The 54,492-nt window shown below is 45.1% G+C and overlaps 1 protein-coding gene and 1 non-coding gene across 3 annotated transcripts; both read right to left on the bottom strand.

The window, feature by feature from the left end:
- Window positions 1–2,721: 2,721 nt before the first annotated feature.
- Window positions 2,722–54,210, bottom strand: SLC7A8 (solute carrier family 7 member 8). 2 transcript variants are annotated; one of them, XM_047075464.1, is made up of 11 exons: window positions 54,031–54,210; window positions 38,562–38,766; window positions 37,502–37,653; window positions 17,241–17,366; window positions 15,017–15,170; window positions 14,266–14,389; window positions 12,697–12,800; window positions 8,844–8,940; window positions 6,975–7,124; window positions 5,193–5,370; window positions 2,722–4,689 (listed from the first exon to the last, which is right to left on the bottom strand). In XM_047075464.1, the coding sequence occupies exons 1-11, from the start codon at window positions 54,188–54,190 to the stop codon at window positions 4,526–4,528; spliced, it is 1,614 nt and encodes a 537-aa protein (XP_046931420.1). In that variant the 5' UTR covers window positions 54,191–54,210; the 3' UTR covers window positions 2,722–4,525. The 2 variants fall into 2 exon arrangements, with proteins under 2 accessions (XP_046931420.1, XP_046931421.1); XM_047075465.1 differs by lacking the exons at window positions 15,017–15,170; window positions 37,502–37,653; window positions 38,562–38,766; window positions 54,031–54,210 and having other exon boundaries at window positions 17,241–17,356.
- LOC124509041 (U1 spliceosomal RNA) lies at window positions 16,378–16,539 on the bottom strand. Its single transcript, XR_006961398.1, has one exon. It is a non-coding gene; the product is annotated as a U1 spliceosomal RNA (small nuclear RNA).
- Window positions 54,211–54,492: the final 282 nt, after the last annotated feature.

The following is a 54,492-nucleotide window of genomic DNA, read 5'->3' on the forward strand; positions in this document are numbered from 1 at the left end:
CAGTGTTTCCCAGTAACCGAGGGGCTTGGTGGGGGTGGGGCAGGTTGCATTCTGGATGTCCCTGCAGGGGAGGAGTGGGTACTGGACAGGAACAGAGGAGGGGAGGGCAGTGCCAGCTAAGAGCAGGGGCTTCTTGGATTCCATGGAGTTACTCAGGAGTGGAAAGAAGCCTCCTTGGTCAGCAGGATCATTTCCTCCTGTGCTGCTTCAGTTGCTACCTGTTTGCATTAACTGAAACAATGCATGATATATTATCTTAGTGACTTTGTAACAGGCCTCAGTTCAAAAGTCACCTCCTTCACCAGGTCCTTCCAACAGGGAGGCAGCCAAACATGGCAGTCAAGTGTCAGAGAGAACTGGGCTTACATCCAGCCTCTGTCACTTCCCAGCTGGGGGGCCTCAGGCAAGTTACTTAATCTTACTTGTAAAATGGCAGTAGTAAAGTCTACTTTGCTGGATTGTTTAATTACTTTGAATAAGATAATGTATAGAGATCAACTTATCAGTAAATGTTCAGTCTTCTTCTGCCCTTCCTCTGACCACCTCTTGTGGTTTATCTGTGTCTCCTAAGTAGACAAACTATCTGTAGCCTCATCCGATGCCTTAACTTGACAGGTATTTTGGGGCATGTAGGCACCATACAGGTTCTGGGGATCTGGCGGACTCAGCTCGAAGTCCACCTGGTGTGGGCAGTCAGCCATGCCTGAAAGTGCACATGTACATGTCATGTGCCTTCTTTCCGTCATAGACTATTTGCTCCTTGAGGGTAAGGTCAGATCCACTTTTTGGACTTCTTCAGCTGACCATATTGCCTGAATTATAATTAGTAGAGGTGGATTGTCAAGTATGAATATTTTCATGGAGTCAACGGGACTAAGTATTTGAAATCTGTGCTGATTTGGAAAATTCAGGAGTAAGTTTGCTATTCTCATAGCATATAACAAACCCCTTGGATACGATGGTTCTAAGATATGTTGTGTGACTAACGAATGCTCAAGCAGCTATGATTTCAGTGACCCCCAAAGTCCCTAAGGTCAGAGCATCTGAATTCCTACCAATAAAGTGACTGACAGGGTTAAGACAGGGTAAAAGCCCAGGTTAAAAGGGTAAAGCCCAGGGTAAAAGTCCAGGTTGCCCAGGAGGAGACTACATTTTCCCATTTGACCAGGTTAAAAAGGTCAGCAAATGTCACCTTAGGGGGATGGTCGTAGTGGATAGGAACAAGTGTCTCCACAGGGTGAGAGGGGACTGGGAAGGGCCAGACTTGCTGGAATGAGGCAACATGGAGAATATACTGGCAGCCATGGGAAGGAAAAGTATGTGTATTGGGGCAGAGGGGGTTCAAAAGGGTGTATTTGAGTCCTGGAGAGAAGCGTCTTGCACAAGACTGGCCTCTGCCCAGTTTTGCCCTTGCTCTCTGGGGACAACCTTGGGCTGGGAGATTGAAGGACTCTTTGAGAATAGGTTTAATCCTTTTTTTTTTTTTTCTTCTTTTCCTTTTCTCTAAAAGTGCTATATAGGTTAAGTGACTTGCCCAAGGACACAAGCTGTTTAGTGGCTGCTGACCTGGGACTCAGAGCCAAGCATTTGTACCCCTGTGACTGGCACACCTCCAGTCTGAATCTAGAAGAAATGCCAGCCATAAATGAGGAGTGTTGGGGCCAGGCCAGGATTGGGAATAGAAGCATCTTGCTTGCCTGTGTCCTCACGTGTCCTAGATGGTAGAGGGTGATGTCTTAATAACCCCCTCCCCGGCCCGTGTCTGCCAGAAGTACTGGCTCTGGAGTAATGCAGCCCCAGGACAGGCAGCTGGGAGGCTGCCCACAAAGGAGGCACTCCAAGCAAGGACTGGGCCTAATCCCATCAACTTCCTCCAGCAATTAACCCAAAGCACGAGGCGAACTTGTTCCTACTGTACCTGCTCCCTCCTTTGTCCTCACTCAGCAGCTTTCCTAGTCTTCTAACTAGACACGGTCCTCTCAGTCTGCTCTGTGCAGCTGAGGGGGACTGTGTCTCACCTCCTAGTCCCTCCTGTCAAACCCCTTGTATCTGGCTGGGTGTTTTCCTAAGTCTCCCTGGCATCTCTCCACAAGCTCAGCCTGTCCCTTCCTTTCCCACCTGGTGCCAGCTGTCCTGGTGCCAGAAGTCTTTGCTGATCCGGCCTTGGGGAACCACCCTGCCTTTGCCTCCCTCCACTCAACTTAGTGCTGTCTGTCATCCATGTCCCCAACTGGGCAGTGAGGAGGTTCTTCTTCCCAGCTAGTTTGTGGGCTCTCGGTAAAGTAGGAACTTTAACACTTTCTGATTTTACTGAAGCAATGAGAAAGTTTTTGGTTCAAAATGAGAGGGAGTTAAAACAACAACAACAACAACAACAAACCCAAAGAGGTGGTATTTGTACTGGCACTGAGTCCCTGGAACAGAGCAAGGGCCATTCTGGGGTGAAGCTGGCAACCAAAGCATCCTCATGAGATAGGAAACACCTGGGGACTTTGTTTCAGAAGATCACTGAGTTATTACCACCAACAACTTCATTTCCATTTAAAATTTTATTACATCAGAAGAAAAAACAAAAACAAAAAACAAAAAACCCTCCACAAAACGAACTCTAACCCTCAACCAACTCAAAGACAGAAGATTATTATCCAGGTATAACTAAGGCCCTCCCCCCACCCCAAACAACCTTACATTAAAAAATCCAAAAGAAATAGAAATACCAGCTTCAAAAATATTTATCCAAAAAAGTAAGGCATTCACTTTATGAAACAAACAAACAAATCAACCCCAACAATTGAAGGAGGGATGGAGGTTGGAGGAATGAGAACAGAGAACAGGAGGACGGTTCCCTGACCCTTGAGGGGCCAGCCCTATCCTGCCCTCCATTTGGAAGGGACCAGAACTCAAACCAAACCTGGCAGCTCACCAATGGGGGGTCAGGCAGGCCAGGTGGGGAGTTGGTGGAGCCAAGCAAGCCAGGAGCACTCCCCACATGTTCTAGTCTAAGCAGATGGTACAGGGAGGTAGGAAAGAGGGGATCCTGCTTTGCGATGAAAAGATCCTAGTCCTTAGCACAGCAAGTGTGGCAGGAAGGGCAAACATGGTGGCCTTCCTCTGGAGTGCAGGGAAAGGCAGCCTCTGCCCACAGGATGGCCAGAAGTCCACATACCATAGAGAATGTGTCTCCAAAATGCGTACCTTCTGCCACTGCCCTTTCATCCTGTCTTGGAGGCTGTCTAAAGACAGGCAGTGGTGGGACCAAAAAAGGGGGGTATCTGAGTAGGGGGAGGAGGGATGAACTAGCCTTCAGAAGACACTCTCTCCCCAAATAGTCTTCCAGCTTATGGGATGGGCACTTCTGAGGGGTGGGTGGGAAAGCACCCTCCATTCCAGAAAGGCTTTTCATACCAGATCTGTCCTGAGGGTTAGAAATCAGGGAGTATTTTTAGGTCCAGTTCTTGGATGGGAGGTGACTTAAGGCTGATTTGGCTTGGGTTTCAGGCCTGAAGGGCTTGGGGAGCCTTCACATTGGTTGGTCCCAGAGCCAAGCCAGAGAGGAGGAAAAGGACATGATGGGGGTGCAAGCAGGGGGCATGTTGGGGGCATGGCTGCAGGGATAATGGAGTGACTGCTTCTTCTCATGGGAGTAGGGAGGGAAGAGGAGCTGAGCAGCTTTGCCATCAGGAGAAAAATGTCCACTACACTGAAAACAAGAAGACTTTCTGGCTTCAGGAAGCTTTGGCACCGAATGGGGGTCAGGATGCAGGAGACAGGGGCAGGGCTGGGTTTCTGCAATTTGAGCCTTTCCCAATCTCTTCCACAGGCCTGGCTTGGGGTTAGGAGGAGGGGGCAGTTCTCCTGCTCATTGGTCCTTAGCTCAGTAGGAAGGTGGTGTCCCGACAGGCACCTTGCTCTAGCCAGGGAGCCCAAGCTGGGGTGGGAGGAGGTACATGGGGAGGGGGAGAGGAGAGAACAGAGGGAAGCATCTCTCTGATTTCTTGGGTCCCTAGTGAAGGGAGAGGGATATGGGTCTCTCCAGTTGACCTTTAAAGATGACAGATTTGCTTGAGTCTGTCCCTCCCCAAAAGACTCACTGTCGCTTCCACTTCTCTGAGCAGAGGCCTCCCTTGGGCTCAGGAATGAGGAGGGAAGGCAGTACTGAACTGGGCTCCTGAGGAGGCAAGTGAGGGTTTGAGCCCCCAGGGCGGTGCAGGAAGGCCCTGTAGGATACCCCCAGCAGCTCCACTCTCCTCCCACTGCTTGGAGCAAACCCTCACAAGGGTTTTGGACATAGGCCCTGGTGGTAAGAAGCTGGTTCTTTGGGTACAGATGTCAGTGTCTTTGTTTATAGTTTTTTACACCCACACCCAGGTCCTGTCCCTGCTTGACAGAAGCAGAGGTGTGTGTGTGTGTGCGTGCGTGTGTGTGTGTGTGTGTGTGTGTGTGTGTTGGGGTGGGACCTAGCCCGGGAAGGAGGGCAAAAAGGGGGTGTAGAAAGAAGAAGCCAGTTGAGAGGGGATGGTGGTCCTCAGGGCTGGGGCTGCTCCGAGTCCTTGTCCTTGCAGGCAGTGGGTTGGTAGATGGGCTGCCGCTGTTCTTCTGTGTCCTCATTTAGCTCCTCTGTCCCTGAGCCCCCCTCCACCTCGGGGTACACAACCACACACATCTTCTGGCTCACCAGGGTTAGCAGCTCTATGGGAGGTTACACAGAACAGGTCAGTGCTGAGCATCCCACCAACACAGCCAACCAGGCTATGGCCCTGCCCAGATCTCCTGCCCCAGATGTAGACTCAGCAGAGCTGCCAACACCTTCAGGAGACTTCCATTTCAGGAGACAGCCACCTTACCACCTCCTCTGTCTCTGGGAAGCCTGTTTGTTGGCTGCCCATTCCCATAAAAGCCTTAGTCCTGCACCTTCCCTACACTTGCTGACCACCAGTTCCAGGGTCTTCCGTGGCCTCTACCTCAGGCAGCTCCTGCAGGATGGCTGTCAAGTTGCCTATTTTCTTATAGGTCTAAGGTCTGTGTGCAAACCTCAGCTGTTCTCCCCTCCTCAGAGGTTTCTGGGAAGGCACCCACCCTCTCTCATCCTGTCTTCTTCTACGGAGCTCTGTGGACCAGCCTAGGACTCCTGACCGGGAGACCCAGTCCAGACCAGAAGGCCCTCTATCCATCCAGTGCCCTCAACAACTCACCAATGAAGTTATTGAAACACTTGGGCTTGTGTTGCCAGTAAACACCCAGGAAATAGACGGGCACTCCTGTCAGCATGATGGCCAGGCCAATGCCACACACCACAGGCTCCGACAACAGGCTAAAGATCAGCAGGAAGGCCCAGAACAACAAGTAGATGATGGGGAACAGCAGGTTGATCTGTGGAGCAGAGGTGCTGTTAGCTGTGTGGACCCCAGGGGCCCCAGGATCAGGGCATCCTCCTTCTTCTCAACCTACAGGGAGGCATCTTTGAGGGCAAAGGGTAGACTTCACTCAGCTCTGTGGCTTCCACACCCTTAGGCCTGACAGATCAAGTGCTATGTCAACAAATGTTGGTGAACTTGGGTAGTGGGACAGGAATAGGAGAGGGGAACTAGGGAAGGAATGATTTTCACTGGATCTTCTCTTCTGGGAAGGATGAAACAACACCTTGTCATCCATGCCATGTGTTTGTGGCAATAATAGAAGCCCATGGGGGATCGATAAGCTTGCTGGTATATTGGTATATATTTGCTGAGGTCCTAGGGTGGAGGAGAAGTGGAGGAATGAGGGAGAGGAAAGAAGGAACTGGCCTGGATCTGTCAGGTTCCTTACCCTTGCCCGGTTCTAGGCAGGGCCCTCATCTGGGCACCATGTGGGCAAACGTCCATCCCTCTCAGTGTAAAAGATCTAATCCCAGGATCAATCTCAATGTGTCTCTCTCAAGCAATTTGAGAAGATAAATCTGCCAAGGTCCAAGAAATCAGGAAACCTACCATAGTATAAGACAGTCAGGGGCCTCAGTTTTTTCAAAAAGAAGCATCAGCTCTATGGGCTTCATCCCATCTGGTTGGCCACAGGTGGGAGTTCCCAGTAGAGTCTTCTTCAAGACTCTAGATTCAGCTGCCTTTCTCTTCCCTGTCATCTCTTCTCAGAGGCTATGCAACGGTTGGGGGAGGGATGGGTTATTCTACGTTGTCATCCTAGCAGGCTTTCTAAGAGTGGTAGGGAAGTGGTGGTGGAAAACAGATGTGGAGAGCTGGAATTCCTCAGCTGGAAGAATCTTCTGGAAGGATCTAGTCTTCTCTGTTTCTAGAATAGGATTGTTCAAATAGCTCAGGGATATACTCTATTCTTCCAATTTGCAGGAGAACCCAGAGTGCTCTCACATATTTTTTTCTGAGAAACCCCATTCATTCCCACCACACAATTATCTCTTGTAGCCATCAATAGGTTCACCAAGCACCCTACTACCTATAGGGCTCTAGTAGTTTAACAAGAGAGGCACATGGAGGGTTGGGGTGGACTGGGAAGCTTCAGGGAAGAGGAGGAACTTGAGGCCTATGTGGAAAATGGTTAGGATTTGGATAGGCAGATGGGAGAAGGAAACTCATTCTGGGATGGAGACATAGCTCAAGTAAACTCAGCTATCTGGAGGGATAAGGAGGAGACTGGACAGACCAGCAGATTCAGGGAAATGTTGGAGAGATAAGGGAGTCTGGAAAAATCAACTGGAGTTTATAAGAGTCATAGGAAACAAAGAAATGACCTGATGAAAGTACATTTAATCTAACTTATTCTTCCAGCTGCAATTTGTTCTGGTCCTGTCTCCAGTGGAAAATGGAAATGGCTGCCCCATTTATACATAACCCTTACTTCCCAGAGGGTCTGTTACCATCATAGAAATTATGATCTGTGGTCAGCAGCTGATAACAAGGTGATTTAAAAATCTGGGCTGCAGCTAGAACCAGTAGAGGAGATGGAGGGGGTCCCAAGGGCAGCACCTTGATAGGGCGGGGGATGTCAGGCTTCTTCCAGCGAAGAACTATCTGTCCAGCAATTGTGACTCCATAGAAGAGGTAGTTGATGAAGCCCACGTAGTTGATGAGTGTGTACATATCGCTGGTGACCAGCATCAGCAGGGTTGAGATGCACTGTAGAGAACGGGAGAAACTCATCAGTAATCAGAAAGATATTTGGACACTGGAGGAGCTATTTACAGGTCAGGGGACTGTTCTGCCTCTAGGAAGACAACACCATTTTATGATGAATGTCTCAAAATTGAGACTTTACAGCATCCCCTAGTCACCTTGGCCATTGCTAACACCTTCATTGCCAGTAAGTTCTTTCTTATTGCAGGAGTGATAATAAAAATATTTAAGCACTGGTATGGCATGGGCACTAACCAATCAGAACAGATACTGGCTGTAAACAACTGGATTGGCCACACTGGCGACAGTGGCTCTATGTCTGCCCTGGTCTCATTTATATTTCTTCCTTGGTTGTAGCTCAAGCTGGGTTTTTTTGTTTTGTTTTGTTTTTTTAGTCCCTTAGGGAAGATTGTTAACTGCAGATTAAAGCTTTATTCTTACCCTCAATCTCTTCTCCTGAGTCATTATCCTCCCCCCCCCCCCCCCGCTTTTTTAAATATCACAGTTTTATAACAATCCCAGCCAAAAAAATAAAAAAATGTTTACAACAGTTATAAAGCACTTACTAGGTGCCGAGCCCTGTTCTTAGTGTTCTACAAATATTAACCCATCTAACTCTCATAACAGCCCCATGAGGTTTTCTTGACAGAGTCCACTTTCCAACTTCAAAATCATCTCAGTGGCTCTCTCAGAACCATGTTCTGCCCCTTTGTTAATTTGTTAAGGCCAAGAGAAGGTTCAGTTCTCTTGTAAGATCTGATGGTGAAAATAATCTAGAAGATTTTAACAGGCAAATAAGCCAGATTCTGACTATACTTGCCTTGCAGTCACAGGACTTCACCAATGGCTCAAACTGGAAACAAGTCTGTGGGTCACTGGGAGCACTAGGTGGTCTCTAGGCACCTTTCACAGCTAACCAATCAGATGGCCTTCATCCTGTATCTGAACATTCTGAAACTCCCCTCATGTTGTACAATGTTTCCACGTGACTCCTGAGAACTCTATTATCCTGGTCTAACTGCTTCTCTGATGGAACAAAATCATTTTTAATACTGTATTCAGGATACAGAAAGAAAAAAAAATAACTCAAAAGACTCAGTGGGACAAGTCTTTGCTCTTTCTTTTTACCCCTCCAAATGACTCTACTTGGGGCCATTTTGCCCTCATTTCTTCCCTGTCCCAAGTTTCCTTTTCTTCATTTTCAGTTACTAGTCTTCCTTTCTTTATGATTTTCTTATTTGGTGTACCTACACATAACACTGAATTTGTTTCAGTCATGTTTTCCAAGAGATAGGCAGAGCCTCCTGGGGTAAGAAGATTGAGGGGAGTGCTGGGAGTGTGCAGCAATTGGTCAGGAGCAGGGGCCCAAAGCTGCAATTCCGTGAGCAGCAGGTGTAGGGGAAAGCCAAGAAAGGAGAAGTTTGTTTATGAGGCTGTAGAGTCATGAGACAGTCCCTTCAGTCTGACCCAAAAGGATGGGAGAATAGAAATGAGCCAGGGTGAGAGCCTGAAGGTGTTTCATGACTCAGGGTTTTTCCTTGTTCTTTCTCTTGATATTCACAAAGCCCACTCATGCCATTTGCCAGATTATCTAAGACCCAGTGAAACCTAGGAGCAGGCCAGAGGGGGACAGGGGTGTGTGGGGGAAGTGTGAACTCCCAGCTCAGATCAAGTGCAAAGAGAAAGGGTGTATATAGGACTGGCAGAAGGAGGGGCCCTTACTGTGAAGAGCAAGGCTGGGATTGGAGTGCAGCGCTTCACATGGATCATGGCCAACACACTGGGAAGGTGGCCTTCCCTGGCTCCAGCAAAGAATAGCCTGGTAGAAAGAAAAGGAAGTCAGCCTGGGATGGCCCATGGACCACCTAAAGAAGGTCCCTCCCCAGCCCAGTCTCCCTCATCCATGCCTACCTTCTGCTCACACAGGAGCATCTTCCCCACCCCAACCAGGTACCCACCTTCCCATGCACACTCCAGCCCACTTGTCACAGGACCCACGTTCACAAGTGCAGGTGCAGGCAGACCAGAGGCAGCCAGTGGATAATGGATGGATTCTGGGTGCATGGAGACCCCGAGTATGGTCTGAGTGGTTTGGGGTTACTGATGATTGTGCCTTCACTTTGCGGGTCTCACAATGCTTTAATCCCTCTAAAAATGTGCTTCCCCCATTCTCGAGGGATACAGGTTCTCTGATACATGGCGACTGAACTGTCTGTCCATGGAAAGCCTTAAAAACACTGATATCCTAGTCAAGAAGTAGTTGCTACTTTGGGGGTGGAGAATGGGTGGTAGACCAGAAAGGGAAACTTGGGTGATACATGAAAATATTTTATATCTCATTTTGGGTGGTGCTTACATGGCTGTCTACATCTTTCAAAACTCATCAATCTGAACACTTACATCTGTGTATTTTATTGTATTGTACGTATTGTATTTTATTATACCTAAAAATTTATATATCCTTAAGCTACTTTTTCTATTCCCCAAAAAGCCATCCTAAGGAAATGAATAGTGAGTTAGTAAAAGGTATGTATACAAAGATACTCTAATGATAAAAAAGATTGGAAATATCCTAAATGCCCAAAAGTAAGAGATTGATTACATAAATTATGGTGTATCTATAATATGGAATATTTTACAGTCATAATAATGTTAAAAAAATTGATCACATGAGAACATGCTCACAATACAATGTCAAATGGTAAAAGCAAGATAGAAAACTGTATGGTTCCATACAGTATGGTTCCAATTAATTTAGAAATTATGGACATATAAAAACATACCAACTGATTATCTCTGGGTGATAGGATTATGAGTAATTTTAATTATCTTCCTTAGACTTTATTAAAAAATTAATTTCTAAAATAGACAAGGAACTTATAATTGGAATAAAAATTATTTTTTAAACTTTTTAAAAATTAAACTTTTTTGGGGAGAGAATTGTAGATTCACAGTCAGTTGGAATAAATAATACAGAGAGATCCTAGGTATCCACCCTGTTTCTACTGGTAACATATTGCCAAACTATAGTACAATATCATGGTCAGGCTACTGATGTCTAAAAATTAATTAAAATTTGTTTAATGTTTGTTTAATTTTTGAGAGAGAGAGAGAGAGAGAGAGAATGAGCAGGGGAGGGGCAGAGAGAGAGGGAGACACAGAATCCAAAGCAGGCTCCAAGATCTCAGCACAGAGCCCAATACGGGGCTTGAACCCACAAACTGTGAGCCAAAGTCAGACACTTAACCGAATGATCCACCCAGGTGCCCCTAAAAGTTAATTTAAAAAAATGTTTATTTATTAAAATTTTTTTTGATGTTTATTTTTGAGAGAGAGAGAGAGAGAGATAGCATGAGTGGGGGAGGGACAAAGACAGTGGGGAACACAGGATCTGAAGCAGACTCTGTGCTGAGAGCAGAGAGCCCAATGTGGGGCTTAAATTCTTGAACTGTGAGATCATGACCTGAGCTGAAGTCGGACTCAACCGACTGAGCTACCCAGGTGCCCTAAAAGTTAATTTTTAAAAAGAGAAGTTTTAACATAAGGGAACGCTTCTTCTCTGTCCCTTTTCTGAGAGAAAAGAATACAAGAAGCTGTTGGGAGTCATTTACATATTAGTGTGGATTAGCTTTTTCTTTTCTCTAGAATTTTGTAGGGAGAAAGAAACACCTAGAGGTAGGAGGAAGGGGATGGTGTAATGGGGACAGAAAGGACAGAATCAGCATGCTAGGTGTTCTGAAAAAAACTGTCACTTACATTGTAATTTGTGTGTGAGGGGGATGGAGCTAACAGCAGCAGTTTGGTAGAAGTGTGGGAGTCCATTATGGCCCCAAGTACCCATGTGCATCACCATCAGCTGCCATCATCAACCTCCTAGGCCACTGTCACTAGTTTCATGCAGCCACACAATATTGCCCCTCTACGGTGCAGCCTCATGCACCCAACTGAGCCACAGGTGCTCTGTGGGCCTCATCATGCACATAGCCAGGGCTCTGCATTCACATCCCTCCTCCACATGCAGCCAGGACCATGTGTAACTGTCCAGGTCCAACAGCATCTGCAAGTGTCAAGTTCACAAGAGACAATTCTTGCCCAGCTAGCTGACAACGGAAGAGACAATGACATTAAGCATGACACACGCCATACACACTCCTCTTCCTCAAGAAGGATCATCCTCTCCATACACCAAACATAAAAGAATAAGAGAGAGGAGGGAAGGAGGGGGAAGGAAGGAAGGAACTGGAAAGATGAGCAGAGGAGGCCTGGTGGGTGAGCTGTGCCTCTGAATCAGAGGTCTCACACACCAGGCCCACTGTGTCCTGCATGCATACACAGCTATACCACATGCACGCAGACCACTGCTTGGCCTGCCTGAGGGACAAACCCCACTCTAAAGTGACTATAGCCAGTCACTCTCCTTCCAATAGTTCTCAGAGAGCCTCATGGGTCACTGCTCTTCCACTGCTCGCCCTCGGTTGAGGCCTCCAGGTGGCCACTGCTCCTGTGTAATACGCACACGAGGTTGCTGTGGGTGAGTCTCATAGGGTCCTGGGGTAAAGAGGATACCTACACTCCCTCTTCCCTGCCCTGGATCCTGAAAACATGGCACTCCCTTGACATTTCATGAGAACTCCTCCCTGATGGGATAGGTGGCTTTGGAAGCAGCTAAACCCAGGGACACCACTTTTACTGTATCTTTTCAGTAGAACTGTGCCCTGGGGGCAGGGAACTTTCTAAGAAAACTGGGAGAACCCCTTGAACCACACCAATGGAAACTATCCAGTGTCTGCCGGCCTCAATAGCCCATTCCGGAGATAGTAAGAAGAGACACTGAGGAGGGGCCAGATTCCTAGAGGTGTGGAGGCAGGAGCTAGGGATTCCTGGACCCACTTGAGCTTCTGGCTTCCCTGAGAATTTGGGAGTTTGGGGCATGGCTTTGGACAAATGCTTCTTTTAGCTCTTCCACATTTCTCTTACTTCACACACTCTGCCCTAGTCTCCTGAGCGACCATGAGAAGGCTGCCCACAGCCACATGTCTGTTGAGCAGGGAGAAGCTGCAGGGCACTCAGAGATGATCCATCCCACCTATGGGCTGGTCCCAGAACTTCCATGAGACAACAGCCCAGAAGCCCCAGGCCCATGCTCCTCCTGGTCCCTTGTAGAGTGGGGTTCCTTTCTAGCCAGCATAGCCTGTTTCTAGTCAAGTAGCAAAGGGGCTCTGAGGCTGCAGCTGAGACACTGTCCTGCTGCCAATCACAGTGCTCAGACCTAGGACTGCATCAGGTGGCCTGGGACCTCCTCAGCCCTGGGCTCCTACTGAAATGAGGTGGGATGGGGCTTCTCGCCACTACATGTGAAGCCACACACATCGCAGGTAACCACGTGAGCAGCACACACCCCTCTGCATCCAAGCTGACACACATCTGCCCTTATGTGAGCAATCACCCCCTACCAGGTCACCACCCAGGTGCCCACACAGACCCCTGCTGATGGAGACAAATACCCCACATATACACAGAGCAATAAGCACAGCAGAATGGCCCCTGGTCCAGGAAAGGCCTGGACAACACTCACCGGGAAGAGGTGAAGAGAGACCCATTTACTCCTCCAAATGTGGACAGGGCAACAGAAATGGGCATGATCCAGGCCATGACCCCTAGGAGCTTCTCTCCAAAAGTCTGGGAGAGAAAACAAGGGGGTGAGCAGAAAAGGAGAGGTTACAACCCTCCACTTGTACATCATTCTTGGGAATGTTCCCTCCCATCTCTACCCTTGCTGAGTCTCTCTGACTAGGGTCCTGAGGGGAGGGTTGCAGGCCCCAGGCCCCTCCTGCACCATACTGCCACTTCCCTTCCCATGTTGATCACCACACAGTGGGCATTTAATCAGTGTTTTGGGCTATTAACTGAAGGAGACAGTGCATGGTGGTAATAATAATACTAATAATAACAACAACAACAACAATGACAATGATGTGGTAACATTTGTTTTCCTTGTCTTATGGATGAGAAAACTAAGGCACAAACTGAGATCACAAACCCAGAAAGTGGAGGGCCAGGACTAGAAGCCAGCTGTGTGAGTCTGGGTGCACTCATGTGCATTATACACGAGTGAGACAGGCAGGCCCAACAGTTTGGAGCTCTGAGACCTTGAACAAGGTCCTTAATTTTTGAGCCTCAGTTTTCCCATCTGTAAAACAGAAATGGATCCTAATTCATAGAATGAGAATTTCTAAATTTATAGAAATAATATGCTAAGAAGGGAAAAATGATAACAAGCCACTACATAGGCTGAGAAAGAAAAGACAGTGAAGCTATAGACTAGTCTTCATAAATTGAAGGAATATAAAATATCAGGGGACTAGCCTTTTCTATGTTTTCAGAGCCAAGTACACATTCAATTTCTAGCACGTTATGGGGGAGGGGTTGTTTAGAGTAGATGTCCTGCTGGGTTAGGCTGGTTGGTGGTCATGGAAACAGGCTACCACTGAAGGACCTCTTTCTTTACAGTCCTCTGAGATAAGCCATGTGATGACAGCTTGGCAGGGTGGCATCCAGGCCCAGGTGAAGCCAGGTGAGGGAACGGCATGGCTCCCAGGTCTTTCCTGGATATCAAAGACCTCAGTACCTTGGATCTACATGATCTCTTTCCCCAAAAAGCACAAACCATTCCTACTTTCTGACTATTTACTGGCACACACTTTTCCCTGATGAGGGAAGGAATCAGGCTGCATGATTTCCCGAGGAAGAAATGAAGGCAGAGAGAAATGGTTTTGTCTTCTGCTAGATTATATCTTTCTGAGGAGGAGCCTGCCTCCTTTATATAATCATCACATTTAGAGTTTAAAGTGCCCCAGATCAGGAGTTAGCAAACTTTTTCTGTAAAGGGTCAGATAGTAAGTAATTTGGCTTTGCAGGCCATACAGTGTTTGTGGCAGCTAGACAGCTCTGCCGTTTTTGCTGTTGTAGGTACAACACGGCTGTCAGTTTGCTCCTTGGCACTTGAAGATGTGGTTTCTGCCCTGAGTACTTGGATTGACTTCCAATTCCACAAATCCATGGATCAGGGAAAAGTGAGTGGGGCTAATCAGGCAAGTCTATGTCAACATTCCTGGTTTGAAGGACTGTGAGTTTGATTTCTTACCACAGCGACTGCGTTTGATGCCAGCAGCTCCTGAGGGGACATTGCAGTGACATAAGCGACATTGGCAAAGACATACACAAATGTGACCAGTGGGATGGAGATGAAGATGGCTCTGGGAAGGTTCCTGTAGAGGGAGAGGAGGTGAGAGGGGGAAGGCCTGGCACCTGGGACCACCTGCCTTGTGATGGGATCTGGGGAGTGCCTTTTGTCTTTCTGCACACAGCTGACTTTGCAGGGCAGCTGACTTTACACTTTTCTGTGATGCTCCCTCTCCCTGGGGGGGGGGGTGGATTTGTCTCAATATGGGCAGGACAGTTTAAAGGAAATGAAACAGCGTAGGCTGGGAATATGCTCCATACTGTTGGTCCCTTCCTGACTGGAATCTCCATGATGTACCTCTCTCTCCTGCCTCAAGACACAAAGACCCTCCTGTCCCAAGACAGGTAAATAAGATGTCTGGAGGCCTCTCAGGGCACATTTCATCCTCTAAGGCAGTGGTGTTTCCTCAGCCCTGTTTCAACTTTTTAATCTGCTCTGGGACTGTCATGGCATCATTTTTCTCCTCCTGGCAGGGTGTATGGCAAATGGTTAAAGTTCCTGGGAAATAACTCTTTCTTTAGAATAGACCAGGTCATGGTCAGATGGGGCTGGAGGTGGAGAAGTGGCCAGGGGACACCTGGCTCCCTTTTCCTAGTAGCAGGTGCCATGGCCTTTTGAGGGATTTGGGAAGAGCTGGGCTATTTCAACTCACTTGTAGGGATCAACAAGTTCCTCAGTCACGTAATTAAGAAAGTTCCAGCCTCCGTAGGCAAAGGAGCCCTGAAGGAAAGCCAGTGCGATGAGGCCGATGTTGGGTTCTTGGAAATTCTCAAATGCGTTCTTTGGCTCCAGCCAGAAATACTCTCCTGTGGACGCAAGGGGCAGGAGGCTGCTCAGAGAGATAAGCCAGAGGCCTGGCGGCCCTTAGCCTGCCTAGTCCCGTCTTGGCCCCTCCCTGCAGTGATGGTCCAGCTCTTTGTCTTGTTTCCAGTGAACCCCACACATTGGAGAAGTGGGACCAAAAGGAGCAGGGAAATAGAGATCTAGGACTTCCCCAGAACCTGTTAACCAGGAGTCCAAATGGGGATTCAGGTTCAAAGCACAGTGCTCAATGTTCTTTTAAAAGGCAAATTTACTTGGAAAGAAAGGCCAGGGGTGGTCACTGGTTAGGGCAGGGTAAATCTGGGGCAGGTGGGGAGGTGGGGGGCTGGCTTGTTGAGATTTGGAGATACAGGATTAGGGTCATTGGCAGTCTCCTGACCACCTTCCTTTGTATCTAAGATATACCTATATCTACTTTTTTATACGAATGTAAACAGTTTTATTTAGAAACAGATAGGTACCTGTTTGTATTGTAGAATATAAAACTTGATTTACACTCTATAAAAAATGACCAGTATCCAAATTCAAGAGAGCTAGCATTCACAGAACATACAATGTGGGTGTGTAGCTACTGCTCACCAGCCTCAGGCTTGACTTAAACCAAAAAGATAATCCAGGGGGATTATTAGAGATTAGAGTACAATGCTTGCTGCTGAGCACCCAGCATCCAGAAGTTGCCGTTTTAGCATATGAAGGTTTGCTTTCTAAGTGCGTAACTTTAATAAGGTCTAGGTGCTCTGTACCTAGTGAGCTGTGAGGCTCTCCTGCCACACAGTTTTCACAAAGCATGAAGAACAACAAACACTCACACATAAACTCCTATAATGCCATTATTAGTTCATGCTTGCTCTTTCTTTGTCAATATCCTCCTATCTCTTTCTAAGGTGTGTGTCTGGTCTCCCTCTTCATGGTATAGATTCCCTGAGGACAAGGTCCTTCAGCAAAGAGATTTTCTACTGCCTTCCCAACCCTTAGCACAGGGTCCTGTACACAGTGGGCCCTCAAGAAAGGTTGCTGATGACACTGTAATGAGACATGGATTAACTGCCCATATTTTACTTATTCATCTGTAATCCAGCATTTGGACAGGAAATAAGATTACAGTGATCAGGAGAAAGCACTGGGACCAGAATAGGAGGAACTTACTATCTCTGAAAAGATAGCACAGTGATTTCTTTCTTTCTTTCTTTTAGGGGAAAGCGTGAGCATAGTCCCCACTACCACAAATTATGTAATCACGTTTCTCACATTTGGAGAAATCGCAGGGGTCAACACATCCGGAGTACAATGGATAAGACTCGCCCTGGGAATACCACCTTCATGATCATGGTATCTCCCCTGCCAGGTAAGTACATACAACAATTTCTTTAAACAATATAACCTGCTAAAGAACTTAACATAACTGGTTGAAATAACAGCAAACTTTAATTAGTTTCCTGGAGTAAATATCCAGGCACCCCACAAGGCCTTTAGAGCTTGTAGGCAGATGGGAGGTCTCTCTGTTTGTCATCTGACTTTCTCCAGGAGGCAGTGACACTGGGTAGAGCCTAGTGGTGCCATGGTTCCCATGGAAGCCAAATACAGACTCGGGCTTGGAAAGGACCAAATCCAGTGGGGAATGTTGGCAGGGGCCCCAGGAATGTCGAGCTCTCTCTTGTAGAGATTATGAGTAATTTTGAAATGTGTAAAAATCTCCTCCATTCCTCATTTTAAGATATGGACAACATACAATATAAGATGCAGGGAGCTTTCCTGGGGCTGGGGCAAGAGGGCAACAGGAGTCCAGAGATCTGGGGTCTTTACCTAGCTATGCTAGAGCCATGAGGTCAGCATGGGAGAACTAAATTCTGCAACCCAGGTGGGGCATGCTCAACTTCCAACCACCCCAAAAATGGTTTCTTTTTCCCTTTGTCAAGCAAGTGAAGAAGAAAAATCATTCAAGGCCAGAACTGGGAAATCTCAGGGTGTGCACATGTTCAAAGACAGTGTGAAGGGGTATGTACATGCAAGGGGTGGAGAGTTGGGTAGGGCCCTGATGTTCAGGTGATACTCACCTTTGCAGATCTGTACAACTCCCATGATGATGATCAGGGCCAGGGCCAGGAGCTTCCCAGCTGTGAAAATGTCTTGAACCCGGGTGGCCCAGCGAACACTGGAACAGTTGACCCATGTGAGGAGCACTGAAATGACAGATCCCCAAACATACCCTCAGGGCTATAATGAGGCCCTCTGCACAGAAACAGAAATGCTCCTTGCTCCTGATGATGGGATTGTAACGGGCAAGCCAAATTTCCCTAAAGCTCAGCCCAGTGTCCAGAAACCTTGGCTAGGTTAATGGGTTACAAATGGGGATTATGTGCCACAAATTAGAGCTTGGTCAGAGCATGCCCTGCCCAGGGCTGAAAGCCAGAAGCAGGCATGTAAGTGTGGGCACTGGCTTTGGGGAAAATCAGCATCTGACCAGGGTGCAAGTGTGGGCTTTGTTTTCAGGTCACTATGCTCAGGAGGAGCCCTGAGCAGCTGGTAGATCCTGAATGTCATCTTCCTCAGCCTGAATTTGGGGCAATAGAGGTTAGGGGAATCTTTTGTTATCTGAGGTATAATTTACATAGAGTGAAATTCATTTTTCTAAGTGTACAGTTTGATGAGATTCAACAAACATGTTTCATTATTTAATCACTTCCACATTCTTTGATGTGTATTTACTTATGAGAGAGAGATGGAGCACGAGCGGGGTAGGGGCAGAGAGAGGGAGGCACAAAATCTGAAACAGACTCCAGGCTCAGAGCAGTCAGCACAGCGCCTGATGTGGGGCTCAAACTCCAAACTGCGAGATCATGACCTGAGCTGAAGTTGGACGCTTAACTGACTGAGTCACCCAGGTGCCCCACTTCCTCACTCTTTATATGGAACATTTCCAACACCCTAAAAAGTGCTCTCTCTTGTACACTGTGCTCCTTTGAGGTCAGTCCCCTTCCCCTACCTCTGGTAACCATTAATTTGGCTTCTGTCACTAAAGTTTTGCCTTTTCTAGCATGTCACATGAACAGAATCATATAGTATGTAGCCTTTTGTGTCTGGCTTCTTTCACTTTATGTGATGCTTTTGAGATCCATTCATGTATGGCTGTGTATGTCAATAGTCTGGGCCTTTTATTGTCAAGTAGTAGTCTATTTTATGTATCAGTTTTCTATTCACTGGCTGATGGACATCTGGGTTGCTCCCAGTTTGGGGCTATGATGAATAAAGCTGCTATAAACACTTGCACAGAAGTCTTTAAGTGGATTGTAGATATCTTTGAGAAGGGTTTTCATTGCTCTTGAGTAAATACCCAGGAGTGAGATTTTGAGTCATAAGGTAAATTATTATTATTTTTAAAGTTTATTTATTTATTTTAAGAGGGGGGCAAGGGAGAGGAGAGAAAGAATCCCAAGCAGGCTCTGCACTGTCAGCGTGGAGTCCGACATAATGCTCGAACCCACGAACCATGAGATCATGACCTGAACTGAAGTCAAGAGTTGGATGCTTAACTGACTGAGCCACCCAGATGCCCCTAACTTTATTATTTTTTAAAGGTTTTATTATTAAATAAACTTAAAAAAATTTTTTTTAATTGAGAGAGACAAAGATAGCATGAGCAGGGGAGGGGCAGAGAGAGAGGGAGATATATAGAGAGAATCCCAAGCAGTCTCTGTATGACAGTGCAGAGCCAGATGCGGGGCTCGATCTCATGAACCTGTGAGATCATGACCTGAGCAGAAACCAAGAGTGGGACGCTTAACTGACTGAGCCACCCAGGCGCTCCAAAGATTTAATTTTTTAAAAAGTAATCTCTACATCCAGTGTGGGGCTCAAGCTCACAATCCTGAGACCAAGAGTCATATGCTCTACTGACTGTGTGACCCAGACGCCCTCTGAATGTATGTTTAACTTTATAAGAAACAGGGGCACCTGGGTGGCGCAGTCGGTTGAGCGTCCGACTTCAGCCAGGTCACGATCTCGCGGTCCGTGGGTTCGAGCCCCGCGTCGGGCTCTGGGCTGATGGCTCAGAGCCTGGAGCCTGTTTCCGATTCTGTGTCTCCCTCTCTCTCTGCCCCTCCCCCGTTCATGCTCTGTCTCTCTCTGTCCCAAAAATAAATAAACGTTGAAAAAAAATTTTTAAAAAGAAACAGTCACACTGCTTTCCAGAGTGGCTATATCAGTTAGTATTCCCACCAGTGACAACAGGTAGTTGTGGCTATATCAGGTGGTATTCCCACCAGTGACAACAGGACGAGTTCCTGTTGCTCTGCATCCTTTCAGCATTTGGTACTGTCAGCTCCAAAAGTTGGGCTATTCTAGTAGGTATGCAGTGGTATCTCATTGTGGTTTCCATTTGCATTTCCCTAGTGAGTAATGATGTTGAGTATGTTTTCATGCGCTTATTTGCCACTATCCCTGTATCTTCTTTGGTGGCATGAGGGCTTTTAACTCTGTTTTACTTCCTAGGAATCACAGGGCTCTCACAGAGATCCCAACAACCTGGAGCCTCCAAGGGCTGGAAGAGAGTTGAGAGGCTGAATCCTACCACCACACTCACCAAGCAACCTGGGGGAGCCTGTGCCATAGGAACAGGACTCATACATGCTTAGGAAGAGCTTGAGAACAAAGGGAAGTTAAAATCCTCTTATTTCTCCCCCTAGTCCTCTAAAGGTAAAAGTCATACATGTAAAAGCACCAGATCTCATTTGCAACTACATGAATGGAACTAGAGGGTACTATGCTAAGTGAAATTAGTCAGTCAGAGAAAGCCAAATACCATATGACTTCACTCATATGAGGAATTTAAGATACAAAACAGATGAACATAAGGAAAGGGAAGTAAAAATAATATAAAAACAGGGAGGGGGACAAAACATAAGAGACTTTTAAATACAGAGAACAAATTGAGAGTAGCTGGAGGGGTTGTGGGAGGGGGGGATGGGCTAAATGGTTAAGGGGCATTAAGGAATCTACTCCTGAAATCATTGTTGCACTATATGCTAACTAAATAAATAAATTATTAAAAAACAAAAACAAAAAACACCAGATCTCTTCTCAAGCTCTGGCCAGGCCTCTGACTTCACTTGAACAGCTAATCAAGTTATATCAATACTTGATCCTTAAACTGCCCTTTTACTTTTCAAGAGTTTTCCAACCTTACTTGATTCTGAGAGCGTTTCAGTAAGGGGTTCAAATGTTATTATCTGCCTGTAACCTTTCTCCCTGCACCTCTTCTACCTGGCAAGCTCCTTCTCATCTTTCAAGATCCAGCTCAAATGTCACCTGTTCGTGAGTCTTTATTATTTTACTTATTCCTGACAATGTGACTGCAAGGTAAGATACACCAGCTGCATTTTATAGACAAGGAACAAAGTTTGCCCCTCCTCTCTACCCCCAGACCACTTTCTTTATATTTAGTTTTGGCATCTAGTTCTTTGTATTATAATGATTTGTTCCTTTTTCTCTGTCTTCATGTAGGCCAGGAAGGCGGGGACTGTGACTTTTCAAGCTTTTAATCCCAGGGCATCATTAGTGCCTGCAAATAGCAGGTGCTCAACAAATATTTAATACTTGGATGAAGAAAATGCCCCATATCATTAGACCTGTAATCTCATCTTAGTCTACACATTCTACAATGCACAGAATCTCCCCTGTTCCCCAGGAATCTCATCAAAAGAAGACACAATCCCCAGATGGTTGTACAGAGCCAAAAGGGCAACAGGAAACTTGACTTCAAGAGTAGAAACTCTTGACTCCTCATGGAGGAGCTGTTATCCAAGATGGTGTCATATAAGGAGAACCAAAACATGTTGTCAGAGGAAGGATTTTAAGTGCTTGAACAGGGAGAACATCTTGTAAATACTCGAATGTTCCAGATGGACTGAGACATCCTGATAAACACACATTTGGTTTATCTTACTCAATTCAAAAAGGATTTCAGGATCACATGCCTGGTGACAATCCAACCCAAGTCACTCTAAGCACCGGGGCCTGTGATCTGCTTCTCCTCAGGGCCCTGAGGCTTGCTAAATACAAGGCTGGGCCCCCGGGGCCCTAGGAATTCAGGCAGACACAAGCAATGACTTAAGGATAAAAGAGACTGATACATGAAAAGAAGATTAGGACACAATACCCATGAGGCTCAGGGATAGGTAAGGATTACAGATTAAGGAACCAGATTGTGATCACAGAGAAGAAAATTATCCTCTACCAAAGGGGAGGAGAGGGCATGGTGGAGAGGAGACAGCAAAGTACTTGGAGGGAAATAAGCGATGAGCAGGACAACTCACAGAAACTCCTCTCCCCCAGCAGGTTGGGGGGTGGGGGGGGGATGTGGCCACCTCCTGGTAGGCTGGGATAAAAAACACAAAATCATCTCCTTAGGAGGGGACTTTGTTAAGGCAACCAGAAAGATTCCTTCAGTCAGCTCCACAGTAGTGCTGGGGGATGGGAGATGTTTGAAGGAAGGGATAATTTGTCAAATAAACTTGCTGTGGGTATCTTCTGTCCCACCTGAGCTTATCTCCACAATTTCACAAGAACCCAGCCCTTGACTAATATTTAACCTTTTACCTTTACAGGGATCTTTCAGAAATAAAAAGAGAAATCCTGAGAATGAGGTGGAGAGACAGGCTGCCTGTGACACTAATCTCCTTAGAACAATGGCTGCAGGCCCTATATCTGACCCTTTACCCTGAAGTTGGGTGATCACAGCATGTGACTGAGGGGAAAGAGGGCACTTTGAGTCTCCTGCTACCACAGGACACCTTTCCTCACAGCAGGCTGAAACCCGAGCCTCCAACCAGAGAGGAAAGGTCAGTGAGTGGAGGCAACACTGTCGGGTGCTTGCCAAGTCCCTGCCGTGCTCAGGCCTTCTGTCTCTGCCTGTCTGCTACCCAGAACCCCTTTCTGTTGTTGATGACTGTGTCCCCTCTCTCTTCTCAGCCAGACCCTGCATTATGCATGTTTGAGAGACAGTGACCTCAGAGAAGCCACATGTAGATGGGGACTAGTGGCCAACTACAGCTTGAAATGTGAGGAGTTTCTTCCATCCATCTATCCATTCATTCATCCATCCATCCATCCATCCATCCATCCAAACATCATCTATAAAGGGCCTACATATTCTAAGCACTCTGGTAGAGTGCCTAGGGGAGTTATAAGTAAGACACAAGTTCCTGCCCACAGGGAGTTGACAGCCTAAGGGGGGATGCTGGGTGAGCTAAAAGATAATCATGCAACAATGATCATGCCACAATGTGGTGGCAGCAGAGCTCTTCATGGAAGCCAGTGGGCTAATTCAGCCCAGGGGAATCAGATGCTTCCTATAGGAGGGAGAGACCCTAACAGAAAGAAGAATTTTATAATTTTGGCCCAGCTGGATAAAATAAATAAGAAGGCATAAGACTCTCGTTCTTGTCCATTGTAATCTGGCTGTGAGGTGGTTGCTGCTTCTCTAGAGGCCTCCATGGAATCTTAGACTTATCTGTATATCTTGGGCATTTTCTCCTCTCTCTTTTGTTTCCTTTCTGTTTGCTGGGTTAAAAAAAAAAAAAAGACTATCAAGAAGACGATACTTCAAGAAGATGCTGAAGTCAGGAGTTGGTTACTTAATCTGCCAAGTTGGAAAAGGTGACAAGGTGACACCTTAATGTCAAGGAACAGGAGGGGTACAAAAAACAAGACAGGCAGGAGTAGGGAATCTAGAACCCAGCAATCTTTTTTTTTCTTTTAAGTTTACTTACTTATTTTGAGAGAGAGAGTGTGTGAGCAAGGAAGGGGCAGAGAGAGAGGTAGAGAGAGAATCCCAAGCACACTCTACACTATCAGAGTGGAGCCCAATGCAGGGCTCAATCCCATGAACTGTGAGATTATGGCCTGAGCCAAAATCAAGAGTCAGATGTTTGACTGACTGAGCCACCTAGGTGCCCCCCAGCAATCTTGTGCCCTGCTCAGAGCACAGGGCCTCTCAACTACCAGATAGGAGAGGTGGGCTCAGTACTTCCTGTCCATGGGAAAACTGTAAGACTGAAAGAGAGATGCAGAGTCCTCGGGTCGATGACAATGCAGATCCTGTCACCGACCTGGACAATGTCCACTGTAGAGAGGGTTGGCAAGCTCCTGTTTCCTGCAGAGAAGACTGAGTCCCCTCCCAGCCCTGATCCTCAGACTCTGATCCCTTGGGGACTCACAGAAGCTTCTCCTTCACTTCCTCCCTCTGATGATGACATCAGAACTCATGGGGCCATTGGTAGGCAGAGAAATGACCATCCCAGAGATGTCAACATCCTAATCTTGTTAGCATGTTACTTTATATGGCAAAAGAAAATTTGCAAATGTGAGTAAATTAAGAAACTTCAGATGGGGAGATTATCGAGGATTATCTGAATGAGTGCAATGTAGTCACAAGAGTTCTTATAAGAGGAAGGCAGGGAGGGTCAGAGTTAGGAAAAGAGACATGATGTCAGAAACAGAAGTCAGAGAGGGAGAAAGAAAGATCTGAAGAAGCCATGTTGCTGGCTTTGAAGATGGAAGAAGGGGCCATGAATCAAAAAATGTTAGGGAGTCTCCAGAAGCTGGAAAACACATGGAAACAACTGTTCCCAGAGCCTCTAGAAAGAACACAGCTTTGCTGACACCTTGAGTTTAGGACTTCTGACCTTTAGAAGTATAAGACACCAAATCTGTATAGTTTTAAGTCACTAAGTTTGTGATAATTTGTTGTAGCAGCAATAGGAAGCTAATACAGGGCCAGGTACCATACAGAAAGACCAGAAGGCAGGTGGCACACCTTGAAAGAGCAAACCTTTTAAAGAGTAACCAGACAGCATATCCAAGACCCCAAAGGAGTGCCTGTCCACAGACCTTGCAGAACACCTGTGGAGGAAAGAGGTGGGGCCCTCTAGAAGTGGTCAGTGAAAGTGAAGTCATGTATGTGCTGACCTAGCTGGCAAATTTCCACACCAAATGACAGCATCCCAACTCTTCCACACCCCCAGGATCCTATAGCTAAAGTGTTACTGCCTCCTGTTCCTTCCCTTTGTAATTCTATACAGTAGTAAACAGGCTCACCCTCCAATAACTCTAGCTGTAATTTTCTTTTCTTTTTAGTTTTTTAATGTATTTATTTTTGAGAGAGAGAGTGCAAGCTGGGGAGAGGTAGAGAGAGATGGAGACACAGAGTCCGAAGCAGGGTCTAGGCTCTGAGCTGTCAGCACAGAGCACGACATGGGGCTCGAACTCACGAACCATGAGATCATGACCTGAGCCGAAGTCAGACACCTAATTGACTGAGCCACCCAGGGACCCCTAGCTGTGATTTTCTTCTCACAAAAATTTGGGGCAAAAAAACACTCCTAGTATCCCTCCTTCATGCAACCCCAGGTTCTCATCCAGTCTCCTCCATATTCCATGAAACTTCAGGCCCACACACACAACCCAGATATACATACAAATGGAAGCCCAAGAGTCTTAAACTTCTTACAAGGTGGGTATAGCCCTGGGATGCTCACAAACATGGTTCCTTTGTTCTCTGCCCCCCATGGTTTTATTGGACTCCTAATTTTACTGACCAGAGGCTATAATTACAGACATAGAGGAAGTCAAGATGAAAAGCTAAGAGATGGGCTCAAGTGTCCTGAGACTGGGTTCCTTCCTCAAGTCAAAGGATAGAGTGGCGACAATGTGCACTATCTTGCAGTGGACAACACTGAAAGGGCCCTGGCAGAGCCCGTTCTGGGACTTTCCCAGGTTGAGTCAACCCAACCCAACCCCCCAGGAAGGGAGGCGAGGTTAAAGGATTAACAAATTTTAGAAGGGAAGAACATGAACAACATGTTTTGGGAACCTTTACCTTAGATGGATATATTATAGATTATAGGTAAAAGAGACAATTTAAAATTAATCTCTCTAGTCCATCTTTAAACAGAACATCAGTGACTTGCAAGCATAAAATAACTAAAATCTCCATTTAGAAAATGGGTTAGGGAATGGTGGGGCTGGTTTTAAGTGTCTGCAACCAGCACAGGCCAGGTTTTGTCTTCAGGTACTCCCTTGCTTCTGGACACAGGACTCTGGCCTCTTGCTGAGTTGGGCTGGCAAAGGGTCATTTTGTCTTCATCAGAGGCCAAGTGAAGACCTTCCCACATGGAACCCCAATCTCATTCCTTTTGCTAAGCCAGCTCTGCTCCATGTACCATGTCGTTCGGGTGTGATGAGGTGAAAGCCAGGATGGGGCCATTTGGATAGGGGGCTGGTTAAAAAAATTTTTTCTAAATGTTTATTTATTTATTTTTGAGAGAGAGAGAGAGAGACAGAGTGTGAGCAGGGGAGGAGAAGAGTGAGAGGGAGACACAGAATCTGAAGCAGGCTCCAGGCTCTGAGCTGTCAGCACAGAGCCTGATGCAGGGCTTGAACTCATGAACTGTGAGATCATGACCTGAGCCAAAGTCGGATGCTTAACTGACTGAGCCACTCAGGTGTCCTCCCCCACAAAAAATTTTTTACATTTATTTATTTTTGAGAGAGAGAGAGAGAGAGAGAGAGAGAGACAGTGGGGTAGGAGCGGTGGGGGAGAGGGGTACAGAGGATCCAAAGCAGGCTCTGTGCTGAGAGCAGAGAGCACGATGTGGGGCTTGAACCCACGAACTGTGAGATCATGACCTGAGCTAGAGTCTGATGCTTAACCAACTGAGCCACCCAGGTGCCCCTGTAACAGTGATCAGGGAGCATGTGGGTAGCTCAGTTGGTTGAGCTTCCAACTCTTGATTTTGGCTCAGGTCATGATCCCAGGGTCATGGGATCAAACCTCGTGTCTGGCTCCACACTGAGCATGGAGCCTGCTTAAGATTCTCTCTTTCTCTCCCTTTGTCCCTCTTCTCCACTCACACTTTCTCTCTAAAAAAAAAAAAAAGAAAAAGAAAAAGAAAAAGAACTGTGCTCAGAAGAATGAACTAGTTGGGGCTCTCCTTGTAGAAAGCCCCCAAACTAGGGGGAAATGTTTGAGGCTTTTGCCCTACTATCCAGAGGCACATTTCTAGCCTTATGGGCAATCAGAGCCAGGAACTGACCTGAGAGACTCAGAACATCATTTTATACAGAGTGGAGTAAGACCCCAACTAATGTCCTCCTGGCCCCCAGTTTCTCAGTTGCTTATTCTCCCACTACATCAGCCTTTATTTTATCATATACACATTGCCCTGCATTCCCTTTGCCCATTCTTACATTCTCTTTCTCCTGCTCCTGTCAGTGGTACTCAAGATCATTGCTGAAGTGCCACTCTGAGTCAGTCACCTGAAGATACTAGCTAGTCTGCTTTCAGGCTAGCAGGAAATGAGATGCCAATGTGGCAAAGGGGAAGACTAAGATGGCTACCCCTCAGAAACCAAAAGAGTCGCCTCCGTTGCTTCTAGAGCTTTAGAAAATTATTTCCCACTGGCAGTCTTGGTTCTCTGCCTTTGTATCCCCTTCTCTGGCCCCTTGTCAATGTCACCATCACTTGTTCTCTTGAATTCTGGGAACTTCTTTAGGATTTCTTGGTCTTGCTGTCTCATACCTTTCTCAGGAATGAGCTGGAGGCAGCTTGGAACAACTTGTTTTTGTTTAGCACTTCCAGAACTAGGCCTCTCTGTCTTTTCAGATAAGAGAAAACAGGCAGTAGAAAGTGGGGGGAAATGCCCAGACTTGCCGAAGTCCATAAAGACAGGTGATGAAGAAGAGAGGGAAAGAGAGAGGCTGAGAAACAACCGTGGTGAGGAAGGAAGAGGAGGGACAGTACACATCGATATGAGTAAGGGAGAAAGAGCCTGAGAGATGCAGCACAGAGAAGGCCAGGACAGAAAAAAGATATAATGCACTAAGCAAACAGCTGCTGAAAGGGGAAGCTGTGACGCCACTTTGTAGAAATCAGAACACCCTGTTCCTCTCCAGAGCTTCAAAATAAGCACCTTTACGGGATGGAGCTCCCAGACCTCTGAAGCAGCCATAAATTTCACCTGGGTCATAGGCATTGGTTTCTTAGTCTCACCTTTTGCTGGGACACACACTTCTCCTTCTTCCGCCTTCCGCCATGCTCTGCCAGCTCCCCCTAACTCCCTCCCTCCAGACCTGGAGCAAAAGGGGCAAGGTGACGCCCCTTAGACCAGCCCTCCAGGTGCCCAGGCTGGAGCAGCATGCCTGTGAGCACTCAGCCCGCAGGAGGGGGTGTGGTGACACTGAGCTCTGTGATAGGCTGGACAGGGCTCCTTGGCTACGTCTCCGTCCTGCTCTTGGAAGGATCTGGGCACGTGTTTCTAATTGTGGAGAGGCTGCTTGGGCTTGGCTTGCCTAACCTCAGCCATTTCCAGAACTAGGAGGTTACCAGTGCTGGCTGCCAAAAGACACTGATACGCAAAGAAAACAGAGAGCCCTGTTTGAGTTCTAACAAACACAACCCAAGGCTCTGATAAGGTTCCAGGTTTGCCCACACGGGCCAGACTGAGCTATCTTTCCTTCTATGAGTCCTCAGAGAGAACTGGGGGGAAAGGGGTGTGAGTGGAAAGACACAGCCAGCTTCCTAGAATCCTTCCCTGTTCACCCAGGGTGAGACATTTTTCACACGGGGTGAGGAGTTGTATTATAAAGTCTCAAGTTGTTGCCTATCTAAAACAAAGGCTGGTATTATGGTAAGTATAAATAACTTGACTGATGAAAGACAAAAACATCAAAACAAAGCAACAGCAATAACACCAAAATCAATCAAAGCAGCCCTCTCCTATAAACTAAGCTTTGATCCCAGCTTCTGTAAGGTCCACAATGGGGCTGTGAAACAGATCTTGCACCATGCTACAGTAACATTTTGTTCTTCTCCAGCCCTTTACATCTGGAAGCATTCTTCCAGCTAAGCTCCCACACATGCTGCCCTACCCCCCTCCCTGGCTCTCTCTTCCCCTTCCTTCTTATCCTGACCCCTCCGTGCCAGTTGCTAGACCTGGAGTTTCTGCTGAATCACCATCTGGTACTTAGTTTAGCCAAGAAGCCCAAACTCCCAGCTCAGCATTTTCCAAGAGCTGAGTAGTTCTCTCTTCAGCATGAACTAAACATGGCTTCTGAGCTAGGGTAGGGATGGGGTGGGGTGGGGGGAGAGAAAAATGGAAAGCAGCTGGAAAGCAGGGGAGACAGACCTAGTGCACTATGCCACCTCTGAGAGTTACATTTTAATCCTACTCATTATTGTCTCAGCACTGGCCTCAAAAATTCCTGTTATCTCATCCCCCCAATTCTCAGGGCAGATGCCTCCCAGACAAAATGGGAAAGGGAATGGGGCAGGTTCTGTGGGGTCTGCACAGAGCTCAAGAGGGCTAGCCTCACTTTTCATCACCCTCAGCCTTGGAGGAAAGGGTGTGAGTCTTGGGAGGTCTGGTTGGTTCTTGGACTAGAACACTTGTGGGCTCTGTTGGTGTCACTGAAGCTTATAAGCATGGACCCAGGCTGCAAAATTCCCAGGATTGGTCCAGTTATAACCCTATTCCAATGGCAGGTGGTACTTATACTTGTTCAACTCTCAAAAACAAATCTTCCCTCTCATCTTTACCCCAAAACTCCCTGTAACATTAGGCCCCACTCCCAGTAGTCTTCTAGTTTTATATTCTAGGGTATGTGAAATAAATATGAACTTCATAAATCACAGGCTCTGGCTCCTCTTGGTAAAACAAAGTCAGCAACAAAAGGCCAGAGGAGAATTTAATCTGCAAGGCTGGTTTGAGAAAGTTAGCAAGCTGTTTCCATCCTAGTGGAAGCTGAACTACTAGAAAACTCCCTGTTTTAGGAAGCCTCAATCCCATTTATTACTCTCTCAAGTAGGGCTGGACACATTCCCAGGAACAAGTTCCTCATTCCCCAATTTCCAGGACTTTGGCTGTTTGGACCCTTTGAACAGCAAACTCCAGTCTAAGAGTGAAAGCTGGAGACTAGAAGAGACACTATGGGAATCCAGGAAAGAAGAGGTGATCGGGACCAGGAATTGAAGCATATTGAAACTAAAAAGAAGACAAAGAAACTGATCTGAGAACAGAACTAGATTTAGACTAATGGACAGAAGTGTCCAACAACCAATGGATCTCTAGATCCAAACTCTAGAATTTGCTGTGATATTTATAATTGCTTACTATGATATATAAAGTATAGAGCACTTCTTGGTAGTTGTTCTTATTAGAACTCAAGATTGGATTGCTCTTAAGAAATGTTAAGATGAGGGTAATAGGCACAAAAGATACTCCAGAGGTCTTATAGGGCAGGGAGGAGGTGAAATGGCACTGAAGAGCAGGTGTTTACTCTGCCATTATAGGCATGAATTCCAAAAGTATATGGAATGCCTTCCTCAAGTCCCAGCAACAGATCATGAGTATTGGAGAGTGAATGGGAAGGGTGAATGGGAAGGGAAGTGAATCGTGAGTATTGGAGAGACCGATGGGCCAACTCAACACAGTATGAACCACACCAATGACAAGGCATTAAAATATAATCCAGTGTTATCCTCAATTTATTTCACTTGCATTCCAATGAGAATGTGCCATCCTTGACTCCCCAATCATCATAATCACCAGGTCCTATAAATTCTACCTTGTAAATGCCAAATACATCTATTTCTGTATACCCCCACAGCTCCATCCCTAATTCATATCACTGTCATCCCTATCCTGGATTCCTGTAACCACATTATAACTGGTCTCCTTGCCTCTGATCTTATTCCCCTCTCCAATTCATCCTTTACTCTTGCAGCCATGAGTTTTCTAAAATGTAAATATGATCATATCAATTTTCTGAAACCCTTTAATGCTGTCCCACTGCTCCTAGAGTAAAGCCCAATCTCTCTGGCATGGCCCAGAAGGCCCTTTCATGGCTGAGTCTTCACTTCTATCTACATTTCCTACCTCTTAGTCTATGCTGTGGCTATACTGAATCACCTGAAGTTCCCCTAAGGGGGAATGTTCTTTCCTGTTCCTAGATCTTGGCACATGCTAATCCTTCCTGCTATAACATTCTCCCTGTCCCATCCCATTCCACTTTTCTCTCCATACTGAATGTTGCCCTATCTCCAACTGGTCTTTCCTCAACTTATATGTAATTTTCTCCAAGATTTTCCTCAACCACAGTCCCTACTCCCATTTCTTTTTTTTTTTAATTTTTTTAATGTTTATTTATTTTTGAGAGAGAGACAGAACGTGAGTGGGGGAGGGGCAGAGACAGAGGGAAACACAGAATCTGAAGCAGACTCCAAGCTCTGAGCTGTAAGCACAGAGCCCAATGTGGGGCTCGAACTCATGAACCACAAGATCATGACCTGAGCTGAAGTCGATGCTTAACCGATTGAGCCACCCAGGCGCCTCTACTCCCATTTCTGTTATATCTAGCTCTGCTTGGATGTTGTCCTCTTGGGGAATTTACGAGTTAGAACTGAAATTCCTTGTGTCTTTGTCAGAATCATCCATTGGACTGTGGGTTCCTTGGTACAGGAACGAAGTATCCTCATGTCTAACACAGTCCCTGAAGCAGAACAGACACTCAGTTATTCGAGAATAATTGAATGATTCTGTATCCCCTGTGGTACCTGGAAGACACACATGTGGACTCAGTAAATGTTTATTAAGTCTTAATTTCCTGCTACTGCCACCGCAAATGAGAATGAGGTTTTTTGGTTTACTGTTGTATCTCCTGTGTCTCAAACAGTATCTAGCACATCATGGGCACTTGATAAATCTTTGTTGAATGAACAAAGTGTTGAGATTCTCGTTTATATAATGCTTCCCAAGAGTCCCAACTCCTTTCTAGGTTGTATTGCTCTACAGCAGACTTTTGAGCAACAACCTGGGGTAGCCACCCTGAGGAAGGCTTCCAGCCAAAGACCTGCTCAGTGCCCCTCAGGGCTTTGCGGAGGTGGTGGAAGGCAGAAATAGAGAACACATTGTGAATGCTCATCACAAACACTAGACAGTTGAAACATTTCATTTTGATTCGTCCTAGATAAACTACATTGCTCCCTCTCAGTAGTCCATCACCATGTCCAGCTGATTCTACTCCTAAATCTTTCTGGTTTTTGTCACCTTGTAACTTCATTTTTATTTCAGGCCAGGATTTCGCTGGCCTGGACAAATGTTTAGCCTGCTAACTCATCTTCCTGCTTCAAGTGTCACAGTCTTCACTCAGATGTGAGCCTAATCATGTTACTCATCTGCTCAATATCCTTCAGTGGTTCCCCATGCCTTGGATGAACCTGCTCTCTCCTGTATGATATATAAGATCCTTCGAGATCTGGCCCCTTCTCACCTGTTCAACCTCCTCTCCTATCACTCTCCTGGGCTCCATCCACACAAAAGTACTTGCTTTTCTCCAACATGTCATTTCTCTCTTGACACAAAGTCTTTCCTGTGCCCATCCCTCTACCTGGCTGTTCTATTTCATGCCTATCTGGAGCCCACCTACTTACCTTTTTAGATTTGGCTCAATCTGGGAGCCTTACCTAGCATTCCTCTCACAACTTTGAAGGACATTTCTTTGTGTTGCACACACTTTTGTCATCACATTGTATTGTAATTATTTGTTTGTACACCAATGTCTTCATTAGCCTTTAACCTCTTCCCAGACTCCATAAATAATGCCTTATCATCGCCCCTCAGTGTTGGAGCTCAATACGGTGATTAACTGATAGATTTGCAGTTTCTTTCTTTTTTGAAAAGCCACTTACAAAATAATTTTAGTCTCTATGAATCATAAAAATGAAAAACGAGATTTTAGTCAAATTGACAACTGAGTAAAAAATTAAGAGATTTTCAATATGCAGGTGACCCTTGAACGATATGAGTTGGAGCGTCACAGGCCCGCTAAAATGTGGATTTGTTACAGCACAGCACTGTAAATGTATTTTCTCTTCCTTATGATTTTCTTAACGTTTTTAGCTTACTTTATTGTAAGAATACAGTATATATAATCCATACAACATACACAATATGTGTTAATTGGCTGTTTATGTTACTGGTAAAGCTTCTAGTCAATAGTAGGCTAAGTGTAGTTAAGTTTTTGGGAAGTCAAAGTTATATGTGGATTTTCAATTGTTCAGGGAGTCAGCATCCCTAACCCCTCCATTGTTCAAGGGTCAACTGTATTTAGATCTTATTTATTTATTTTTAATAAAAATTTTTTTAACGTTTATTCACTTTTGAGAGAGAGAGAGAGAGAGAAACAAAGCGTGAGCGGGGGAGGGGCAGAGAGAGAGGAAGACACAGAATCTGAAGCAGGCTCTGGACTCTGAGCAGTCAACACAGAGCCTGACACAGGGCTCGAACCCATGAACCGTGAGACCATGACCCGAGCCAAAGTCAGACTGAGCCACCCAGGAACGCCTGTATGCTAGACGATGTATGGGGAAAGAAGACAACCTGGATATACATGGATTAAACCTGGGCAGTCTGTTTGTCTGGATTCATACATATAAGGATTATGAGACATCCAGAGAACTCCGGGAATTAAGGAGGGCAAGAAAGCAATGCTGTCCAGGCATCTGAGGCAACAGGTTTAGTAAATGGAGATAAATTTGGGGTTAGAGAATGTGAAAGAAACCTCAAAGGAAAATGAACCAAGACTAAGGGATTTAGAAATTAGGAAAGACTAGAACCCTCTGATGTCAAGGTATTAATTTGCAAGAGACTTGCAAAACAATACACACGTTTATCTATCATAGCATCCTGCATCAAGGACCTGGAAGCTTTCCACAGAGGAATTGCAGAGCAAATCAGAGTTAAAAGTTACACAAATAGTAAAGTTCTTTCTCTTCCAAGCTGCTCAAGGAAGAAGAAAAAGAAGGAGAAAGAGAAAAAGAAGAAAAAAAAGGAGGAGGAGAAGGAGGGAAAGGAGAAAAGCAGAAGCATGAGGAGGAGGAGAAATCTGAAGCCCTAAAAGACTAGCCTCTTAGGAATCTCAGTAGAAAGATAGAAAATAAGATAAGAAGCATTTTTTGCTTGTGAAATGCATGCAGCGCACTCTTGTCCCCTCAGGGTGAGAAAGGAGAAGGAGCTTTTTTAGGACAGGCATTCAGGGGGGAAAGGGTACTTGAATGAGAAGAAAAAATTCTACTTCAGCTTCTGGACCTGACCCTAGCTCCCAAAGCCAGGAAGGAGACCAAGAGCTGCTTGAGTGAAAGGTGGCCCAGTCCCAAGGAGAGGGAGACAGATCCCAAAGGAAAACCCAGTGTTAGGAAGCAAGAAGCACAAATGGGGGACCCCAGAACACCTGAAGCTCCTTCAGTGTCAATGGGACCTCTTTGTTTATAACTAGAAACTCAGGCAATAGCCAAAAGATATAACTAAATGATAAAAGAGCAAGCTGCAGAAATAACCTGTCAATATGTTTGTCTATATGTCCAGACACATACATGGAGAGATGTATTTTATTTAGAATTAGAAAGATACCTATCAACTGTTAGCACGGCCACTGGGCAGGGGAAGACTGTGACAGTAAGGGGAAGTTTTCACAGTCGACCAACTTTATATAACTACTTGAATCTTTTACCTAGAGAATATAGTCATTTATAAATTAGTAAAAAGACAAAGAAAGAAGAGAGAAACACTCAAGGAAATCACAGAAGGCATTAAAGCCAAGTTTCAACACCTCCTGTTCCCTCTCTTTCTTAAGTCCTTCCTCCCACTCTAGAGAAGGGAGAAAGGCTTTTCATTTAATTAGAATGTAAAATACATTCTTTTTTTCTTACTGCCTGGTGGCAAGGGATATTCTGCTGACTCAGCAGTGAATAATCAGCTTTGACCTACATAATAGAATAACTCAAAGTGGCAGCTGCAGTTGCATAAGCAGATCCAGCTCTGCAGTTCCTTCTCCCTCCCCACCCCCCACCCCCAACCTGCCAGGCTCCTAGCAGGCAAGCCAGTTACAGCAGGTTCTCTCTACCTCCAACTGGCTGTCCCACCGCCATTTCTCATCTGATCTATTTTGGCCCCAACACAGAACCAGACTTGACTTCATCTCTTCCCTCCCACGGCCAACTCCAGCCAGGGGCCCATGGGGTCTCCCTGCCAGGCTCCCCACCCAGTCTTCCTGCTCCCTCCATGATATACCTCTTCACAGAGGGTGGCCTTAAAAATTCTCATCCTACAGTGGGTTAGGCCTGTCATCAGTATACCAAAATGACACAGCAGAAAGCAGAACTTTTAATTTCAGTACATTCAGACCATCCCAAACTTTCTACTGATTCTCTCAAAAACCTGACTAGACTGGGCCACTCTTGGCTCTACTGCCAAAGAACACTGGGCCTATTTTTACACAGCTGGCTTGCCTGGCACCTGCAAAGAGGACAGGGTGCTGGAATAAAAGATAATAGCATTTAAGGAAAGTAGCATCCATCAAGCCTTCTGGACAGTTGGTTCCTTTTTCACTGAATACCTTAAGAGATGATTAGAGGGCCTATAGAAGTGGATTCCAAAAACAGAAGAAAAAAAAAGTATTCAACAAACCAGAAAACAGAACTTTCTTTGCACAGACTCAAAGCAGCTGGTAGCATCTGGTGAGAAAATGTGAGTGTGTGGCTATGTCTGCACGTACACCCCTGCCGGGAGAGGGGTCATGGGCTCCACATGGCCTTCACATTTGGGAAGAAGTGGGTAGCACAAGGGGTTAGGTAAGGAGCTATTTTCCATTTCTGCCAAAAGAAATAAGGAGAAATAAGTTTGGGTTTTAGATTTTTCTGCTTATGAAGGTAAAAAAGTACTTGAATACTTAGCTCAAGGACAATGAAAAATTCCTGTCTCTGGAGAACAAGATTGACCAATGTTAAGTTGGAGATAATCTCCCTGCAGTTCTACTTAGGAGGCAGAGGACAGGTCAGATAAGCTTTATTGAACCTTTAATGGCAGGAATTAGGAGAGGAGAGGACTTTGTCATTTTGTCATCAGAGTTTCTAAATTCCTCCTTGGCTTGGTGCTAGCAGCGTCCAGTTGAGGAGTGGGCTGTGGAGGGGACAATGCACAACTGTCTTTCCAGAGCTGGGCTATAGGCAGGAGATAACCTTGTCTGACCTGAGGGGGTATCTATGGGGCTATACAACTGCAGAGGGTCTTGGCACAAGGGATCAGCTACCCTTGGCAGTTTGGGGGAAGGCAAAGGAGGCTGTGGGGTCAGCTGCCAAGGCAACTCCACTGTGTGGCCTGGTTTTTCTCTGCGGGGACAGAGTGACCAGTCTCATGGTTGTCAATTTCTTGTTGGAGAGTAAGGGTGGCCTCCTGTCTGAGATACTTTAGCAGTATCAGCAGGAAAAAGGAAGCCGAGGCTGTGTGCACGAGACACTGAAATAGCAGTGGCCAGCACTTATGTGGTCCTCCTTCCTACCTCCATTAACCTGTCTGATAGCAGAAATAGCAACTCTTCCTGCATTCCCATGCCACCTTCCCCCTCCCCACACTTCTCCCAGCTCTGGATCCAGCTAGCAAGCAAGGACTGAATGACCACCCTCAGTGACTACGTGACCCTGTGCTAAGAACATTTATTATCTCATGCAATCCTTACAACCATGACCTCCTGTGCAGGCAGGATTACAACCTCCATCTCACAGCAGGGTGGGGTGGGGAACTTTGCCAAGCACTTGCCACAATTAGAAAGTGGTGCAGAGATGCAGCCTCAGGCAACCTGGTTCTGGAGTCCACATTCCTTTGCCTCTAGGGCCATAAGCAGGCCTGACCAAGCACAGGGAATATACCCCAAATAAGTATCTTGGCCCCATAGTACCACCTGCTTGGATGGTAGGGGTCTCTCCTAGAGCTGTATACCACTGCCAAAGAGGGCATGCTTGCCAAGGAGACTACCCCTGTGAGAGGCCTCGGGGTGGGCAAGTGACCCCTCCTCTTCTTTCCCACCAGCCTGACAGAGGGAAAACATCAAGATCTGGGAAAAAGTGTGGCCCAGATGGTCACTGCCCTCAGCTAAGTGTATGTGTGTTGAAAGGTACGAGAAGGCAGGGATCATGTTAATTCCAAAAAGTGGAGCCTGGAAAAAATCCAAATATTTTCTTTAAAAATTAGTTTTTGGTTAAAATATATAAAATATCTCAATCTATTGAGATCCCTGAGACTTCCTAAAAATATGAGTTGCAGAATTTCTCTACACAAATCTCTAACCTATTCCAGCTCACAAACATCTTTCCTTCTTCTCTGAATTTTTAAAAAATGTTTATTTTTGAGAGAGAGAGAGAGAACAGGGTGGGGGCAGAGAGAAAGGAAGACAGAGGATCTGAAGCAAACTCTGGGGCTTGAACTCACGAACTCATGAACCATGAGATCATGACCTGAGCAGCAGTCAGACACTTAATGGACTGAGCCACCCGAGCACCCCTGCCCCTTCTCTGAAATTTTACTGAAATTGAATCCTTACTACAGAATCTGTTTCTGCGGCTCTTCTCCCCAGTTAGGTAGAAAGCATATTAAGTGTAGAGAGCATAGACAATGCACTTATTTTCTCCCAACTCACAGCTTTACACTCTCCTCCCAAAGAGTTTTAAGCTGTGAACTGGCAGATTGAGGTAGAGATGGATGAAGGCAGAAAAAAAATCTTCCTACAAGCATCAGGGAGCCTCCACAGTGTATGTGCTGGAAAGAGAAGGAATTAGGAGATCTGGGCTCCACTCAGGGCCTGCCACCTTGAGTATTCATTTGCCTGGCTCTTGTACTTACCTGCTCTAGGAAAGTGATAATATTGGCCCCGCTTACCTCATGGATTTGTCATGAGGCTCAGATCAGATAATATAGGTGAAAGTGCTGTGTATGATGTAAAGAACCTTGCTGGTGAAAATTACTGTGCCCCTGAGCAGCTATTTACGTTTCTCCTTCTTCTTCTTCTTTTTTTTTTTTTTTTGAAAATTTTTTAATGTGAGAGACACACACACACACACACAGAACATGAGTGAGGGAGGGGCAGAGAGAGATGAAGACACAGAATCTGAAGCAGGCTCCAGGCTTTGAGCTGTCAGCACAGCCCGACGCAGGGCTCGAACTCACGAGCTATGAGATCATGACCTGAGCCGGTCAGATGCTCAACCGACTGAGCCACCCCAGGCACCCTAGTTTCTTCTTTTTTAACACCAGATAATTATACGCATAATCAATTCATCCAAGGCACACATGTTGGAAAAGTAATGGGGGGGGGGCGTGGAAATAAAGGAGGGAAGGAAAGAAAGAGGGAGAGGAAGGAGAATCAGAGACAAGCGGACCACCAGGAAGGCCAAAAGAGGCCGTCCTAGGAGCAAGGCCCAGATGGCACTTACATAAGCAGATGGCAGCCAGGAGTCGAAGGCCAGACTCTGGGGGGAAGCAGGTGGGGAAGAGAGGCTGCAGCACATAGTTGGAGAAGGTGAGGGCGATGACAGCCTGGTTGGTGGGGTAGATCACCAGCACCGCAATCCAAAGCCTCAGGAACCTGAAGGGGGAACAGGACAGAACTTGACCCAAGACAGCCACAGAGACTCCCACCCCAATGACATGCATGGCAGGGATTCAGGAGTCATCAAAAGAAACCTGGGCAAGTCACTGGGCAGTAGAGGTGGGTGGGCTAAAGGAGTACGTTTCCTTTTCATTTTCAGGGATGCTGAGGACCCCAACCCCTGCTCAATGAGACAGTTGGCCCTCTGCAATGACAATAAAGTGGTTTGACGACGAGGAGCTAAGTGTCTGCTAGTGCGAACACATGTCTCGGCATTCTTCTCTCTCCCCTCTCCTTTTATCATCTCTTCTCTGAGCCCTGGCTCCTAGAATCCAGTGGTGGAAAATAAAATAGGCAACCTGAGAATTCTGACAGCCAGGACATGCTTAGGGTGTGGCCACTTTAAGCAACTGCCAGGGGCGGCACTGAGTGGGGGCATGAGGAGAAAGTGCCCTCCACATTCTTGGCCCCCTGGTAAGGGTTCAGCTCCTCAGTAGCAGGGCTGCAGAAGCTGAGGAAATTCAAGATCAGGGGCTGACTCTGCTGGGAGGCCTCATCCTTGATAGTGTGAGAAGAGGGTACCCCATTTCTTAGGTGGTCACTCTAATTTGTAAAACAAAAGGGCTTTGTTTTGTGATGTGCTTTCTCTGTGAGTCTATGGTCAGAGTTGTCATAAAGCCCAATTTGTTACCACTCATAGAATCTTGCCCACTGAAATCAACAAAGAGGTAAAAACTACAACCTGGTTCTTCTGCCATCCTCAGAAGAATCAAGGGGACACACAGCTACATTAGTGACCATGACAGGGAAGCAAAAGAGGAATCCTATTCTTTAGCTCTCCTAGGCACACTGGAAACCACTGGCCTTGGCTTCTAGACAACACAGGCCTTTGTGGGTCCTCTTACCCAGCTAGTCCTCCAAAGATGTCCTTGACGTAGGAGTAGTCACCTCCAGATTTGGGGATGGTGACACCAAGCTCAGCATAGCACAGGGCTCCCACAGCTGTGATGAGACCAGTCACAATCCAGACAATGAGAGCAAGGCCCACAGAGCCGGCGTTCTCCAGCACACCTTTTGGCGAGACGAAGATCCCAGAGCCAATGATGTTCCCTGCAGGAGGCACCAAGGTTGTCAGGGAAGACAGTGGAGTCAGCACAATTGGCAAGACCGGCATTTGCAGCAGTGGTCTCATCTCTGGTTTGATCCTAAAATGCCTTTGGAACACACCTTCAGGCAGGTGTGTCTAGTAATAATTTACATGTCTCCTTTGGTCCTCAGGATACCCCTATGGAGTCAGATATAATTTTATCCATTTTACAGAGGAGGAAACTGAGTCTCAGAGATATCAAGTGCATTGTCCAAGTCTACATGGTAGCAAGTAGTGGCTCAGGTATTGAACTTTAAGACCCTCTTACTGGGCTACTCGAGGCAACAGAAATCTTAAGACTAACTGGAAACGGCAGGACTGGAAAAGCAATCTATTCCCAGAGACAATCTGCAGGGTAGAAAGCTTCAAAAATGAGCCTAAGGGCCATAAATTTTGTATAGATTGTGGTCATACCCCATGCCTGGGGTTTTTTAAGACCCAGGAGCATCGATAGCACTTCTAGAGGCTGGCTTTTACCCCAGACATGACAGCCCCACCCTTGGTAAGAAATATGAAATAACCCTATAAAAACAGTCCTAGTAGCTTGGAAGTGGTTTGTAGGAGTGCAATACGTGCAAAGGTTCAGCACTATATTCTTCCAAAGGTCGTTCCCCTCCATTGTTTCATGCGACCCTCACAAAAACCTTACGAAATTCAGGAAGAAGAGGAAGAATAGGTATTTCTCTCTTTATTTTACAAAAAGGCTAAGACATCGAGGGGTTAAGTGACTTTTTTCCAAATTCCACGGCTACTGATGGGTAAAATTGGATCTAGAAGCCAGTCTCCTGATGCTTAATCCAGTGCATTTTCCACTAATCTATTTCTGCTTCTGTGTGCAGAAAGGCCAGCTTTCTCCTGAGAGGTGAGACGGGTAGCAAGGACTGAATAGTTGGCTACTGGGATGTGTATATTGGGCAGGGGAGGAACAGATGGGTGGGGGGAGCTCCTGACATGCTCCATCCCAAGCTTTCCTCTACTTCTTGTGATTCAAGGTGATCAGGGTGCACTGCACAGGTTCTTTGAAAGAAAGCTCTTTGAGGGCTGAGGGAAGAATCAGAGACTAAGTGAATGCAGGTAGAAAATCAGAACTGGAGTATTATGAGGCCAGCTTGGTTTGACAATGTTCTGAGGACATCTGAAACTCCCACCACCTCTCTTAGGGGGTTTGGAACCATATCTGGGCTGAACAAGATGCAGAGTATGAGATTTTACATTCAACTTTCAAAAACGACTTTCAGATCTCAACCACAACTCAACCTCAGTCCAGTCCTGGAACTTTCACATCTAAACCAAAATTCATGCATCTGGTTATTTCAGTGAAAGGGAACATTCTATTTCAGTGAATAGTCACATTCTAAAAATAATACATCTTTGGGGCCCCTGGGTGGCTCAGTCGGTTGAGCATCTGACTTCAGCTCAGGTCATGATCTCACAGTTCATGAGTTCGAGCCCCACATCAGGTTCTGTGCTGACAGCTCAGAGCCTGGAGCCTGCTTCAGATTCTGTGTCTCGCTCTCTCTCTCTGCCCCTCCCCCGTTCATGCTCTCTGTCTCGAAAATAAATAAACATTAAAACAAATTTTTTTAAATAATACATCTTATTCCTCTTGGATAAAGAATGCTTTTCACACTAAAAAACTGCAGCTTCAGATGACTAATGGGAGAGGAAAGGGGTCTAGGCAGGTATGACAGCAGCAACCGTGAGACTGATATACAGCGTCTGCAGCTAGATTCAGATGGTAAGGAAGCACATTTGTCTCAAACTTGCCTTGCTTCTGTGCAGATAGTCTATCCCAACAGAACTGGGCTAAATATACAGATGAAGCTAAAAGAAGTAACAATCCCTTATGTTCAGCTTTGTGATCTAAACATCAGGCAAAGAGAGATAGAAAAATGAGATTCTGGGCCCCATTAGTTCTTAAAGACTTTTCCTTTTCTTGTACATTTACTTAAAGTCCTATGTGATAGGAACAGCCTCCCTCTCTCCTCCACCAGTCTCCATATGTGTTTTGCATGAAGGTTAGGCTAGTGGAGGCTAGAAGGCCTTCTGGTAGTGTGCTAAGACTCAGAACACAGTTACCCTAGCAAGTGACCCTTAACTTGCCAAACGTAACGTGCTCCTGTCCCCTGAAAGACACCAAGTGCCGGGAGTTGAGAACAAGGGATGGGGTTGCTAACAATGCTGAAAAGTGATAGTAAACTCCTTGCCTAGCAGGAATTTATCAGAAAAGTAATTTGTAGGGCATTTCAAAGCCAGCCAAGAGGAGAGTAATACAGCTAGAGTTATAAAACTAGTTCAAGGGGTTAGAAAAATAATCAATACAGGAGAAAAACAAGGTTTGACTTTGGTCTTTAAGGTGCTGGAAAGGAATGGGTAGGTGTTTCTCAGAGCCAGGAATGGCTGTCACAAGGAGGAAGTGGGAGTGAACGTTATCAAAGAGATTCCGTCTTCTCAGGAATTAAGTGTCAATGTTCCACCAAGGATTCTTGGAAAACAAATACTGCAGTGGGGATCTGTAAGCATTTCTGTTCTCCAGCCTTTGTTCTGGCATTTCCAGAGTGTGTGCTCCTTTTCTCATTCCAGAGGCAGGCAGCTGCTGGAAAATGGGATGTGCAACACCAACAGCCCTTTGCGAGTCTGATCACTTAACTGTGTCTCCTTATTCTTGGATAACATATCCTTCTGTGGAGCTGCTGAGGTGATGGTGAGGGTCATAATGGGTTGACATTGGGACAAGAGTCTTTACTTTATAAAAATTTGACTCTACCCCCTGCCCTGAAATCTTAACTTTGACCAAACTAAAATTACAAAGATATAAGCTAAAAAAAAAAAAAAATTATGCTAGCCAAAACAGAGTGCTAGAGAACAGGAAGAAGAGGAATGTCTCTCTGATTCTAGGAAGCCGCTACCTAGAAAACCAGAATCAGATAACTTTTCCTCCACCTTAGTGGCCTCTGGAGCTTCTGCAGGGGAAGGAATGTTACACAGAGCTGTGTTCTGAAGCTGAAAGAACATTCACATTACATTTAGTCAAGAGTAATGCCTACTATTTACTGCATCCTCTCACTTGTAAAGTGTCACACAGTAGACACTCCATAAATGTTTACTGAATGAATGATGTCAGACATTCATCTAGAACTTATGTCCACAGAACAATTTAATGTACACGTTTCTTTGGAACCTCCAAATCCTGTAAAGTAGGTCAATTGTGTTTTTTAGGCAAATGAGTAAAGCAACCCACTTCTTTCACTGCTGAAGAGAGTGATCTGGCTATTATTACTGTCTCCAATTTATAGGGGAAGAAAATAGGGCAACTATTACTCCCATTTTCCAAATGGGAAAAAATGAGAGAGGTATTACTATACCTATTTTATGGATGAAGAAACTGAGACCCAGAGAGGTAGTTATTTGCCTAAATCACAGAGTAGGTTAGTAGTAACTGGATTAGAACCTAAATCTTCTGTCACACAGCCTCAAGCTTTTCCCAGGAAATAGTCAGCTTTACTAAGATGATACTTATTAAGATAAGATGCTTATTAAGGAATTAGAACACAGATCTGATTCCTTCTTTCTACTGTACCACCTTCGATGGTGATTTACAAAGTGTTCACATCCATTACTTTATTTGATTCTCAGAACTACTTTCTTGGGTGCACAGGGCAGGTACTATCATTTATATTTACCTTTGCTAAGACTGAGTTTTAGAGAGGTGAGGAGACTTGACCAAAGTCACATATTGCATAGGCAGCAAGGACTGCATAAGCAGTCCAAGTCCTTGGACTCCCAGCCTGGGTTTCCTCCACTATTCTACAGGGCCTCTCCTCTAGAAATTGCAAAATAGAGACTTTAACTGGAGGGCTTTTACACTTGGACCCTGTCCAAATGTGTTTTTTCTGGAGTGGCTTTGAAAAAGGAGAAGTGGAGGGGCGCCTGGGTGGCTCAGTTGGTTGAGCGTCCGACTTCAGCTCAGGTCACGATCTCGCAGTCCGTGGGTTCAAGCCCCGCGTCAGGCTCTGGGCTGATGGCTCAGAGCCTGGAGCCTGCTTCCGATTCTGTGTCTCCCTCTCTCTCTCTGCCCCTCCCCTGTTCATGCTCTGTCTCTCTCTGTCTCAAAAATAAATAAACGTAAAAAAAAAAATAAAAAAAGAAAAAGGAGAAGTGAGAAAGGTCTTTTCTATCTTGACTATGGACCTTTCTTGATGAGAGGTTGAAAGAAAGTTGATTACTGTAGGGATGCTTTTCTCCATTGTTTTACTCTTAGACTCATTGTCTATAAAACCATTTAAGAATGAGATGCCCATTCATCTGGTATAGCCAAGGTTTCAATCCTTCCTTTCATCCATCCCAATTAGTAATATAATCACCTTATCATATAGATCTTCTCTGGTAAAAAATGAGTCCTAGGATGCCTGGACAATGAGGCCCAACTTGGCTTCTTCTGTCAAAGAAAAGCCAAGCAAACCACTCCAGGTTATATCAGTGGGCAAGTCTTCACCAGAAAAAAATTTGGAATTAAGAAAATCCACATTTGCCATGTATAACTTGATTTCCCCACTTGTGGGCCAATGTTCATGTGACTCCTATTAAGGCCTTACTCACATCCAGGCCTGTCCACACTAGAATGCTGTAGGCATCAAAGAAGTTCCTACGGCATGGAATTACAGACTTCTAATGCCCAACAGACCCTCTAATCCAAAAGCTTTTGGCCTTCCTTAATAGCTCATGCTAGTCTTAGAGTCTAATCAGAGATCCTCTTAGGGCTTGGAGGTTCTGTCCATTTCTATAATGTTTAGAGAAAGCCAGGTGAACTTTCTTTATGCTTCTTCCTTAAACTGGCTGAGAAGATCTCAGGATTTTCAGGACTGGGGGAAGTGTGGAAGCAGGATCTGGTATATTGGGGGCCTTGATCCTCATGGCAGGAAGCTCACCATGTTTCCTACCCTGTATAGACTTTCCCATTAGGACCATACAAATAGTTACATCAGGGTGACAACAGGTCAAGACTGACATGTGCCCTGCAGAGTTGCTATCTCTGGCAGAATAAACATGTGGAAGGTGCTGCAGGACTCTGCTGTTTTGGATTCCTTACTGAAAAATGAAAAGGGCAGAAGGCTCAGAATTGGGGGAGCCATTGATTCCTTGCTTTGCCACTCACAAGTTGTGTGACCTGAATTTTTCTGACAGCCCTTTCCTTTACCTGCTGAATGGGAATAATTGTTCCTGCCCTGACTACCTCACAAGGTTGTTATGGGAATCAAGGGAGGTCACATATGAAAAAAAAAAAGGAGGGTGGAGGTCATGTATGTGTGGGAGCACTTTATAGTCTGTAAAATGCTAGCAAATATAAGGAATTGCTAGGATTTATAGCAGTAGAGATAGAGTCTATATCTAGAAGAATCCAATGGGCTTGCTTTGGAAGCTTGGCTCCAAAACAGCGCTGTAGAGCCAGGACCATGAAGCATTCTCTGAGTCATTTGTCTGCCTGTCTAGGTATAATTTTTAGATGCTGTAAGTGGGCGGCCAGCAGGTAATTGCATCTCAAAAAGTATTTATTGAGCACCCACTCTGTACATGCTTGCTTTAAAAGGTAATTGGGAAGCACTTGTTCACACATGGACTTCTAATGACAAGACGGAGCCAACCACCACCCACCAGCCCCTGAAAAGCATAGCATCCTGGCTTGAAGGGCTACGAGTGCTGCATCCTCACATATGCCCACTAACATTCACATCTGACCTCCAGCATCTCCCTGTCTTGTTGGGGAAGAAGGCACTAGCAGAGACAGGTTTTTTCTACAACAGTGGTTCTCATCCAGGGGCAATTTTGCACCATGTCCCCCAGCCCCAGGGGACAGTTGGCAATGACTAGAGACACTCTTGATTGTTACAACTGGGGGAGGGGGTGCTATGGCATCTAGTGAGAAGAGGTCATGGCTGATGTTAAGCATTCATCCTTCAATACATGTGACAGCCCCCCACAACCAAAAAGTGTCTGGCCCAGAAGGTAACAGTGCTGACGTTGAGAAACACTGTTCTAACTTCAAGCCTCATTGTCATTATCTGGCTAATCCCTAAAATCCCTTTTAGATTGGAACTTGGATGATTTTTTTTTATGCCAAGCACAAACATTTACTGTTCATGGGAATAACCCAATTTTAAGCTAAAGAATATTTTGTTGTAGTAAAAGACATATAACATTATATTTACCATCTTAACCATTTTTAAGTGTACAGTTCAGGGGTGCCTGGGTGGCTCAGTTGGTTAAGTGTCAGACTTTGGCTCAGGTCATGATCTCGCGGTCCGTGAGTTCAAGCCCTGTGAGTTGGGCTCTGTGCTGACTGTTCAGAGCCTGGAGCCTGCTTCAGATTCTGTGTCTCCCTCTCTCTCTGACCCTCCCCCATTCATGCTCTGTCTCTCTCTGTCTCAAAAATAAATAAATGTTAGAAAAAAAACGAATCTGAAGATGGTACCTTCTTGATAAAAAAAAAAAAGTACAGTTCAGTAGCATTAAGTATATTTACATTGTTGGGAAATATCTCCAGTGGATGATTTGTTTTTAACTGGCTGCTATTATTCAACAAATACTTTCTAAGCATTTGCCATGTGCCAGGCTGAATACTCAGGGATGTGAAAATGAGTAACACTGAGTCTTTACCCTCAAGGAAGTGTATGAAGTGAGGGCATGTAAGTGGACATGGAGCTGACAACAACTGTGCTGTATGACAGGATACTAAGGATGGAAAGGCCCACCGGCGTGGGCCACACACAACAAGCTTCCTGGAAGAGGGGAAGTACAAGATGGATGCTGATGAGTAAGAAGACTCAAATCAGCAGAGAGGAAGGGGAAAGCGTTGGCTGGTTGATAAGCAGGTCAGGTTTGAACTGAGTTGGCCAGTTCTTCTCTTGCCTGATCAGTCCAATTTAAATTTCTTTCTTTCTATTTTTATTTGAGAGAGAGAGAGAGAGGGAGGGAGGGAGAGAAAGCAAGCAGGAACTGGAGGAGTGGCAGAGGGAGAGAGAGAGAGAGAGAGAGATTGAGAGAGAGAGTGAATCCCAAGCAGGCTCCATGCTGAGTGTGGAGCCTGACTCAGGGCTTGATCCCATGACCCTGGGATCATGACCTGAGCTGAAATCAAGAGTTGGAGAGTTGGATGCTCAACTAAATGAGCCACCCAGGCACCTCCCAACCTAAATTTCTGAACCAGAATTAATGAGTGCGTGTCAGGGGACTGGAGGTGGGAGGGGAAGTAAGGGTAGTGGTGGAGGAGGAGGAGCTCAAGGAGAGAAAGAAACTAATATTTATTGAATATATATCATAGGATACCAGCTTTGTTTTAATACTTCACAAAAAACTTCTGTTCTACAGGTAAGTAAACTGATAATTAACTTGTTGCAGGTTATGAAGCTTATAAATAGGCAAGCATCTTGCAAACCTAAGACTCTCTTCAAAGCCCCTCCACTTCTGCTACATCATTTATGCTTCTTCCCTTTCAACAACACTCTGATACAAATCATGGACAAATTCATTATACCCCTTCTACTACAGCATCAGGATCTACTTAACAAATGATTCCTTATCTCTAAGGCAACATGACCTGTGTGTATTAGCTGCTTTCTAAATACTCTATGCAGAATTGTACTCTAAAGAAGCAGCTAAAGCATTTATGCATTTCATAGATATACAAACAGGTACCTTTAAAATCTACATACAGATGAAAAAAGTATACTGATAATTCTGCAGCAAGGGTACCCTCTCTGGATAATCCACCTTCACACATGAAGCGTGGTGTGAGGTTGCCTGGAACATCTTCTGGCATATTGTGAAACCATCTCCCCAGAAGTGACGTCAGTGCTAATGCTGAGGATATTTAAGGTAGGGAGCAAACCAATGGGAATACTTGTGACTGTGACAAAGAATGAGGGATGAGATGTAATCAACAAAGCTTCTTAGCTCAAACTTCATTCATTCTATAAATAAAATAGCTTAAAATAAACCTGAAGCATAATTTTGCTTCTTAGAAATAAAATTGACCAGTGCTCAGCACATGATCCAGCATATAATATGCTCGGTGAGTGCTGAATGTTAAAATATGGACGAGTCTCGGGGCGCCTGGGTGGCGCAGTTGGTTAAGTGTCCAACTTCAGCCAGGTCACGATCTCGCGGTCCGTGGGTTCGAGCCCCGCATCAGGCTCTGGGCTGATGGCTCAGAGACTGGAGCCTGTTTCCGATTCTGTGTCTCCCTCTCTCTCTGCCCCTCCCCTGTTCATGCTCTGTCTCTCTCTGTCCCAAAAATAAATAAACGTTGAAAAAAAGATTTTAAAAAAAAATATGGACGAGTCTCAAATCCTATAACCAGCAGCTCCCATTTCTGTCCCCAGCAGCAACCTGCAGTTTATCATTTCCAGATCTCCAGAGAGAAGCAACTCAGGGCGCCTCATCCGTAGGCGTGTTCTGGGAGGGGAGCAAGCATAGTCTTTCTTGCTCTATATGCTCAGCCAAGAGTTAAAGATTGCAAAGGAACAATTTCTAGTTCCCTGGGCTCTACATCGTTGTTATTTTGGGGGTTCAGAATATATTCTCGGAATTATTTGCTCATGCCTGCTTTTTTGACACTCCCTCATCACCCCAAACATTAAAAACAAAACAAGAGCAACGAAAGAATCTCCTGAGGCATTTCTTTATAGGCAGCTGTGATGCTGGATTAACCCTCAGAAGAAAGCCAAAAACCCTGGTAACCAGGCAATTTGAGAAACCCCAATCTGTATGCCCCTTACCTCCACACCACTTTAATAAGCTGTTTTAATTCAGAAAAGATATATATATGGTGCCAGCCTGTCCCAGAAGGTCATTTGATCTGGGTACAGGGTATTTTTGATGTTGTTGTTTTTCTAAATAAGATGAGCTATTTGGTTTTGTTTCTTGGACATACTTTTTTACCTTCTGGGTTCCTATTTTCTTCTCCTGATCCCAAGAGTCTCTTGCTAGTCACTCAATCTGCATAACTCTGCTCTTTGGGAGAACATATTATAGTCCTGCCAGTAGCAGCCTCAACCAGATTGCTCCTTGAGCTCCGAGTTTCCTGGAGGCAGGAAGCATGCAACAGGATCCCTGTCCCCAGCTGCCCCATGTTACATGCTGTGGAGAGCTTTGGTTAAGCCCAATGGCTTCAGAGTTCAATGACATGGGGGGAATCCTGGGTCTGTCATTGCCCACTTATTCATTCAAACCCTTCCTTTTTATGACAGTACTAATTACAAGGTATTAGAAGAGTATATTCATTTAAAACAATTTTTTTAATGTTTATTTATTATTGAGAGACAGAGAGACAGAGCATGAGCATGGGAGAGGCAGAGACAGGGGGAGAGGCAGAGACAGGGGGAGACACAGAATCTGAAGCAGGCTCCAGGCTCTGAGCTGCCAGCACAGAGCCCAACGTGGGGCTTGAACTCACAAACCGCGAGACCATGACCTGAGCTGAAGTTGGATGCCCAACCAACTGAGCCACCCAGGCGCCCCTAGAAGAGTATATTCATAAAGCACTGACCAAGATACTACTATCAGTGCATAGTAGTGCTCAGTAAATGGTAGCTACTTACTATTATTATTATTTTTTAAATATTTATTTATTTTTGAGAGACAGAGTGAGACAAAGTGAGACTGGGGGAGGGGCAGAGAGAGAGGGAGACACAGGATTGGAAACAGGCTCCAGGCTCTGAGCTGTCAGCACAGAGCCTGACGTGGGGCTCGAACCCACAGACTGTGAGACCATGACCTGAGCCGAAGTCGGACGCTCAACCGACTGAGCCACCCAGGCGCCCGCTACTTACTATTATGATTACACTGCTGGGTAAGCCTTTCTTTACTAACCAAGATGTGTTTCTTTTGACAAGCCTCCTACTTGGCTTCTGTCTCAGAGTTTTCTCTGAGAACAATGAGTTTTAAACATGTTTGCATCCTGAATGAACCAAATTTTAATCCCTCCATGTTTTTTTAAAAAGTTGTAGTGCAAACTCAAGAAGAAATTTTCACACTCCAACCCTCTGTTTAACATCCAATAGACATTTGGGGGATTAGAAAGCTAATACATCATACTAGAGACTAAAATATAAAATCTTCTAACGTGGTATAAAACACATGGGTCTGAAAATCTTTTGGACTTGAAAATTTTCCAAATCAGCCTAGTGCCATTTTGATATGGTTATACAGATAGCCACACTTTTTTGTTGACAAATAGCCTTAAAAAAAAAAAAATGTTTTCCCCCAGCCTTTTCAGTACCAGACATCCATGGTCTTTACTGGCTCTGATGCTCTGATGTCATAGTTATGGTCTTCCGTGGCCCATTCCCCCACCACACAATACACACTGGCCTTACTCCTTTTTCTCTTTGTTACTGATTAGAAATAAAGAATAGCTAAAAGCTTTGGCCCTGGAGTCAGACCATCTCAGTAATCGGTTGTGTGACCACTGGCAAATTACCTACCAGTTCTGTGACTCAATTCCCCATGTTTAAAAATAGAGGGGCGCCTGGGTGGCTCAGTGGGTTAAACATCCCACTTTAGCTCAGGTCATGATCTCTTGGTTCATGGGTTTGAGCCCCACATTGGGCTCTGTGCTGACAGCTCAGAGCCTGGAGCCTGCTTCAGATTCTGTGTCTCCCCGTCTTTCTGCCCCTCTCCCACTCGACACTGTCTATATTTCTCTCAAATATAAATTAACATTAACAAATTTTTTTTAATTAAAAAAATTGAGATAGTCATAATATCTACTTCCATGGGATTATGGTCAGGATTAAATAAGGTAATATGCATAAAAACTCATAGCACAGGAACTGTGGGCATTTAGTAAGAGCTCAATAAATACTACTCTTTTATCTTTACTCTTTCAAAGATTTTATTTTTAAGTAATCTCTACACCCAATGTGGGGTTTGAACCCACAATCCAAGATCAAGAGTTGCATGCTCCACCAACTGAGCAAGCCAGGAACCCCAATAAATACTATTTAAAAAAAATATCTCAGGGGTGCCTGGGTGGCTTAGTCCATGGAGCATCTGATTCTTGATTTCAGTTCAGGTCATGACCTCATGGTTGTGAGATCAAGCCCCAGGGCGGGCTCCAGGCTGGGTGTAGAGCCTGATTAAGATTCTCTCTCTTTCCTTCTGCCCCTCCTCCATGTGTGCATGCACTCTCTCTCTCTCAAAAAGAAAGAAAGAAAGAAGAAAAAGAAAGAAAGAGAAAAAGAAAAAGAAAAAGAAAAAGAAAAAGAAAAAAACCCCATATATGTATATATACAAAGAGGGACCTCTGCCCAGGGTCTAAAGGAAAACACTCCTTTAGAACATAAAAGTAGAAATAGTAGAGAATAATGCTTAAAAGTTCAATTCAGAATTGGACAAGCTCTAGGTTTGAATCTTGCCTTCAATACTTTTTAGCTATGTGATCTTCAACAAGTTGCTTATCCATCTGAGCCTCCATTTCCTTATCTGGAGAAAGAGATAAGTGCCTACCATGCCAGGTATGGTGAGGGATAAATAGGATAATGATGTTGGGTAACTGCACAAGTGTCTGGCGTATATTAAGTGCTTAATAATGATAGCTCTTGGGGATTCAGTCAGTGGAACGTGCGACTCTTGATTTTGAGGTTGTAGGTTTGAGCCCCATGTTGGATGGAGATAATTGCTTAAAAAGTAAAATCTAAAAAAAAAAAAAGATAGCTCTTAACAGTAACTTCGGTATCATTAGATGAATTTTGCTGCTGTGTCACACTCTCTTTAGATTTTGGGGGAACTACACATTCATAGTGAAATCTAAGTTCATCTGTTGTCACCAGATTTCCTTAGCCAAGTACATGGAGAACAATAGACTGGTTAGATTAAGGTAAAGGTGATATTAAAAATTAAAATGGCCTGGGATGCCTGGCTGGCTCAGCCAGTGGAGCATGCAATTCTTAATCTCAGGTTTGTGAGTTCAAGCTCCATGTTGAGTGTAGAGCTTACTTTAAAAAAAATTTTTTTTTTTAATGGCCCAACCTAATTGTCTATGTTGATGAAATTATTCCTTGCTTAAAGATTTTCAAGCCAGGTTCCCAACAGTCCTTCAGATAAACACTTCTTATTACTACTATATGCAGACCTTTCCCAAGAGCCAATAAAGTCCAACAATCATTTGAGTTATTGTTCCATATAGGGCTAAACACTAAAGATTCAGAGATGTAGAAGATACATTTTTTTTTTTGTTTTTGCTCAAGGGAATAACAGTTTAGTTGTTAACGTTTTAAAGTTTCTTTTTTTTAAATGTTTATTTATTTTTGAGACAGAGAGAGACAGAGCATGAACGGAGGAGGGTCAGAGAGAGAGGGAGACACAGAATCTGAAGCAGGCTCCAGGCTCTGAGCTGTCAGCACAGAGCCCGACGCGGGGCTCGAACTCATGGACCGTGAGATCATGACCTGAGCCGAAGTCGGACGCTTAACCGAATGAGCCACCCAGCTGCCCCTAGTTGTCAATGTTTTACCTATGAAATCTCCTAGAATCATCTTCTCTATTCCATCTTTTCCAACATCCTCAAGATATTTCTTAATCTAGTGCTGGATGAGACTTCTCTCCTTGTGCTTCCTACCATTCACCTAACTTTGACCTTATTCAGCTCTTACACAACTCAACTATTTCATTAATTTCATTATTTGTTTAATGTATATGAATGTCATCTCTCCAGTCAGATTATAAGTAACTCTAGGGCATGGGTTTCTATTAGTTCAGTCTACATTCTTGTAACACCTACCATTCTATTATTCCTACTTTAGATCATCAATGATGCTTGCTAATAAAATTTTATGAGCTTGTATGAAGTCAATTGGGTATGAGATAGTTGGATTTGGGGCAGATGTTACTTTCCCATACCATATCACCGGACTCACTTAGGAAATTTCTTTCCTCTTTTTGCCTTCTAATTTTCCTTCTTCCACAGTCTTGAAGTTGAACACCAGATCACTCAATTCTGCATGGAAAAGGCCATTTCTATTTTTGCATTTGGTCTTGAAAAAACTTGAATCACTATCATCCACTCAGAAACCCCTCTAGAAGAGAATGGGGCTGCTGCTCAGCATATCTGCAATTCAACAGCCATGCAGGAGGGGAAGCAAGAAGAATTTTTTTTCCTGGAAGCAGATGTCCTTCTGACAAAAGCAGAAAAAATTTTGCCCCCATATAATCCTAGAGAAAATCTGTGTCTCACCCTAGTTTAAATGGAGCTAGAATAGTGCCTATTAACTCTACAAAGATTCTCACACTTTGGAAAAATATCCTGATTTCTCTGAAATCACCTATTTGGGATCTCCCTTTACCTTAGAGTTATTATTCTTGTCACTGTAATGTCAATGGGAATATTGGGACTATTTTCACACTGAAGCTCAATCTATGAGATTGTGGGTAAAGCAGTAGTAATATTTACCCAACTAAGATTGTATTTCTTCAACATTTAGAAACCTGTTGAAGAAAGAGACAAGAACAACCTCAGGATATAGAGAAATGTCCTCCACCCTTGAATACCTGCACATATACAGAGGTGGGTGAGCAAGGCTGAGGCAGGAAAGAGGTTTGATTGTGCTTGTGTGCATGTAGGTGTACACATCTGCATATGAATAAGAGGAGGAAAATGCTTAATCCTATCAGTCAAACTGGTGAAAGAGGTAACAGGCTCTGGGCTATTTATAGACCATAAATTGGCATGTGCTGTACGTATTGAGTACTTTGCTGATCTCATTTTTTGAGCAATTGAGATAAAGGAGAAGCAAAGAAAAGGTAATGAGAGATTCAGATCATGATTGTAATTTTCTAAAATAACATTACATTTCTTTTAACTGTAGATGCCTGGAAAACCTCCCAGAGTCAAGAGAATTAGATAGAATGGGATTCCATTTTGAAAACAGAGTGGAGATAACATGATCACCAAAGTCTGGGTGTAGAGGTGAAGAGGATTATCTGAATACTATACTGATTTTATTTGATTTCAAGGGCGTTCTCCAATGTCATTATTGCTCGGGTGCCAAAATGCCTCTGTGCATGTAATATGGGCTCATCCAGAGACACTGATTCATGGGCAGTAGGACAATAGGGCAATAGGGCAATAGAAAAAAGTTCAAAAGGAACTTTGGAGAGAGGACACAAACATATCTGGCCTGACCATCCCTCACCCCATTCTCTGGGAAGTCTGTAAAACCTTCGACCAAAAACAGAAGAAATGCTCACTCTCCGAAGTAATGAGCCATTGCCCATCCATCTCCAGGGCCTCTCTGGAAAGAGGAAGATGTGTTGTCTAGAGACAGAACCATATTTGGGACCCTCTGCCAAGCAGTGTGCGGTTAGGGGGTTGGAGTGGCCTATACTGGCACTCTCAGGAACACTCAGGCCCCCCAGCCTCAAAGTCAAAGTCTTCCAGCTGGGACCCATTTTAACCATCGGTTCCTCCTTGACTCCACGTTCTAGTCATTCTTTGAGAGCCTCATAAGGTCTTCCATGAATGTTAGGAGGTGGGCAGACTCACAGGCAACTAGAGAAACTGCAAACTGTCTGTTTACAGAGAGGCACAATCTGTCTCTCCCTTTCTCCATAATTTATTTCCTCATCTGTGAAATGGGAATAACAGCCCCATCACATCTACTTTACAAAGTGAAAGTGCTGCATAAGATGAAAAAAGCTATAGGAAGGCAAGGTATTATTAGCGCCGTTGTAGCCATTTTTATTATCCATTCCCTAGGCCCCCTATGTTTCATAGGACATAAAACAACCAAACATCTACTAAATATGTCTCAAGACAGTCCCCAACCTGCTAAAGAGATGGCTGCATGAAACCCTGTTAAAAATTCAGGTTCCCTAGCCCCACTTTAAGCCAACTGGATCAGAACCTTCAAGTGTGGAGCCAGAAGACTTGTATTTTCAACAAACTCCCAGGCAATGCTGACCATCAGCCAGGTGTGTGAACCCTCTTTGCTCCATTCTATGAACACTGGACAGAACTGCTCAGCCTGCTTTGAAGGAAGAGATGCAAGACATACACAGCTTCCTAGACCCATCAAATATGACCACTGGGGATGGGTTACAGCACAGGTGAATGACAATCCTTTTCTAAGGGAGTAGGAAGCAAAAATAGCACTTTAGAGGGGGCATAGGTTCCACAAGAGGACCACCAGAGAAGGGGAGGAGTGGTGGATGGGAAAGGAAATTGGACTCACCTACAATGATACCACAAGCACTGACCAATCCAATCTCTTTCTTCAGGGCTACTCCGCCCCCTCCAGAACCAGACTCCGGGGTGGTATCCGATTTGCTCCCACCTGGGTGGTTCTTTTCAGTGTTGTTTCGGTGCCTGGCTCCTTTTTCCATCTTTCCCATTGGATTTCAACCTCCGAAAGGTATCTCTCTTTCTAAATATGTGTGGGTGTAAATATATTTTAAGAGATTGTCTTTCAAATTGAAATGTCCTTTTCTGAAATAAGGACCACTCCTACCCTCTTAAAAAAGACTCAGGCAGATAAAAGAAAAAACTGAAAATCTTCCTATTCTGTATTGACACTTTCTTGTCACTCGTGCTTACAAACAAGGAAAGGGTTGTTAAAAATGGGGGGAAAAGAGACATAGATATTTAAATATAAAAATAGAACTGTGCCAGCTACTCCAGCTGGAATTTTCCTGAA

This window comes from Lynx rufus, unplaced genomic scaffold, assembly GCF_022079265.1.
Source record: "Lynx rufus isolate CCGP_SWC_20201006 ecotype Redwood Valley unplaced genomic scaffold, mLynRuf1.p SCAF_13, whole genome shotgun sequence".
Lineage (NCBI taxonomy): Eukaryota > Metazoa > Chordata > Mammalia > Carnivora > Felidae > Lynx > Lynx rufus.

Coding starts and splice junctions, on each gene's coding strand:
- SLC7A8 (XM_047075464.1), bottom strand. CDS start 54,190: ATGGGAAAGATGGAAAAAGGAGCCAGGCACCGAAACAACACTGAAAAG. Junction 14,390..15,016: donor GAACTTGTTGATCCCTACAA/GTGAGTTGAAAT, acceptor CTCCCTCTACAG/GAACCTTCCCAGAGCCATCT. Junction 12,801..14,265: donor CATCAAACGCAGTCGCTGTG/GTAAGAAATCAA, acceptor TTTCTCTCCCAG/ACTTTTGGAGAGAAGCTCCT.